The sequence below is a fragment of the Podarcis liolepis genome, assembly GCF_965112155.1.
Source record: "Podarcis liolepis genome assembly, chromosome: 4".
Classification (NCBI taxonomy): domain Eukaryota; kingdom Metazoa; phylum Chordata; class Lepidosauria; order Squamata; family Lacertidae; genus Podarcis; species Podarcis liolepis.
Genome location: NC_139558.1, coordinates 10,846,359 through 10,918,011, shown reverse-complemented (window position 1 = coordinate 10,918,011; position 71,653 = coordinate 10,846,359).

Here is a 71,653-nt window from a genome sequence, read left to right as displayed (position 1 = left end):
CATCTGTTTCCACCGAAAAACCTTTCAGGGGATCGTTTGCAACTGTTAGGCACAATTTTTGAGTGAATTGCAGAACGTCAGATTTTTGCTGAAATTGTGACCGCGCGGCTTAGGGTTTTTTTCAAAAAAAAGTTGTTCAGACGTCGAGGGCTAATTCCCTTTCCGATGATAAAAACCCATCTGTTTCCACCGAAAAACCTTTCAGGGGATCGTTTGCAACAGTTTGGCACCATTTCTGAGTGAACTGCAGAACGTCAGATTTTTGCTGAAATTGTGACCACGCGGCTTAGGGTTTTCTTCAAAAAAAAATTGTTCAGACGTCGAGGGCTAATTCTGTTTCCGATGATAAAAACCCATCTGTTTCCACCGAAAAACCTTTCAGGGGATCATTCGCAACAGTTTGGCACCATTTCTGAGTGAATTGCAGAACGTCAGATTTTTTTCTGAAATTTTGACCGAGCAGCTTAGGGTTTTTTTAAAAAAAAAGTTGTTCAGACGTCGAGGGCTAATTCCGTTTCCGATGATAAAAACCCATCTGTTTCCACCGAAAAAACTTTCGGGGGATCGTTTGCAACAGTTTGGCACCATTTCTGAGTGAATTGCAGAACGTCAGATTTTTGCTGAAATTGTGACCGCGCGGCTTAGGGTTTTTTTCAAAAAAAAGTTGTTCAGACGTCGAGGGCTAATTCCGTTTCCGATGATAAAAACCCATCTGTTTCCACCGAAAAACCTTTCAGGGGATCGTTCGCAACAGTTTGGCACCATTTCTGAGAGAATTGCAGAACGTCAGATTTTTTCTGAAATTGTGACCGCGCGGCTTAGGGTTTTTTTTAAAAAAAAAAAGTTGTTCAGACGTCGAGGGCTAATTCCGTTTCCGATGATAAAAACCCATCTGTTTCCACCGAAAAACCTTTCAGGGGATCGTTCGCAACAGTTTGGCACCATTTCTGAGAGAATTGCAGAACGTCAGATTTTTGCTGAAATTGTGACCGCGTGGCTTAGGGTTTTTTTCAAAAAAAAATTGTTCAGACGTCGAGGGCTAATTCTGTTTCCGATGATAAAAACCCATCTGTTTCCACCAAAAAACCTTTCAGGGGATCGTTCGCAACAGTTTGGCACCATTTCTGAGAGAATTGCAGAACGTCAGATTTTTACTGAAATTGTGACCCCGCGGCTTAGGGTTTTTTTCAAAAAAAACTTGTTCAGAGGTCGAGGGCTAATTCTTTTTCCGATGATAAAAACCCATCTGTTTCCACCGAAAAACCTTTCAGGGGATCGTTTGCAACAGTTTGGCACCATTTCTGAGTGAATGGCAGAACATCAGATTGTTGCTGAAATTGTGACCGCGCGGCTTAGGGTTTTTTTCAAAAAAAAGTTGTTCAGACGTCGAGGGTTAATTCCGTTTCCGATGATAAAAACCCATTCTGTTTCCACCGAAAAACCTTTCAGGGGATCGTTCGCAACAGTTTGGCACTATTTCTGAGTGAATTGCAGAACGTCAGATTTTTGCTGAAATTGTGACCGCGCGGCTTAGGTTTTTTTCAAAAAAAAGTTGTTCAGACGTCGAGGGCTAATTCCGTTTCTGATGATAAAAACCCATCTGTTTCCACCGAAAAACCTTTCAGGGGATCGTTTGCAACAGTTTGGCACCATTTCTGAGTAAACTGCAGAACGTCAGATTTTTGCTGAAATTGTGACCACGCGGCTTAGGGTTTTTTTCAAAAAAAAATTGTTCAGACGTCGAGGGCTAATTCTGTTTCCGATGATAAAAACCCATCTGTTTCCACCGAAAAACCTTTCAGGGGATCATTCGCAACAGTTTGGCACCATTTCTGAGTGAATTGCAGAACGTCAGATTTTTTTTCTGAAATTTTGACCGAGCAGCTTAGGGTTTTTTTCAAAAAAAAGTTGTTCAGACGTCGAGGGCTAATTCCGTTTCCGATGATAAAAACCCATCTGTTTCCACCGAAAAAACTTTCGGGGGATCGTTTGCAACAGTTTGGCACCATTTCTGAGTGAATTGCAGAACGTCAGATTTTTTCTGAAATTGTGACCGCGCGGCTTAGGGGTTTTTTTTAAAAAAAATTTGTTTAGACGTCGAGGGCTAATTCTGTTTCCGATGATAAAAACCCATCTGTTTCCACCCAAAAACCTTTCAGGGGATCGTTCGCAACAGTTTGGCACCATTTCTGAGTGAATTGCAGAACGTCAGATTTTTGCTGAAATTGTGACCGCGCGGCTTAGGTTTTTTTCAAAAAAAAGTTGTTCGGACGTCGAGGGCTAATTCAATTTCCGATGATAAAAACCCATCTGTTTCCACCGAAAAACCTTTCAGGGGATCGTTTGCAACAGTTTGGCACCATTTCTGAGTGAATTGCAGAACGTCAGATTTTTGCTGAAATTGTGACCGCGCGGCTTAGGGTTTTTTTTAAAAAAAAGTTGTTCAGACGTCGAGGGCTAATTCCGTTTCCGATAATAAAAACCCATCTGTTTCCACCGAAAAACCTTTCAGGGGATCGTTTGCCACAGTTAGGCAAAATTTTTGAGTAAATTGCAAAACGTCAGATTTTTTCTGAAATTGTGACCGCGCGGCTTAGGTTGTTTTCAAAAAAAGTTGTTCCGAGGTCGAGGGCTAATTCTGTTTCCGATGATAAAAACCCATTTGTTTCCACCGAAAAACCTTTCAGGGGATCGTTTGCAACAGGTTGGCACCATTTCTGAGTGAATTGCAGAACGTCAGTTTTTTTCTGAAATTGTGACCGCGCGGCTTAGGGTTTTTTTTCAAAAAAAAGTTGTTCAGACGTCGAGGGCTAATTCCATTTCCGATTGTAAAAACCCATCTGTTTCCACCGAAAAACCTTTCAGGGGATCGTTTGCAACAGTTTGGCACCATTTCTGAGTGAATTGCAGAACGTCAGATTTTTGCTGAAATAGTGACAGCGCGGCTTAGGGTTTTTTTCAAAAAAAAGTTGTTGAGACGTCGAGGGCTAATTCCATTTCCGATGATAAAAACCCATCTGTTTCCACCGAAAAACCTTTCGGGGGATCGTTTGCAACAGTTTGGCACCATTTCTGAGTGAATTGCAGAACGTCAGATTTTTTCTGAAATTGTGACCGCGCGGCTTAGGGTTTTTTTCAAAAAAAAGTTGTTCAGACGTCGCGGGATAATTCCATTTCCGATGATAAAAACCCATTTGTTTCCACCGAAAAACCTTTCAGGGGATCGTTCGCAGCAGTTTGGCACCATTTCTGAGTGAATTGCAGAACGTCAGATTTTTGCTGAAATTGTGACCGCGCGGCTTAGGTTTTTTTCAAGAAAAAGTTGTTCAGACGTCTTGGGCTAATTCAATTTCCGATGATAAAAACCCATCTGTTTCCACCGAAAAACCTTTCGGGGGATTGTTTGCAACAGTTTGGCACCATTTCTGAGTGAATTGCAGAACGTCAGATTTTTTCTGAAATTGTGACCGCGCGGCTTAGGGGTTTTTTTTTAAAAAAAATTGTTTAGACGTCGAGGGCTAATTCTGTTTCCGATGATAAAAACCCATCTGTTTCCACCGAAAAACCTTTCGGGGGATCGTTCGCAACAGTTTGGCACCATTTCTGAGTGAATTGCAGAACGTCAGATTTTTGCTGAAATTGTGACCGCGCGGCTTAGGTTTTTTTCAAAAAAAAGTTGTTCAGACGTCGAGGGCTAAATCCGTTTCCGATGATAAAAACCCATCTGTTTCCACCGAAAAACCTTTCAGGGGATCGTTTGCAACAGTTTGGCACCATTTCTGAGTGAATTGCAGAACCTCAGAATTTTGCTGAAATTGTGACCGCGCGGCTTAGGTTTTTTTCAAAAAAAGTTGTTCCGAGGTCGAGGGCTAATTCTGTTTCCGATGATAAAAACCCATTTGTTTCCACCGAAAAACCTTTCAGGGGATCGTTTGGAACAGGTTGGCACCATTTCTGAGTGAATTGCAAAACGTCAGATTTTTTCTGAGATTGTGACCACGCGGCTTAGGGTTTTTTTCAAAAAAAAGTTGTTCAGACGTCGAGGGCTAATTCTATTTCCGATGATAAAAACCCATCTGTTTCCAACGAAAAACCTTTCAGGGGATCGTTTGCAACAGTTTGGCACCATTTCTGAGTGAATTGCAGAACGTCAGATTTTTGCTGAAATTGTGACCGCGCGGCTTAGGGTTTTTTTCAAAAAAAAGTTGTTCAGACGTCGAGGGCTAATTCCATTTCCGATGATAAAAACCCATCTGTTTCCACCGAAAAACCTTTCGGGGGATCGTTTGCAACAGTTTGGCACCATTTCTGAGAGAATTGCAGAACGTCAGATTTTTGCTGAAATTGTGACCGCGCGGCTTAGGGTTTTTTTTAAAAAAAAGTTGTTCAGACGTCGCGGGATAATTCCATTTCCGATGATAAAAATCCATTTGTTTCCACCGAAAAACCTTTCAGGGGATCGTTCGCAACAGTTTGGCACCATTTCTGAGAGAATTGCAGAACGTCAGATTTTTTCTGAAATTGTGACCGCGCGGCTTAGGGGTTTTTTTTAAAAAAAGTTCTTTAGACGTCGAGGGCTAATTCTGTTTCCGATAATAAAAACCCATCTGTTTCCACCGAAAAACCTTTCAGGGGATCGTTTGCAACAGTTAGGCACAATTTTTGAGTGAATTGCAGAACGTCATATTTTTGCTGAAATTGTGACCGCGCGGCTTAGGGTTTTTTTTAAAAAAAAGTTGTTCAGACGTCGAGGGCTAATTCCGTTTCCGATGATAAAAACCCATCTGTTTCCACCGAAAAACCTTTCAGGGGATCGTTCGCAACAGTTTGGCACCATTTCTGAGTGAATTGCAGAACGTCAGATTTTTGCTGAAATTGTGACCGCGCGGCTTAGGGTTTTTTTAAAAAAAAAGTTGTTCAGACGTCGAGGGCTAATTCCGTTTCCGATGATAAAAACCCATCTGTTTCCACCGAAAAACCTTTCAGGGGATCGTTTGCAACAGTTAGGCACAATTTTTGAGTGAATTGCAGAACGTCAGATTTTTGCTGAAATTGTGACCGTGCGGCTTAGGTTTTTTTTAAAAAAAAAGTTGTTCAGACGTCGAGGGCTAATTCCGTTTCCGATGATAAAAACCCATCTGTTTCCACATAAAAACCTTTCAGGGGATCGTTCGCAACAGTTTGGCACCATTTCTGAGTGAATTGCAGCACGTCAGATTTTTTCTGAAATTGTGACCGCACGGCTTAGGGTTTTTTTCAAAAAAAACTTGTTCAGATGTCGAGGGCTAATTCTTTTTCCGATGATAAAAACCCATCTGTTTCCACCGAAAAACCTTTCAGGGGATCGTTTGCAACAGTTTGGCACCATTTCTGAGTGAATTGCAGAACGTCAGATTTTTGCTGAAATTGTGACCGCGCGGCTTAGGGTTTTTTCCAAAAAAAATTTGTTCAGACGTCGAGGGCTAATTCTGTTTCCGATGATAAAAACCCATCTGTTTCCACCAAAAAACCTTTCAGGGGATCGTTCGCAACAGTTTGGCACCATTTCTGAGTGAATTGCAGAACTTCAGATTTTTTCTGAAATTGTGACCGCGCGGCTTAGGGTTTTTTTCAAAAAAAAGTTGTTCAGACGTCAAGGGCTAATTCAATTTCCGATGATAAAAACCCATTTGTTTCCACCGAAAAACCTTTCAGGGGATCGTTTGCAACAGTTTGGCACCATTTCTGAGTGAATTGCAGAACGTCAGATTTTTGCTGAAATTGTGACCGCGCGGCTTAGGGTTTTTTTAAAAAAAAAGTTGTTCAGACGTCGAGGGCTAATTCCGTTTCCGATAATAAAAACCCATCTGTTTCCACCGAAAAACCTTTCAGGGGATCGTTTGCCACAGTTAGGCACAATTTTTGAGTAAATTGCAAAACGTCAGATTTTTACGGAAATTGTGACCGCGCGGCTTAGGGTTTTTTTTAAAAAAAAGTTGTTCAGACGTCGAGGGCTAATTCCGTTTCCGATGATAAAAACCCATCTGTTTCCACCGAAAAACCTTTCAGGGGATCGTTCGCAACAGTTTGGCACCATTTCTGAGTGAATTGCAGAACGTCAGATTTTTTCTGAAATTCTGACCGCGCGGCTTAGGGTTTTTTTTAAAAAAAGTTGTTCAGACGTCGAGGGCTAATTCCGTTTCCGATAATAAAAACCCATCTGTTTCCACCGAAAAACCTTTCAGGGGATCGTTTGCAACAGTTAGGCACAATTTTTGAGTGAATTGCAGAACGTCATTTTTTTGCTGAAATTGTGACCGCGCGGCTTAGGGTTTTTTTTAAAAAAAAGTTTTTCAGACGTCGAGGGCTAATTCCGTTTCCGATGATAAAAACCCATCTGTTTCCTCTGAAAAACCTTTCAGGGGATCGTTCGCAACAGTTTGGCACCATTTCTGAGTGAATTGCAGAACGTCAGATTTTTACTGAAATTGTGACCGCGCGGCTTAGGGTTTTTTTAAAAAAAAAGTTGTTCAGACGTCGAGGGCTAATTCCGTTTCCGATGATAAAAACCCATCTGTTTCCACCGAAAAACCTTTCAGGGGATCGTTTGCAACAGTTAGGCACAATTTTTGAGTGAATTGCAGAACGTCAGATTTTTGCTGAAATTGTGACCGCGCGGCTTAGGGTTTTTTTCAAAAAAAAGTTGTTCAGACGTCAAGGGCTAATTCAATTTCCGATGATAAAAACCCATTTGTTTCCACCGAAAAACCTTTCAGGGGATCGTTTGCAACAGTTTGGCACCATTTCTGAGTGAATTGCAGAACGTCAGATTTTTGCTGAAATTGTGACCGCGCGGCTTAGGGTTTTTTTAAAAAAAAAGTTGTTCAGACGTCGAGGGCTAATTCCGTTTCCGATAATAAAAACCCATCTGTTTCCACCGAAAAACCTTTCAGGGGATCGTTTGCCACAGTTAGGCACAATTTTTGAGTAAATTGCAAAACGTCAGATTTTTACGGAAATTGTGACCGCGCGGCTTAGGGTTTTTTTTAAAAAAAAGTTGTTCAGACGTCGAGGGCTAATTCCGTTTCCGATGATAAAAACCCATCTGTTTCCACCGAAAAACCTTTCAGGGGATCGTTCGCAACAGTTTGGCACCATTTCTGAGTGAATTGCAGAACGTCAGATTTTTTCTGAAATTCTGACCGCGCGGCTTAGGGTTTTTTTTTAAAAAAGTTGTTCAGACGTCGAGGGCTAATTCCGTTTCCGATAATAAAAACCCATCTGTTTCCACCGAAAAACCTTTCAGGGGATCGTTTGCAACAGTTAGGCACAATTTTTGAGTGAATTGCAGAACGTCATATTTTTGCTGAAATTGTGACCGCGCGGCTTAGGGTTTTTTTTAAAAAAAAGTTTTTCAGACGTCGAGGGCTAATTCCGTTTCCGATGATAAAAACCCATCTGTTTCCTCCGAAAAACCTTTCAGGGGATCGTTCGCAACAGTTTGGCACCATTTCTGAGTGAATTGCAGAACGTCAGATTTTTACTGAAATTGTGACCGCGCGGCTTAGGGTTTTTTTAAAAAAAAAGTTGTTCAGACGTCGAGGGCTAATTCCGTTTCCGATGATAAAAACCCATCTGTTTCCACCGAAAAACCTTTCAGGGGATCGTTTGCAACAGTTAGGCACAATTTTTGAGTGAATTGCAGAACGTCAGATTTTTGCTGAAATTGTGACCGCGCGGCTTAGGTTTTTTTTTTAAAAAAAGTTGTTCAGACGTCAAGGGCTAATTCCGTTTCCGATGATAAAAACCCATCTGTTTCCACATAAAAACCTTTCAGGGGATCGTTCGCAACAGTTTGGCACCATTTCTGAGTGAATTGCAGCACGTCAGATTTTTGCTGAAATTGTGACCGCGCGGCTTAGGGTTTTTTTTAAAAAAAAGTTGTTCAGACGTCGAGGGCTAATTCCGTTTCCGATAATAAAAACCCATCTGTTTCCACCGAAAAACCTTTCAGGGGATCGTTTGCCACAGTTAGGCACAATTTTTGAGTAAATTGCAAAACGTCAGATTTTTACTGAAATTGTGACCGCGCGGCTTAGGGTTTTTTTTAAAAAAAAGTTGTTTAGACGTCGAGGGCTAATTCTGTTTCCGATGATAAAAACCCATCTGTTTCCACCGAAAAACCTTTCGGGGGATCGTTCGCAACAGTTTGGCACCATTTCTGAGTGAATTGCAGAACGTCAGATTTTTTTCTGAAATTGTGACCGCGCGGCTTAGGTTTTTTTCAAAAAAAAAAGTTGTTCAGACGTCGAGGGCTAAATCCGTTTCCGATGATAAAAACCCATCTGTTTCCACCGAAAAACCTTTCAGGGGATCGTTTGCAACAGTTTGGCACCATTTCTGAGTGAATTGCAGAACCTCAGAATTTTGCTGAAATTGTGACCGCGCGGCTTAGGTTTTTTTCAAAAAAAGTTGTTCCGAGGTCGAGGGCTAATTCTGTTTCCGATGATAAAAACCCATTTGTTTCCACCGAAAAACCTTTCAGGGGATCGTTTGGAACAGGTTGGCACCATTTCTGAGTGAATTGCAAAACGTCAGATTTTTTCTGAGATTGTGACCACGCGGCTTAGGGTTTTTTTCAAAAAAAAGTTGTTCAGACGTCGAGGGCTAATTCTATTTCCGATGATAAAAACCCATCTGTTTCCACCGAAAAACCTTTCAGGGGATCGTTTGCAACAGTTTGGCACAATTTTTGAGTGAATTGCAGAACGTCAGATTTTTGCTGAAATTGTGACCGCGCGGCTTAGGGTTTTTTTCAAAAAAAAGTTGTTCAGACGTCGAGGGCTAATTCCATTTCCGATGATAAAAACCCATCTGTTTCCACCGAAAAACCTTTCGGGGGATCGTTTCCAACAGTTTGGCACCATTTCTGAGAGATTTGCAGAACGTCAGATTTTTGCTGAAATTGTGACCGCGCGGCTTAGGGTTTTTTTCAAAAAAAAGTTGTTCAGACGTCGAGGTCTAATTCCATTTCCGATGATAAAAACCCATCTGTTTCCACCGAAAAACCTTTCGGGGGATCGTTTGCAACAGTTTGGCACCATTTCTGAGTGAATTGCAGAACGTCAGATTTTTGCTGAAATTGTGACCGCGCGGCTTAGGGTTTTTTTTTTTTTAAAGTTGTTCAGACGTCGCGGGATAATTCCATTTCCGATGATAAAAACCCATTTGTTTCCACCGAAAAACCTTTCAGGGGATCGTTCGCAACAGTTTGGCACCATTTCTGAGAGAATTGCAGAATGTCAGATTTTTTCTGAAATTGTGACCGCGCGGCTTAGGGGTTTTTTTTAAAAAAAGTTGTTCAGACGTCGAGGGCTAATTCCGTTTCCGATAATAAAAACCCATCTGTTTCCACCGAAAAACCTTTCAGGGGATCGTTTGCAACAGTTAGGCACAATTTTTGAGTGAATTGCAGAACGTCATATTTTTGCTGAAATTGTGACCGCGCGGCTTAGGGTTTTTTTAAAAAAAAGGTTTTTCAGACGTCGAGGGCTAATTCCGTTTCCGATGATAAAAACCCATCTGTTTCCTCCGAAAAACCTTTCAGGGGATCGTTCGCAACAGTTTGGCACCATTTCTGAGTGAATTGCAGAACGTCAGATTTTTACTGAAATTGTGACCGCGCGGCTTAGGGTTTTTTTTAAAAAAAAGTTGTTCAGACGTCGAGGGCTAATTCCGTTTCCGATGATAAAAACCCATCTGTTTCCACCGAAAAACCTTTCAGGGGATCGTTTGCAACAGTTAGGCACAATTTTTGAGTGAATTGCAGAACGTCAGATTTTTGCTGAAATTGTGACCGCGCGGCTTAGGTTTTTTTTTAAAAAAAAGTTGTTCAGACGTCAAGGGCTAATTCCGTTTCCGATGATAAAAACCCATCTGTTTCCACCGAAAAACCTTTCAGGGGATCGTTTGCAACAGTTAGGCACAATTTTTGAGTAAATTGCAGAACGACAGATTTTTGCTGGAATTGTGACCGCGCGGCTTAGGGTTTTTTTCAAAAAAAAGTTGTTCCGAGGTCTCGGACTAATTCCATTTCCGATCATAAAAACCCATTTGTTTCCACCGAAACACCTTTCAGGGGATCGTTCGCAACAGTTTGGCACCATTTCTGAGTGAATTGCAGAACGTCAGATTTTTGCTGAAATTGTGACCGCGCGGCTTAGGGTTTTTTTCAAAAAGAAGTTGTTCAGACGTCGAGGGCTAATTCCGTTTCCGATGATAAAAACCCATTTGTTTCCACCGAAAAACCTTTCAGGGGATCGTTCGCAACAGTTTGGCACCATTTCTGAGAGAATTGCAGAACGTCAGATTTTTGCTGAAATTGTGACCGCGCGGCTTAGGTTTTTTTCAAAAAAAATTGTTCAGACGTCGAGGGCTAATTCTGTTTCCGATGATAAAAACCCATCTGTTTCCACCAAAAAACCTTTCAGGGGATCGTTCGCAACAGTTTGGCACCATTTCTGAGAGAATTGCAGAACGTCAGATTTTTACTGAAATTGTGACCGCGCGGCTTAGGGTTTTTTTTAAAAAAAAGTTGTTCAGACGTCGAGGGCTAATTCCGTTTCCGATGATAAAAACCCATCTGTTTCCACCGAAAAACCTTTCAGGGGATCGTTTGCAACAGTTAGGCACAATTTTTGAGTGAATTGCAGAACGTCAGATTTTTGCTGAAATTGTGACCGCGCGGCTTAGGTTTTTTTTTTAAAAAAAGTTGTTCAGACGTCGAGGGCTAATTCCGTTTCCGATGATAAAAACCCATCTGTTTCCACCGAAAAACCTTTCAGGGGATCGTTCGCAACAGTTTGGCACCATTTCTGAGTGAATTGCAGAACATCAGATTTTTTCTGAAATTGTGACCGCGCGGCTTAGGGTTTTTTTCAAAAAAAACTTGTTCAGAGGTCGAGGGCTAATTCTTTTTCCGATGATAAAAACCCATCTGTTTCCACCGAAAAACCTTTCAGGGGATCGTTTGCAACAGTTTGGCACCATTTCTGAGTGAATTGCAGAACGTTAGATTTTTGCTGAAATTGTGACCACGCGGCTTAGGGTTTTTTCCAAAAAAAATTTGTTCAGACGTCGAGGGCTAATTCTGTTTCCGATGATAAAAACCCATTTGTTTCCATCGAAAAACCTTTCAGGGGATCGTTCGCAACAGTTTGGCACCATTTCTGAGTGAATTGCAGAACGTCAGATTTTTTCTGAAATTGTGACCGCGCGACTTAGGGTTTTTTTTCAAAAAAAAGTTGTTGAGACGTCGAGGGCTAATTCCGTTTCCGATGATAAAAACCCATCTGTTTCCACCGAAAAACCTTTCAGGGGATCGTTTGCAACAGTTTGGCACTATTTTTGAGAGAATTGCAGAACGTCAGATTTTTGCTGAAATTGTGACCGCGCGGCTTAGGTTTTTTTTTAAAAAAAAGTTGTTCAGACGTCGAGGGATAATTCCGTTTCCGATGATAAAAACCCATCTGTTTCCACCGAAAAACCTTTCAGGGGATCGTTTGCAACAGTTAGGCACAATTTTTGAGTAAATTGCAGAACGACACATTTTTGCTGAAATTGTGACCGCGCGGCTTAGGGTTTTTTTCAAAAAAAAGTTGTTCCGAGGTCGAGGACTAACTCCTTTTAACGATGATAAAAACCCATTTGTTTCCACCAAAAAACCTTTCAGGGGATCGTTCGCAACAGTTTGGCACCATTTCTGAGTGAATTGCAGAACGTCAGATTTTTGCTGAAATTGTGACCGCGCGGCTTAGGTTTTTTTTTTAAAAAAAGTTGTTCAGACGTCGAGGGCTAATTCCGTTTCCGATGATAAAAACCCATCTGTTTCCACCGAAAAACCTTTCAGGGGATCGTTTGCAACAGTTTGGCACCATTTCAGAGTGAATTGCAGAACGTCAGATTTTTGCTGAAATTGTGACCGCGCGGCTTAGGGTTTTTTTCAAAAAAAACTTGTTCAGAGGTCGAGGGCTAATTCCGTTTCCGATGATAAAAACCCATCTGTTTCCACCGAAAAACCTTTCAGGGGATCGTTTGCAACAGTTAGGCACAATTTTTGAGTGAATTGCAGAACGTCAGATTTTTGCTGAAATTGTGACCGCGCGGCTTAGGTTTTTTTTTTAAAAAAAGTTGTTCAGACGTCGAGGGCTAATTCCGTTTCCGATGATAAAAACCCATCTGTTTCCACCGAAAAACCTTTCAGGGGATCGTTCGCAACAGTTTGGCACCATTTCTGAGTGAATTGCAGAACATCAGATTTTTTCTGAAATTGTGACCGCGCGGCTTAGGGTTTTTTTCAAAAAAAACTTGTTCAGAGGTCGAGGGCTAATTCTTTTTCCGATGATAAAAACCCATCTGTTTCCACCGAAAAACCTTTCAGGGGATCGTTTGCAACAGTTTGGCACCATTTCTGAGTGAATTGCAGAACGTTAGATTTTTGCTGAAATTGTGACCACGCGGCTTAGGGTTTTTTCCAAAAAAAATTTGTTCAGACGTCGAGGGCTAATTCTGTTTCCGATGATAAAAACCCATTTGTTTCCATCGAAAAACCTTTCAGGGGATCGTTCGCAACAGTTTGGCACCATTTCTGAGTGAATTGCAGAACGTCAGATTTTTTCTGAAATTGTGACCGCGCGACTTAGGGTTTTTTTTCAAAAAAAAGTTGTTGAGACGTCGAGGGCTAATTCCGTTTCCGATGATAAAAACCCATCTGTTTCCACCGAAAAACCTTTCAGGGGATCGTTTGCAACAGTTTGGCACTATTTTTGAGAGAATTGCAGAACGTCAGATTTTTGCTGAAATTGTGACCGCGCGGCTTAGGTTTTTTTTTAAAAAAAAGTTGTTCAGACGTCGAGGGATAATTCCGTTTCCGATGATAAAAACCCATCTGTTTCCACCGAAAAACCTTTCAGGGGATCGTTTGCAACAGTTAGGCACAATTTTTGAGTAAATTGCAGAACGACACATTTTTGCTGAAATTGTGACCGCGCGGCTTAGGGTTTTTTTCAAAAAAAAGTTGTTCCGAGGTCGAGGACTAACTCCTTTTAACGATGATAAAAACCCATTTGTTTCCACCAAAAAACCTTTCAGGGGATCGTTCGCAACAGTTTGGCACCATTTCTGAGTGAATTGCAGAACGTCAGATTTTTTCTGAAATTGTGACCGCGCGGCTTAGGGTTTTTTTCAAAAAAAAGTTGTTCAGACGTTGAGGGCTAATTCCGTTTCCGATGATAAAAACCCATCTGTTTCCACCGAAAAACCTTTCAGGGGATCGTTTGCAACAGTTTGGCACCATTTCAGAGTGAATTGCAGAACGTCAGATTTTTGCTGAAATTGTGACCGCGCGGCTTAGGGTTTTTTTCAAAAAAAATTTGTTCAGACGTCGAGGGCTAATTCTGTTTCCGATGATAAAAACCCATCTGTTTCCTCCAAAAAACCTTTCAGGGGATCGTTCGCAACAGTTTGGCACCATTTCTGAGAGAATTGCAGAACGTCAGATTTTTACTGAAATTGTGACCGCGCGGCTTAGGGGTTTTTTTTAAAAAAAGTTGTTCAGACGTCGAGGGCTAATTCCGTTTCCGATGATAAAAACCCATCTGTTTCCACCGAAAAACCTTTCAGGGGATCGTTTGCAACAGTTAGGCACAATTTTTGAGTAAATTGCAGAACGACAGATTTTTGCTGAAATTGTGACCGCGCGGCTTAGGGTTTTTTTCAAAAAAAAGTTGTTCCGAGGTCTCGGACTAATTCCATTTCCGATCATAAAAACCCATTTGTTTCCACCGAAACACCTTTCAGGGGATCGTTCGCAACAGTTTGGCACCATTTCTGAGTGAATTGCAGAACGTCAGATTTTTGCTGAAATTGTGACCGCGCGGCTTAGGGTTTTTTTCAAAAAGAAGTTGTTCAGACGTCGAGGGCTAATTCCGTTTCCGATGATAAAAACCCATCTGTTTCCACCGAAAAACCTTTCAGGGGATCGTTTGCAACAGTTTGGCACCATTTCTGAGTGAATTGCAGAACGTCAGATTTTTGCTGAAATTGTGACCGCGCGGCTTAGGGTTTTTTTCAAAAAGAAGTTGTTCAGACGTCGAGGGCTAATTCCGTTTCCGATGATAAAAACCCATCTGTTTCCACCGAAAAACCTTTCAGGGGATCGTTCGCAACAGTTTGGCACCATTTCTGAGTGAATTGCAGAACGTCAGATTTTTGCTGAAATTGTGACCGCGCGGCTTAGGGTTTTTTTTTAAAAAAAGTTGTTCAGACGTCGAGGGCTAATTCCATTTCCGATGATAAAAACCCATCTGTTTCCACCGAAAAACCTTTCAGGGGATCGTTTGCAACAGTTTGGCACCATTTCTGAGTGAATTGCAGAACGTCAGATTTTTTCTGAAATTGTGACCGCGCGGCTTAGGGTTTTTTTAAAAAAAAACTTGTTCAGAGGTCGAGGGCAAATTCTTTTTCCGATGATAAAAACCCATCTGTTTCCACCAAAAAACCTTTCAGGGGATCGTTCGCAACAGTTTGGCACCATTTCTGAGTGAATCTCAGAACGTCAGAATTTTGCTGAAATTGTGACCGCGCAGCTTAGGGTTTTTTTCAAAAAAAAGTTGTTCAGACGTCTTGGGCTAATTCCGTTTCCGATGATAAAAACCCATCTGTTTCCACCGAAAAACCTTTCAGAGGATCGTTTGCAACAGTTTGGCACCATTTCTGAGTGAATTGCAGAACCTCAGATTTTTGCTGAAATTGTGACCGCGCGGCTTAGGGTTTTTTTTATAAAAAAGTTGTTCAGACGTCGAGGGCTAATTCCGTTTCCGATGATAAAAACCCATCTGTTTCCACCGAAAAACCTTTCAGGGGATCGTTTGCCACAGTTAGGGACAATTTTTGAGTAAATTGCAAAACGTCAGTTTTTTTCTGAAATTGTGACCGCGCGGCTTAGGTTTTTTTCAAAAAAAGTTGTTCCGAGGTCGAGGGCTAATTCTGTTTCCGATGATAAAAACCCATTTGTTTCCACCGAAAAACCTTTCAGGGGATCGTTTGGAACAGGTTGGCACCATTTCTGAGTAAATTGCAAAACGTCAGATTTTTTCTGAGATTGTGACCGCGCGGCTTAGGGTTTTTTTCAAAAAAAAGTTGTTGAGACGTCGAGGGCTAATTCCATTTCCGATGATAAAAACCCATCTGTTTCCACCGAAAAACCTTTCAGGGGATCGTTTGCAACAGTTTGGCACCATTTCTGAGTGAATTGCAGAACGTCAGATTTTTGCTGAAATTGTGACCGCGCGGCTTAGGGTTTTTTTCAAAAAAAAGTTGTTCAGACGTCGAGGGCTAATTCCATTTCCGATGATAAAAACCCATCTGTTTCCACCGAAAAACTTTTCGGGGGATCGTTTGCAACAGTTTGGCACCATTTCTGAGTGAATTGCAGAACGTCAGATTTTTTCTGAAATTGTGACCGCGCGGCTTAGGGGTTTTTTTTAAAAAAAGTTGTTCAGACGTCGAGGGCTAATTCCGTTTCCGATGATAAAAACCCATCTGTTTCCACCGAAAAACCTTTCAGGGGATCGTTTGCAACAGTTAGGCACAATTTTTGAGTAAATTGCAGAACGACAGATTTTTGCTGAAATTGTGACCGCGCGGCTTAGGGTTTTTTTCAAAAAAAAGTTGTTCCGAGGTCTCGGACTAATTCCATTTCCGATCATAAAAACCCATTTGTTTCCACCGAAACACCATTCAGGGGATCGTTCGCAACAGTTTGGCACCATTTCTGAGTGAATTGCAGAACGTCAGATTTTTGCTGAAATTGTGACCGCGCGGCTTAGGGTTTTTTTCAAAAAGAAGTTGTTCAGACGTCGAGGGCTAATTCCGTTTCCGATGATAAAAACCCATCTGTTTCCACCGAAAAACCTTTCAGGGGATCGTTTGCAACAGTTTGGCACCATTTCTGAGTGAATTGCAGAACGTCAGATTTTTGCTGAAATTGTGACCGCGCGGCTTAGGGTTTTTTTCAAAAAGAAGTTGTTCAGACGTCGAGGGCTAATTCCGTTTCCGATGATAAAAACCCATCTGTTTCCACCGAAAAACCTTTCAGGGGATCGTTCGCAACAGTTTGGCAGCATTTCTGAGAGAATTGCATAACGTCAGATTTTTGCTGAAATTGTGACCGCGCGGCTTAGGGTTTTTTTTAAAAAAAAGTTGTTCAGACGTCGAGGGCTAATTCCATTTCCGATGATAAAAACCCATCTGTTTCCACCGAAAAACCTTTCAGGGGATCGTTTGCAACAGTTTGGCACCATTTCTGAGTGAATTGCAGAACGTCAGATTTTTTCTGAAATTGTGACCGCGCGGCTTAGGGTTTTTTTCAAAAAAAACTTGTTCAGAGGTCGAGGGCAAATTCTTTTTCCGATGATAAAAACCCATCTGTTTCCACCAAAAAACCTTTCAGGGGATCGTTCGCAACAGTTTGGCACCATTTCTGAGTGAATCTCAGAACGTCAGAATTTTGCTGAAATTGTGACCGCGCAGCTTAGGGTTTTTTTCAAAAAAAAGTTGTTCAGACGTCTTGGGCTAATTCCGTTTCCGATGATAAAAACCCATCTGTTTCCACCGAAAAACCTTTCAGAGGATCGTTTGCAACAGTTTGGCACCATTTCTGAGTGAATTGCAGAACCTCAGATTTTTGCTGAAATTGTGACCGCGCGGCTTAGGGTTTTTTTTATAAAAAAGTTGTTCAGACGTCGAGGGCTAATTCCGTTTCCGATGATAAAAACCCATCTGTTTCCACCGAAAAACCTTTCAGGGGATCGTTTGCCACAGTTAGGGACAATTTTTGAGTAAATTGCAAAACGTCAGTTTTTTTCTGAAATTGTGACCGCGCGGCTTAGGTTTTTTTCAAAAAAAGTTGTTCCGAGGTCGAGGGCTAATTCTGTTTCCGATGATAAAAACCCATTTGTTTCCACCGAAAAACCTTTCAGGGGATCGTTTGGAACAGGTTGGCACCATTTCTGAGTAAATTGCAAAACGTCAGATTTTTTCTGAGATTGTGACCGCGCGGCTTAGGGTTTTTTTCAAAAAAAAGTTGTTGAGACGTCGAGGGCTAATTCCATTTCCGATGATAAAAACCCATCTGTTTCCACCGAAAAACCTTTCAGGGGATCGTTTGCAACAGTTTGGCACCATTTCTGAGTGAATTGCAGAACGTCAGATTTTTGCTGAAATTGTGACCGCGCGGCTTAGGGTTTTTTTCAAAAAAAAGTTGTTCAGACGTCGAGGGCTAATTCCATTTCCGATGATAAAAACCCATCTGTTTCCACCGAAAAACTTTTCGGGGGATCGTTTGCAACAGTTTGGCACCATTTCTGAGTGAATTGCAGAACGTCAGATTTTTTCTGAAATTGTGACCGCGCGGCTTAGGGGTTTTTTTTAAAAAAAGTTGTTCAGACGTCGAGGGCTAATTCCGTTTCCGATGATAAAAACCCATCTGTTTCCACCGAAAAACCTTTCAGGGGATCGTTTGCAACAGTTAGGCACAATTTTTGAGTAAATTGCAGAACGACAGATTTTTGCTGAAATTGTGACCGCGCGGCTTAGGGTTTTTTTCAAAAAAAAGTTGTTCCGAGGTCTCGGACTAATTCCATTTCCGATCATAAAAACCCATTTGTTTCCACCGAAACACCATTCAGGGGATCGTTCGCAACAGTTTGGCACCATTTCTGAGTGAATTGCAGAACGTCAGATTTTTGCTGAAATTGTGATCGCGCGGCTTAGGGTTTTTTTCAAAAAGAAGTTGTTCAGACGTCGAGGGCTAATTCCGTTTCCGATGATAAAAACCCATCTGTTTCCACCGAAAAACCTTTCAGGGGATCGTTTGCAACAGTTTGGCACCATTTCTGAGTGAATTGCAGAACGTCAGATTTTTGCTGAAATTGTGACCGCGCGGCTTAGGGTTTTTTTCAAAAAGAAGTTGTTCAGACGTCGAGGGCTAATTCCGTTTCCGATGATAAAAACCCATCTGTTTCCACCGAAAAACCTTTCAGGGGATCGTTCGCAACAGTTTGGCAGCATTTCTGAGAGAATTGCATAACGTCAGATTTTTGCTGAAATTGTGACCGCGCGGCTTAGGGTTTTTTTTAAAAAAAAGTTGTTCAGACGTCGAGGGCTAATTCCATTTCCGATGATAAAAACCCATCTGTTTCCACCGAAAAACCTTTCAGGGGATCGTTTGCAACAGTTTGGCACCATTTCTGAGTGAATTGCAGAACGTCAGATTTTTTCTGAAATTGTGACCGCGCGGCTTAGGGTTTTTTTCAAAAAAAACTTGTTCAGAGGTCGAGGGCAAATTCTTTTTCCGATGATAAAAACCCATCTGTTTCCACCAAAAAACCTTTCAGGGGATCGTTCGCAACAGTTTGGCACCATTTCTGAGTGAATCTCAGAACGTCAGAATTTTGCTGAAATTGTGACCGCGCAGCTTAGGGTTTTTTTCAAAAAAAAGTTGTTCAGACGTCTTGGGCTAATTCCGTTTCCGATGATAAAAACCCATCTGTTTCCACCGAAAAACCTTTCAGAGGATCGTTTGCAACAGTTTGGCACCATTTCTGAGTGAATTGCAGAACCTCAGATTTTTGCTGAAATTGTGACCGCGCGGCTTAGGGTTTTTTTTATAAAAAAGTTGTTCAGACGTCGAGGGCTAATTCCGTTTCCGATGATAAAAACCCATCTGTTTCCACCGAAAAACCTTTCAGGGGATCGTTTGCCACAGTTAGGCACAATTTTTTGAGTAAATTGCAAAACGTCAGTTTTTTTCTGAAATTGTGACCGCGCGGCTTAGGTTTTTTTCAAAAAAAGTTGTTCCGAGGTCGAGGGCTAATTCTGTTTCCGATGATAAAAACCCATTTGTTTCCACCGAAAAACCTTTCAGGGGATCGTTTGGAACAGGTTGGCACCATTTCTGAGTGAATTGCAAAACGTCAGATTTTTTCTGAGATTGTGACCGCGCGGCTTAGGGTTTTTTTCAAAAAAAAGTTGTTGAGACGTCGAGGGCTAATTCCATTTCCGATGATAAAAACCCATCTGTTTCCACCGAAAAACCTTTCAGGGGATCGTTTGCAACAGTTTGGCACCATTTCTGAGTGAATTGCAGAACGTCAGATTTTTGCTGAAATTGTGACCGCGCGGCTTAGGGTTTTTTTCAAAAAAAAGTTGTTCAGACGTCGAGGGCTAATTCCATTTCCGATGATAAAAACCCATCTGTTTCCACCGAAAAACTTTTCGGGGGATCGTTTGCAACAGTTTGGCACCATTTCTGAGTGAATTGCAGAACGTCAGATTTTTGCTGAAATTGTGACCGCGCGGCTTAGGGTTTTTTTCAAAAAAAAGTTGTTCAGACGTCGCGGGATAATTCCATTTCCGATGATAAAAACCCATTTGTTTCCACCGAAAAACCTTTCAGGGGATCGTTCGCAACAGTTTGGCACCATTTCTGAGTGAATTGCAGAACGTCAGATTTTTTCTGAAATTGTGACCGCGCGGCTTAGGGTTTTTTTCAAAAAAAACTTGTTCAGAGGTCGAGGGCAAATTCTTTTTCCGATGATAAAAACCCATCTGTTTCCACCGAAAAACCTTTCAGGGGATCGTTTGCAACAGTTTGGCACCATTTCTGAGTGAATTGCAGAACGTCAGATTTTTGCTGAAATTGTGACCGCGCGGCTTAGGGTTTTTTTCAAAAAAAAATTGTTCAGACGTCGAGGGCTAATTCCGTTTCCGATGATAAAAACCCATCTGTTTCCACCGAAAAACCTTTCAGGGGATCGTTTGCAACAGTTAGGCACAATTTTTTAGTGAATTGCAGAACGTCAGATTTTTGCTGAAATCGTGACCGCGCGGCTTAGGGTTTTTTTTAAAAAAAAGTTGTTCAGACGTCGACGGCTAATTCCGTTTCCGATGATAAGAACCCATCTGTTTCCCCCGAATAACCTTTCAGGGGATCGTTCGCAACAGTTTGGCACCATTTCTGAGAGAATTGCAGAATGTCAGATTTTTGCTGAAATTGTGACCGCGCGGCTTAGGGTTTTTTTTAAAAAAAAGTTGTTCAGACGTCGAGGGCTAATTCCGTTTCCGATGATAAAAACCCATCTGTTTCCACCAAAAAACCTTTCAGGGGATCGTTTGGAACAGGTTGGCACCATTTCTGAGTGAATTGCAAAACGTCAGATTTTTTCTGTGATTGTGACCGCGCGGCTTAGGGTTTTTTTCAAAAGAAAGTTGTTGAGACGTCGAGGGCTAATTCCATTTCCGATGATAAAAACCCATCTGTTTCCACCGAAAAACCTTTCAGGGGATCGTTTGCAACAGTTTGGCACCATTTCTGAGTGAATTGCAGAACGTCAGATTTTTGCTGAAATTGTGACCGCGAGGCTTAGGGTTTTTTTCAAAAAAAAGTTGTTCAGACGTCGAGGGCTAATTCCATTTCCGATGATAAAAACCCATCTGTTTCCACCGAAAAACTTTTCGGGGGATCGTTTGCAACAGTTTGGCACCATTTCTGAGTGAATTGCAGAACGTCAGATTTTTTCTGAAATTGTGACCGCGCGGCTTAGGGGTTTTTTTTAAAAAAAGTTGTTCAGACGTCGAGGGCTAATTCCGTTTCCGATGATAAAAACCCATCTGTTTCCACCGAAAAACCTTTCAGGGGATCGTTTGCAACAGTTAGGCACAATTTTTGAGTAAATTGCAGAACGACAGATTTTTGCTGAAATTGTGACCGCGCGGCTTAGGGTTTATTTCAAAAAAAAGTTGTTCCGAGGTCTCGGACTAATTCCATTTCCGATCATAAAAACCCATTTGTTTCCACCGAAACACCTTTCAGGGGATCGTTCGCAACAGTTTGGCACCATTTCTGAGTGAATTGCAGAACGTCAGATTTTTGCTGAAATTGTGACCGCGCGGCTTAGGGTTTTTTTCAAAAAGAAGTTGTTCAGACGTCGAGGGCTAATTCCGTTTCCGATGATAAAAACCCATCTGTTTCCACCGAAAAACCTTTCAGGGGATCGTTTGCAACAGTTTGGCACCATTTCTGAGTGAATTGCAGAACGTCAGATTTTTGCTGAAATTGTGACCGCGCGGCTTAGGGTTTTTTTCAAAAAGAAGTTGTTCAGACGTCGAGGGCTAATTCCGTTTCCGATGATAAAAACCCATCTGTTTCCACCGAAAAATCTTTCAGGGGATCGTTCGCAACAGTTTGGCAGCATTTCTGAGAGAATTGCATAACGTCAGATTTTTGCTGAAATTGTGACCGCGCGGCTTAGGGTTTTTTTTTAAAAAAAAGTTGTTCAGACGTCGAGGGCTAATTCCATTTCCGATGATAAAAACCCATCTGTTTCCACCGAAAAACCTTTCAGGGGATCGTTTGCAACAGTTTGGCACCATTTCTGAGTGAATTGCAGAACGTCAGATTTTTTCTGAAATTGTGACCGCGCGGCATAGGGTTTTTTTCAAAAAAAACTTGTTCAGAGGTCGAGGGCAAATTCTTTTTCCGATGATAAAAACCCATCTGTTTCCACCAAAAAACCTTTCAGGGGATCGTTCGCAACAGTTTGGCACCATTTCTGAGTGAATCTCAGAACGTCAGAATTTTGCTGAAATTGTGACCGCGCAGCTTAGGGTTTTTTTCAAAAAAAAGTTGTTCAGACGTCTTGGGCTAATTCCGTTTCCGATGATAAAAACCCATCTGTTTCCACCGAAAAACCTTTCAGAGGATCGTTTGCAACAGTTTGGCACCATTTCTGAGTGAATTGCAGAACCTCAGATTTTTGCTGAAATTGTGACCGCGCGGCTTAGGGTTTTTTTTATAAAAAAGTTGTTCAGACGTCGAGGGCTAATTCCGTTTCCGATGATAAAAACCCATCTGTTTCCACCGAAAAACCTTTCAGGGGATCGTTTGCCACAGTTAGGCACAATTTTTGAGTAAATTGCAAAACGTCAGTTTTTTTCTGAAATTGTGACCGCGCGGCTTAGGTTTTTTTCAAAAAAAGTTGTTCCGAGGTCGAGGGCTAATTCTGTTTCCGATGATAAAAACCCATTTGTTTCCACCGAAAAACCTTTCAGGGGATCGTTTGGAACAGGTTGGCACCATTTCTGAGTGAATTGCAAAACGTCAGATTTTTTCTGAGATTGTGACCGCGCGGCTTAGGGTTTTTTTCAAAAAAAAGTTGTTGAGACGTCGAGGGCTAATTCCATTTCCGATGATAAAAACCCATCTGTTTCCACCGAAAAACCTTTCAGGGGATCGTTTGCAACAGTTTGGCACCATTTCTGAGTGAATTGCAGAACGTCAGATTTTTGCTGAAATTGTGACCGCGCGGCTTAGGGTTTTTTTCAAAAAAAAGTTGTTCAGACGTCGAGGGCTAATTCCATTTCCGATGATAAAAACCCATCTGTTTCCACCGAAAAACTTTTCGGGGGATCGTTTGCAACAGTTTGGCACCATTTCTGAGTGAATTGCAGAACGTCAGATTTTTGCTGAAATTGTGACCGCGCGGCTTAGGGTTTTTTTCAAAAAAAAGTTGTTCAGACGTCGCGGGATAATTCCATTTCCGATGATAAAAACCCATTTGTTTCCACCGAAAAACCTTTCAGGGGATCGTTCGCAACAGTTTGGCACCATTTCTGAGTGAATTGCAGAACGTCAGATTTTTTCTGAAATTGTGACCGCGCGGCTTAGGGTTTTTTTCAAAAAAAACTTGTTCAGAGGTCGAGGGCAAATTCTTTTTCCGATGATAAAAACCCATCTGTTTCCACCGAAAAACCTTTCAGGGGATCGTTTGCAACAGTTTGGCACCATTTCTGAGTGAATTGCAGAACGTCAGATTTTTGCTGAAATTGTGACCGCGCGGCTTAGGGTTTTTTTCAAAAAAAAATTGTTCAGACGTCGAGGGCTAATTCCGTTTCCGATGATAAAAACCCATCTGTTTCCACCGAAAAACCTTTCAGGGGATCGTTTGCAACAGTTAGGCACAATTTTTGAGTGAATTGCAGAACGTCAGATTTTTGCTGAAATCGTGACCGCGCGGCTTAGGGTTTTTTTTAAAAAAAAGTTGTTCAGACGTCGACGGCTAATTCCGTTTCCGATGATAAAAACCCATCTGTTTCCACCGAAAAACCTTTCAGGGGATCGTTTGCAACAGTTTGGCACCATTTCTGAGTGAATTGCAGAACGTCAGATTTTTGCTGAAATTGTGACCGCGCGGCTTAGGGTTTTTTTTTAAAAAAAGTTGTTCAGACGTCGAGGGCTAATTCCGTTTCCGATGATAAAAACCCATCTGTTTCCACCGAAAAACCTTTCAGGGGATCGTTTGCAACAGTTAGGCACAATTTTTGAGTGAATTGCAGAACGTCAGATTTTTGCTGAAATCGTGACCGCGCGGCTTAGGGTTTTTTTAAAAAAAAAGTTGTTCAGACGTCGACGGCTAATTCCGTTTCCGATGATAAGAACCCATCTGTTTCCACCGAAAAACTTTTCAGGGGATCGTTCGCAACAGTTTGGCACCATTTCTGAGAGAATTGCAGAATGTCAGATTTTTGCTGAAATTGTGACCGCGCGGCTTAGGGTTTTTTTCAAAAAAAAATTGTTCAGACGTCGAGGGCTAATTCTGTTTCCGATGATAAAAACCCATCTGTTTCCACCAAAAAACCTTTCAGGGGATCGTTCGCAACAGTTTGGCACCATTTCTGAGAGAATTGCAGAACGTCAGATTTTTACTGAAATTGTGACCGCGCGGCTTAGGGTTTTTTTTTTTAAAAAGTTGTTCAGACGTCGAGGGCTAATTCCGTTTCCGATGATAAAAACCCATCTGTTTCCACCGAAAAACCTTTCAGGGGATCGTTTGCAACAGTTAGGCACAATTTTTGAGTGAATTGCAGAACGTCAAATTTTTGCTGAAATTGTGACCGCGCGGCTTAGGGTTTTTTTCAAAAAAAAATTGTTCAGACGTCGAGGGCTAATTCCGTTTCCGATGATAAAAACCCATCTGTTTCCACCGAAAAACCTTTCAGGGGATCGTTTGCAACAGTTAGGCACAATTTTTGAGTGAATTGCAGAACGTCAGATTTTTGCTGAAATCGTGACCGCGCGGCTTAGGGTTTTTTTTAAAAAAAAAGTTGTTCAGACGTCGACGGCTAATTCCGTTTCCGATGATAAGAACCCATCTGTTTCCCCCGAATAACCTTTCAGGGGATCGTTCGCAACAGTTTGGCACCATTTCTGAGAGAATTGCAGAATGTCAGATTTTTGCTGAAATTGTGACCGCGCGGCTTAGGGTTTTTTTTAAAAAAAAGTTGTTCAGACGTCGAGGGCTAATTCCGTTTCCGATGATAAAAACCCATCTGTTTCCACCGAAAAACCTTTCAGGGGATCGTTTGCAACAGTTAGGCACAATTTTTGAGTGAATTGCAGAACGTCAGATTTTTGCTGAAATCGTGACCGCGCGGCTTAGGGTTTTTTTTTAAAAAAAGTTGTTCAGACGTCGACGGCTAATTCCGTTTCCGCTGATAAGAACCCATCTGTTTCCACCGAAAAACCTTTCAGGGGATCGTTCGCAACAGTTTGGCACCATTTCTGAGAGAATTGCAGAATGTCAGATTTTTCCTGAAATTGTGACCGCGCGGCTTTGGGTTTTTTTCAAAAAAAAATTGTTCAGACGTCGAGGGCTAATTCTGTTTCCGATGATAAAAACCCATCTGTTTCCACCAAAAAACCTTTCAGGGGATCGTTCGCAACAGTTTGGCACCATTTCTGAGAGAATTGCAGAACGTCAGATTTTTACTGAAATTGTGACCGCGCGGCTTAGGGTTTTTTTAAAAAAAAAGTTGTTCAGACGTCGAGGGCTAATTCCGTTTCCGATGATAAAAACCCATCTGTTTCCACCGAAAAACCTTTCAGGGGATCGTTTGCAACAGTTAGGCACAATTTTTGAGTGAATTGCAGAACGTCAAATTTTTGCTGAAATTGTGACCGCGCGGCTTAGGGTTTTTTTTAAAAAAAAAGTTGTTCAGACGTCGAGGGCTAATTCCGTTTCCGATGATAAAAACCCATCTGTTTCCACCGAAAAACCTTTCAGGGGATCGTTCGCAACAGTTTGGCACCATTTCTGAGTGAATTGCAGAACGTCAGATTTTTGCTGAAATTGTGACCGCGCGGCTTAGGGTTTTTTCCAAAAAAAATTTGTTCAGACGTCGAGGGCTAATTCTGTTTCCGATGATAAAAACCCATCTGTTTCCACCAAAAAACCTTTCAGGGGATCGTTCGCAACAGTTTGGCACCATTTCTGAGAGAATTGCAGAACGTCAGATTTTTACTGAAATTGTGAACGCGCGGCTTAGGGTTTTTTTTTTAAAAAAAGTTGTTCAGACGTCGAGGGCTAATTCCGTTTCCGATGATAAAAACCCATCTGTTTCCACCGAAAAACCTTTCAGGGGATCGTTCGCAACAGTTTGGCACCATTTCTGAGTGAATTGCAGAACGTCAGATTTTTTCTGAAATTGTGACCGCGCGGCTTAGGGTTTTTTCCAAAAAAAATTTGTTCAGACGTCGAGGGCTAATTCTGTTTCCGATGATAAAAACCCATCTGTTTCCACCGAAAAACCTTTCAGGGGATCGTTCGCAACAGTTTGGCACCATTTCTGAGTGAATTGCAGAACTTCAGATTTTTTCTGAAATTGTGACCGCGCAGCTTAAGGTTTTTTTCAAAAAAAAGTTGTTCAGACGTCAAGGGCTAATTCAATTTCCGATGATAAAAACCCATTTGTTTCCATCGAAAAACCTTTCAGGGGATCGTTCGCAACAGTTTGGCACCATTTCTGAGTGAATTGCAGAACGTCAGATTTTTTCTGAAATTGTGACCGCGCGGCTTAGGGTTTTTTTTCAAAAAAAAGTTATTGAGACGTCGAGGGCTAATTCCGTTTCCGATGATAAAAACCCATCTGTTTCCACCGAAAAACCTTTCAGGGGATCGTTCGCAACAGTTTGGCACTATTTTTGAGTGAATTGCAGAACGTCAGATTTTTGCTGAAATCGTGACCGCGCGGCTTAGGGTTTTTTTTAAAAAAAAGTTGTTCAGACGTCGACGGCTAATCCCGTTTTCGATGATAAAAACCCATCTGTTTCCACCGAAAAACCTTTCAGGGGATCGTTTGCAACAGTTTGGCACCATTTCTGAGTGAATTGCAGAACGTCAGATTTTTGCTGAAATTGTGACCGCGCGGCTTAGGGTTTTTTTTAAAAAAAAGTTGTTCAGACGTCGAGGGCTAATTCCGTTTCCGATGATAAAAACCCATCTGTTTCCACCGAAAAACCTTTCAGGGGATCGTTTGCAACAGTTAGGCACAATTTTTGAGTGAATTGCAGAACGTCAGATTTTTGCTGAAATCGTGACCGCGCGGCTTAGGGTTTTTTTAAAAAAAAAGTTGTTCAGACGTCGACGGCTAATTCCGTTTCCGATGATAAGAACCCATCTGTTTCCACCGAAAAACCTTTCAGGGGATCGTTCGCAACAGTTTGGCACCATTTCTGAGAGAATTGCAGAATGTCAGATTTTTCCTGAAATTGTGACCGCGCGGCTTTGGGTTTTTTTCAAAAAAAAATTGTTCAGACGTCGAGGGCTAATTCTGTTTCCGATGATAAAAACCCATCTGTTTCCACCAAAAAACCTTTCAGGGGATCGTTCGCAACAGTTTGGCACCATTTCTGAGAGAATTGCAGAACGTCAGATTTTTACTGAAATTGTGACCGCGCGGCTTAGGGTTTTTTTAAAAAAAAAGTTGTTCAGACGTCGAGGGCTAATTCCGTTTCCGATGATAAAAACCCATCTGTTTCCACCGAAAAACCTTTCAGGGGATCGTTTGCAACAGTTAGGCACAATTTTTGAGTGAATTGCAGAACGTCAAATTTTTGCTGAAATTGTGACCGCGCGGCTTAGGGTTTTTTTTTAAAAAAAAGTTGTTCAGACGTCGAGGGCTAATTCCGTTTCCGATGATAAAAACCCATCTGTTTCCACCGAAAAACCTTTCAGGGGATCGTTCGCAACAGTTTGGCACCATTTCTGAGTGAATTGCAGAACGTCAGATTTTTGCTGAAATTGTGACCGCGCGGCTTAGGGTTTTTTCCAAAAAAAATTTGTTCAGACGTCGAGGGCTAATTCTGTTTCCGATGATAAAAACCCATCTGTTTCCACCAAAAAACCTTTCAGGGGATCGTTCGCAACAGTTTGGCACCATTTCTGAGAGAATTGCAGAACGTCAGATTTTTACTGAAATTGTGAACGCGCGGCTTAGGGTTTTTTTTTAAAAAAAAGTTGTTCAGACGTCGAGGGCTAATTCCGTTTCCGATGATAAAAACCCATCTGTTTCCACCGAAAAACCTTTCAGGGGATCGTTCGCAACAGTTTGGCACCATTTCTGAGTGAATTGCAGAACGTCAGATTTTTTCTGAAATTGTGACCGCGCGGCTTAGGGTTTTTTCCAAAAAAAAATTGTTCAGACGTCGAGGGCTAATTCTGTTTCCGATGATAAAAACCCATCTGTTTCCACCGAAAAACCTTTCAGGGGATCGTTCGCAACAGTTTGGCACCATTTCTGAGTGAATTGCAGAACTTCAGATTTTTTCTGAAATTGTGACCGCGCAGCTTAAGGTTTTTTTCAAAAAAAAGTTGTTCAGACGTCAAGGGCTAATTCAATTTCCGATGATAAAAACCCATTTGTTTCCATCGAAAAACCTTTCAGGGGATCGTTCGCAACAGTTTGGCACCATTTCTGAGTGAATTGCAGAACGTCAGATTTTTTCTGAAATTGTGACCGCGCGGCTTAGGGTTTTTTTTCAAAAAAAAGTTATTGAGACGTCGAGGGCTAATTCCGTTTCCGATGATAAAAACCCATCTGTTTCCACCGAAAAACCTTTCAGGGGATCGTTTGCAACAGTTTGGCACTATTTTTGAGTGAATTGCAGAACGTCAGATTTTTGCTGAAATCGTGACCGCGCGGCTTAGGGTTTTTTTAAAAAAAAAGTTGTTCAGACGTCGACGGCTAATCCCGTTTCCGATGATAAAAACCCATCTGTTTCCACCGAAAAACCTTTCAGGGGATCGTTTGCAACAGTTTGGCACCATTTCTGAGTGAATTGCAGAACGTCAGATTTTTGCTGAAATTGTGACCGCGCGGCTTAGGGTTTTTTTTTTAAAAAAGTTGTTCAGACGTCGAGGGCTAATTCCGTTTCCGATGATAAAAACCCATCTGTTTCCACCGAAAAACCTTTCAGGGGATCGTTTGCAACAGTTAGGCACAATTTTTGAGTGAATTGCAGAACGTCAGATTTTTGCTGAAATCGTGACCGCGCGGCTTAGGGTTTTTTAAAAAAAAAAGTTGTTCAGACGTCGACGGCTAATTCCGTTTCCGATGATAAGAACCCATCTGTTTCCACCGAAAAACTTTTCAGGGGATCGTTCGCAACAGTTTGGCACCATTTCTGAGAGAATTGCAGAATGTCAGATTTTTGCTGAAATTGTGACCGCGCGGCTTAGGGTTTTTTTCAAAAAAAAATTGTTCAGACGTCGAGGGCTAATTCTGTTTCCGATGATAAAAACCCATCTGTTTCCACCAAAAAACCTTTCAGGGGATCGTTCGCAACAGTTTGGCACCATTTCTGAGAGAATTGCAGAACGTCAGATTTTTACTGAAATTGTGACCGCGCGGCTTAGGGTTTTTTTTTTAAAAAAGTTGTTCAGACGTCGAGGGCTAATTCCGTTTCCGATGATAAAAACCCATCTGTTTCCACCGAAAAACCTTTCAGGGGATCGTTTGCAACAGTTAGGCACAATTTTTGAGTGAATTGCAGAACGTCAAATTTTTGCTGAAATTGTGACCGCGCGGCTTAGGGTTTTTTTCAAAAAAAAATTGTTCAGACGTCGAGGGCTAATTCCGTTTCCGATGATAAAAACCCATCTGTTTCCACCGAAAAACCTTTCAGGGGATCGTTTGCAACAGTTAGGCACAATTTTTGAGTGAATTGCAGAACGTCAGATTTTTGCTGAAATCGTGACCGCGCGGCTTAGGGTTTTTTTTAAAAAAAAAGTTGTTCAGACGTCGACAGCTAATTCCGTTTCCGATGATAAGAACCCATCTGTTTCCCCCGAATAACCTTTCAGGGGATCGTTCGCAACAGTTTGGCACCATTTCTGAGAGAATTGCAGAATGTCAGATTTTTGCTGAAATTGTGACCGCGCGGCTTAGGGTTTTTTTTAAAAAAAAGTTGTTCAGACGTCGAGGGCTAATTCCGTTTCCGATGATAAAAACCCATCTGTTTCCACCGAAAAACCTTTCAGGGGATCGTTTGCAACAGTTAGGCACAATTTTTGAGTGAATTGCAGAACGTCAGATTTTTGCTGAAATCGTGACCGCGCGGCTTAGGGTTTTTTTTAAAAAAAAGTTGTTCAGACGTCGACGGCTAATTCCGTTTCCGATGATAAGAACCCATCTGTTTCCACCGAAAAACCTTTCAGGGGATCGTTCGCAACAGTTTGGCACCATTTCTGAGAGAATTGCAGAATGTCAGATTTTTCCTGAAATTGTGACCGCGCGGCTTAGGGTTTTTTTCAAAAAAAAATTGTTCAGACGTCGAGGGCTAATTCTGTTTCCGATGATAAAAACCCATCTGTTTCCACCAAAAAACCTTTCAGGGGATCGTTCGCAACAGTTTGGCACCATTTCTGAGAGAATTGCAGAACGTCAGATTTTTACTGAAATTGTGACCGCGCGGCTTAGGGTTTTTTTTTTAAAAAAGTTGTTCAGACGTCGAGGGCTAATTCCGTTTCCGATGATAAAAACCCATCTGTTTCCACCGAAAAACCTTTCAGGGGATCGTTTGCAACAGTTAGGCACAATTTTTGAGTGAATTGCAGAACGTCAAATTTTTGCTGAAATTGTGACCGCGCGGCTTAGGGTTTTTTTCAAAAAAAAATTGTTCAGACGTCGAGGGCTAATTCCGTTTCCGATGATAAAAACCCATCTGTTTCCACCGAAAAACCTTTCAGGGGATCGTTTGCAACAGTTAGGCACAATTTTTGAGTGAATTGCAGAACGTCAGATTTTTGCTGAAATCGTGACCGCGCGGCTTAGGGTTTTTTTTAAAAAAAAAGTTGTTCAGACGTCGACGGCTAATTCCGTTTCCGATGATAAGAACCCATCTGTTTCCCCCGAATAACCTTTCAGGGGATCGTTCGCAACAGTTTGGCACCATTTCTGAGAGAATTGCAGAATGTCAGATTTTTGCTGAAATTGTGACCGCGCGGCTTAGGGTTTTTTTTAAAAAAAAGTTGTTCAGACGTCGAGGGCTAATTCCGTTTCCGATGATAAAAACCCATCTGTTTCCACCGAAAAACCTTTCAGGGGATCGTTTGCAACAGTTAGGCACAATTTTTGAGTGAATTGCAGAACGTCAGATTTTTGCTGAAATCGTGACCGCGCGGCTTAGGGTTTTTTTTTAAAAAAAGTTGTTCAGACGTCGACGGCTAATTCCGTTTCCGATGATAAGAACCCATCTGTTTCCACCGAAAAACCTTTCAGGGGATCGTTCGCAACAGTTTGGCACCATTTCTGAGAGAATTGCAGAATGTCAGATTTTTCCTGAAATTGTGACCGCGCGGCTTTGGGTTTTTTTCAAAAAAAAATTGTTCAGACGTCGAGGGCTAATTCTGTTTCCGATGATAAAAACCCATCTGTTTCCACCAAAAAACCTTTCAGGGGATCGTTCGCAACAGTTTGGCACCATTTCTGAGAGAATTGCAGAACGTCAGATTTTTACTGAAATTGTGACCGCGCGGCTTAGGGTTTTTTTTAAAAAAAAGTTGTTCAGACGTCGAGGGCTAATTCCGTTTCCGATGATAAAAACCCATCTGTTTCCACCGAAAAACCTTTCAGGGGATCGTTTGCAACAGTTAGGCACCATTTCTGAGTGAATTGCAGAACGTCAAATTTTTGCTGAAATTGTGACCGCGCGGCTTAGGGTTTTTTTAAAAAAAAAGTTGTTCAGACGTCGAGGGCTAATTCCGTTTCCGATGATAAAAACCCATCTGTTTCCACCGAAAAACCTTTCAGGGGATCGTTCGCAACAGTTTGGCACCATTTCTGAGTGAATTGCAGAACGTCAGATTTTTGCTGAAATTGTGACCGCGCGGCTTAGGGTTTTTTCCAAAAAAAATTTGTTCAGACGTCGAGGGCTAATTCTGTTTCCGATGATAAAAACCCATCTGTTTCCACCGAAAAACCTTTCAGGGGATCGTTCGCAACAGTTTGGCACCATTTCTGAGTGAATTGCAGAACTTCAGATTTTTACTGAAATTGTGACCGCGCGGCTTAGGGTTTTTTTTTTAAAAAAAGTTGTTCAGACGTCGAGGGCTAATTCCGTTTCCGATGATAAAAACCCATCTGTTTCCACCGAAAAACCTTTCAGGGGATCGTTCGCAACAGTTTGGCACCATTTCTGAGTGAATTGCAGAACGTCAGATTTTTGCTGAAATTGTGACCGCGCGGCTTAGGGTTTTTTCCAAAAAAAATTTGTTCAGACGTCGAGGGCTAATTCTGTTTCCGATGATAAAAACCCATCTGTTTCCACCAAAAAACCTTTCAGGGGATCGTTCGCAACAGTTTGGCACCATTTCTGAGTGAATTGCAGAACTTCAGATTTTTACTGAAATTGTGAACGCGCGGCTTAGGGTTTTTTTTTAAAAAAAGTTGTTCAGACGTCGAGGGCTAATTCCGTTTCCGATGATAAAAACCCATCTGTTTCCACCGAAAAACCTTTCAGGGGATCGTTCGCAACAGTTTGGCACCATTTCTGAGTGAATTGCAGAACGTCAGATTTTTTCTGAAATTGTGACCGCGCGGCTTAGGGTTTTTTCCAAAAAAAATTTGTTCAGACGTCGAGGGCTAATTCTGTTTCCGATGATAAAAACCCATCTGTTTCCACCGAAAAACCTTTCAGGGGATCGTTCGCAACAGTTTGGCACCATTTCTGAGTGAATTGCAGAACTTCAGATTTTTTCTGAAATTGTGACCGCGCGGCTTAAGGTTTTTTTCAAAAAAAAGTTGTTCAGACGTCAAGGGCTAATTCAATTTCCGATGATAAAAACCCATTTGTTTCCATCGAAAAACCTTTCAGGGGATCGTTCGCAACAGTTTGGCACCATTTCTGAGTGAATTGCAGAACGTCAGATTTTTTCTGAAATTGTGACCGCGCGGCTTAGGGTTTTTTTTCAAAAAAAAGTTGTTCAGACGTCGAGGGCTAATTCCGTTTCCGATGATAAAAACCCATCTGTTTCCACCGAAAAACCTTTCAGGGGATCGTTTGCAACAGTTTGGCACTATTTTTGAGAGAATTGCAGAACGTCAGATTTTTGCTGAAATTGTGACCGCGCGGCTTAGGTTTTTTTTTAAAAAAAAGTTGTTCAGACGTCGAGGGCTAATTCCGTTTCCGATGATAAAAACCCATCTGTTTCCACCGAAAAACCTTTCAGGGGATCGTTTGCAACAGTTAGGCACAATTTTTGAGTAAATTGCAGAACGACACATTTTTGCTGAAATTGTGACCGCGCGGCTTAGGGTTTTTTTTTAAAAAAAGTTGTTCCGAGGTCGAGGACTAACTCCTTTTAACGATGATAAAAACCCATTTGTTTCCACCGAAAAACCTTTCAGGGGATCGTTCGCAACAGTTTGGCACCATTTCTGAGTGAATTGCAGAACGTCAGATTTTTTCTGAAATTGTGACCGCGCGGCTTAGGGTTTTTTTCAAAAAAAAGTTGTTCAGACGTTGAGGGCTAATTCCGTTTCCGATGATAAAATCCCATCTGTTTCCACCGAAAAACCTTTCAGGGGATCGTTTGCAACAGTTTGGCACCATTTCTGAGTGAATTGCAGAACGTCAGATTTTTGCTGAAATTGTGACCGCGCGGCTTAGGGTTTTTTTCAAAAAAAAGTTGTTCAGACGTCGAGGGCTAATTCCGTTTCCGATGATAAAAACCCATCTGTTTCCACCGAAAAACCTTTCAGGGGATCGTTTGCAACAGTTAGGCACAATTTTTGAGTAAATTGCAGAACGACAGATTTTTGCTGAAATTGTGACCGCGCGGCTTAGGGTTTTTTTCAAAAAAAAGTTGTTCCGAGGTCTCGGACTAATTCCATTTCCGATCATAAAAACCCATTTGTTTCCACCGAAAAACCTTTCAGGGGATCGTTCGCAACAGTTTGGCACCATTTCTGAGTGAATTGCAGAACGTCAGATTTTTGCTGAAATTGTGACCGCGCGGCTTAGGGTTTTTTTCAAAAAAAACTTGTTCAGAGGTCGAGGGCAAATTCTTTTCCCGATGATAAAAACCCATCTGTTTCCACCAAAAAACCTTTCAGGGGATCGTTCGCAACAGTTTGGCACCATTTCTGAGTGAATTGCAGAACTTGATTTTTTCTGAAATTGTGACCGCGCGGCTTAGGGTTTTTTTCAAAAAAAAGTTGTTCAGACGTCGAGGGCTAATTCAATTTCCGATGATAAAAACCCATTTGTTTCCATCGAAAAACCTTTCAGGGGATCGTTCGCAACAGTTTGGCACCATTTCTGAGTGAATTGCAGAACGTCAGATTTTTTCTGAAATTGTGACCGCGCGGCTTAGGGTTTTTTTTCAAAAAAAATTGTTCAGACGTCGAGGGCTAATTCCGTTTCCCATGATAAAAACCCATCTGTTTCCACCGAAAAACCTTTCAGGGGATCGTTTGCAACAGTTTGGCACTATTTTTGAGAGAATTGCAGAACGTCAGATTTTTGCTGAAATTGTGACAGCGCGGCATAGGGTTTTTTTTATAAAAAAGTTGTTCAGACGTCGAGGGCTAATTCCGTTTCCGGTGATAAAAACCCATCTGTTTACACCGAAAAACCTTTCAGGGGATCGTTTGCAACATTTTGGCACCATTTCTGAGTGAATTGCAGAACGTCAGATTTTTGCTGAAATTGTGACCGCGCGGCTTAGGGTTTTTTTCAAAAAAAATTTGTTCAGACGTCGAGGGCTAATTCTGTTTCCGATGATAAAAACCCATCTGTTTCCTCCAAAAAACCGTTCAGGGGATCGTTCGCAACAGTTTGGCACCATTTCTGAGAGAATTGCAGAACGTCAGATTTTTACTGAAATTGTGACCGCGCGGCTTAGGGTTTTTTTAAAAAAAAAGTTGTTCAGACGTCGAGGGCTAATTCCGTTTCCGATGATAAAAACCCATCTGTTTCCACCGAAAAACCTTTCAGGGGATCGTTTGCAACAGTTAGGCATAATTTTTGAGTAAGTTGCAGAACGACAGATTTTTGCTGAAATTGTGACCGCGCGGCTTAGGGTTTTTTTCAAAAAAAAGTTGTTCCGAGGTCGAGGACTAATTCCATTTCCGATCATAAAAACCCATTTGTTTCCACCGAAAAACCTTTCGGGGGATCGTTCGCAACAGTTTGGCACCATTTCTGAGTGAATTGCAGAACGTCAGATTTTTGCTGAAATTGTGACCGCGCGGCTTAGGGTTTTTTTCAAAAAGAAGTTGTTCAGACGTCGAGGGCTAATTCCGTTTCCGATGATAAAAACCCATCTGTTTCCACCGAAAAACCTTTCAGGGGATCGTTCGCAACAGTTTGGCAGCATTTCTGAGAGAATTGCAGAACGTCAGATTTTTGCTGAAATTGTGACCGCGCGGCTTAGGGTTTTTTTTAAAAAAAAGTTGTTCAGACGTCGAGGGCTAATTCCATTTCCGATGATAAAAACCCATCTGTTTCCACCGAAAAACCTTTCAGGGGATCGTTTGCAACAGTTTGGCACCATTTCTGAGTGAATTGCAGAACGTCAGATTTTTTCTGAAATTGTGACCGCGCGGCTTAGGGTTTTTTTTAAAAAAAACTTGTTCAGAGGTCGAGGGCAAATTCTTTTTCCGATGATAAAAACCCATCTGTTTACACCGAAAAACCTTTCAGGGGATCGTTTGCAACAGTTTGGCACCATTTCTGAGTGAATTGCAGAACGTCAGATTTTTACTGAAATTGTGACCGCGCGGATTAGGGTTTTTTTTAAAAAAAAGTTGTTCAGACGTCGAGGGCTAATTCCGTTTCCGATGATAAAAACCCATCTGTTTCCACCGAAAAACCTTTCAGGGGATCGTTTGCAACAGTTTGGCACCATTTCTGAGTGAATTGCAGAACGTCAGATTTTTGCTGAAATTGTGACCGCGCGGCTTAGGGTTTTTTTTAAAAAAAAGTTGTTCAGACGTCGAGGGCTAATTCCATTTCCGATGATAAAAACCCATCTGTTTCCACCGAAAAACCTTTCAGGGGATCGTTTGCAACAGTTTGGCACCATTTCTGAGTGAATTGCAGAACGTCAGATTTTTTCTGAAATTGTGACCGCGCGGCTTAGGGTTTTTTTCAAAAAAAAGTTGTTCCGAGGTCGAGGACTAATTCCATTTCCGATCATAAAAACCCATTTGTTTCCACCGAAAAACCTTTCAGGGGATCGTTCGCAACAGTTTGGCACCATTTCTGAGTGAATTGCAGAACGTCAGATTTTTGCTGAAATTGTGACCGCGCGGCTTAGGGTTTTTTTCAAAAAGAAGTTGTTCAGACGTCGAGGGCTATTTCCGTTTCCGATGATAAAAACCCATCTGTTTCCACCGAAAAACCTTTCAGGGGATCGTTTGCAACAGTTTGGCACCATTTCTGAGTGAATTGCAGAACGTCAGATTTTTTCTCAAATTGTGACCGCGCGGCTTAGGGTTTTTTTCAAAAAGAAGTTGTTCAGATGTCGAGGGCTAATTCCGTTTCCGATGATAAAAACCCATCTGTTTCCACCGAAAAACCTTTCAGGGGATCGTTCGCAACTGTTTGGCAGCATTTCTGAGAGAATTGCAGAACGTCAGATTTTTGCTGAAATTGTGACCGCGCGGCTTAGGGTTTTTTTTATAAAAAAGTTGTTCAGACGTCGAGGGCTAATTCCGTTTCCGATGATAAAAACCCATCTGTTTCCACCGAAAAACCTTTCAGGGGATCGTTTGCAACAGTTTGGCACTATTTCTGAGAGAATTGCAGAACGTCAGATTTTTGCTGAAATTGTGACCGCGCGGCTTAGGGTTTTTTTTTTAAAAAAGTTGTTCAGACGTCGAGGGCTAATTCCGTTTCCGATATTAAAAACCCATCTGTTTCCACCGAAAAACCTTTCAGGGGATCGTTTGCAACAGTTAGGCACAATTTTTGAGAGAATTGCAGAACGTCAGATTTTTGCTGAAATTGTGACCGTGCGGCTTAGGGTTTTTTTTATAAAAAAGTTGTTCAGACGTCGAGGGCTAATTCCGTTTCCGATGATAAAAACCCATCTGTTTACACCGAAAAACCTTTCAGGGGATCGTTTGCCACAGTTTGGCACCATTTCTGAGTGAATTGCAGAACGTCAGATTTTTGCTGAAATTGTGACCGCGCGGCTTAGGGTTTTTTTCAAAAAAAATTTGTTCAGACGTCGAGGGCTAATTCTGTTTCCGATGATAAAAACCCATCTGTTTCCTCCAAAAAACCTTTCAGGGGATCGTTCGCAACAGTTTGGCACCATTTCTGAGAGAATTGCAGAACGTCAGATTTTTACTGAAATTGTGACCGCGCGGCTTAGGGTTTTTTTTAAAAAAAGTTGTTCAGACGTCGAGGGCTAATTCCGTTTCCGATGATAAAAACCCATCTGTTTCCACCGAAAAACCTTTCAGGGGATCGTTCGCAACAGTTTGGCAGCATTTCTGAGAGAATTGCAGAACGTCATATTTTTGCTGAAATTGTGACCGCGCGGCTTAGGGTTTTTTTTTAAAAAAAAGTTGTTCAGACGTCAAGGGCTAATTCCGTTTCCGATGATAAAAACCCATCTGTTTCCACCGAAAAACCTTTCAGGGGATCGTTTGCAACAGTTTGGCACCATTTCTGAGTGAATTGCAGAACGTCAGATTTTTTCTGAAATTGTGACCGCACGGCTTAGGGTTTTTTTCAAAAAAAACTTGTTCAGAGGTCGAGGGCAAATTCTTTTTCCGATTATAAAAACCCATCTGTTTCCACCAAAAAACCTTTCAGGGGATCGTTCGCAACAGTTTGGCACCATTTCTGAGTGAATTGCAGAACTTCAGATTTTTTCTGAAATTGTGACCGCGCGGCTTAGGGTTTTTTTCAAAAAAAAGTTGTTCAGACGTCGAGGGCTAATTCAATTTCCGATGATAAAAACCCATTTGTTTCCATCGAAAAACCTTTCAGGGGATCGTTCGCAACAGTTTGGCACCATTTCTGAGTGAATTGCAGAACGTCAGATTTTTTCTGAAATTGTGACCGCGCGGCTTAGGGTTTTTTTTCAAAAAAAAGTTGTTCAGACGTCGAGGGCTAATTCCGTTTCCCATGATAAAAACCCATCTGTTTCCACCGAAAAACCTTTCAGGGGATCGTTTGCAACAGTTTGGCACTATTTTTGAGAGAATTGCAGAACGTCAGATTTTTGCTGAAATTGTGACAGCGCGGCATAGGGTTTTTTTTATAAAAAAGTTGTTCAGACGTCGAGGGCTAATTCCGTTTCCGATGATAAAAACCCATCTGTTTACACCGAAAAACCTTTCAGGGGATCGTTTGCCACAGTTTGGCACCATTTCTGAGTGAATTGCAGAACGTCAGATTTTTGCTGAAATTGTGACCGCGCGGCTTAGGGTTTTTTTCAAAAAAAATTTGTTCAGACGTCGAGGGCTAATTCTGTTTCCGATGATAAAAACCCATCTGTTTCCTCCAAAAAACCTTTCAGGGGATCGTTCGCAACAGTTTGGCACCATTTCTGAGAGAATTGCAGAACGTCAGATTTTTACTGAAATTGTGACCGCGCGGCTTAGGGTTTTTTTTAAAAAAAAGTTGTTCAGACGTCGAGGGCTAATTCCGTTTCCGATGATAAAAACCCATCTGTTTCCACCGAAAAACCTTTCAGGGGATCGTTCGCAACAGTTTGGCAGCATTTCTGAGAGAATTGCAGAACGTCATATTTTTGCTGAAATTGTGACCGCGCGGCTTAGGGTTTTTTTTTAAAAAAAAGTTGTTCAGACGTCAAGGGCTAATTCCGTTTCCGATGATAAAAACCCATCTGTTTCCACCGAAAAACCTTTCAGGGGATCGTTTGCAACAGTTTGGCACCATTTCTGAGTGAATTGCAGAACGTCAGATTTTTTCTGAAATTGTGACCGCACGGCTTAGGGTTTTTTTTCAAAAAAAACTTGTTCAGAGGTCGAGGGCAAATTCTTTTTCCGATGATAAAAACCCATCTGTTTCCACCAAAAAACCTTTCAGGGGATCGTTCGCAACAGTTTGGCACCATTTCTGAGTGAATTGCAGAACTTCAGATTTTTTCTGAAATTGTGACCGCGCGGCTTAGGGTTTTTTTCAAAAAAAAGTTGTTCAGACGTCGAGGGCTAATTCAATTTCCGATGATAAAAACCCATTTGTTTCCATCGAAAAACCTTTCAGGGGATCGTTCGCAACAGTTTGGCACCATTTCTGAGTGAATTGCAGAACGTCAGATTTTTTCTGAAATTGTGACCGCGCGGCTTAGGGTTTTTTTTCAAAAAAAAGTTGTTCAGACGTCGAGGGCTAATTCCGTTTCCCATGATAAAAACCCATCTGTTTACACCAAAAAACCTTTCAGGGGATCGTTTGCAACAGTTTGGCACTATTTTTGAGAGAATTGCAGAACGTCAGATTTTTGCTGAAATTGTGACCGCGCGGCATAGGGTTTTTTTTATAAAAAAGTTGTTCAGACGTCGAGGGCTAATTCCGTTTCCGATGATAAAAACCCATCTGTTTACACCGAAAAACCTTTCAGGGGATCGTTTGCAACAGTTTGGCACCATTTCTGAGTGAATTGCAGAACGTCAGATTTTTGCTGAAATTGTGACCGCGCGGCTTAGGGTTTTTTTCAAAAAAAATTTGTTCAGACGTCGAGGGCTAATTCTGTTTCCGATGATAAAAACCCATCTGTTTCCTCCAAAAAACCTTTCAGGGGATCGTTCGCAACAGTTTGGCACCATTTCTGAGAGAATTGCAGAACGTCAGATTTTTACTGAAATTGTGACCGCGCGGCTTAGGGTTTTTTTTAAAAAAAAGTTGTTCAGACGTCGAGGGCTAATTCCGTTTCCGATGATAAAAACCCATCTGTTTCCACCGAAAAACCTTTCAGGGGATCGTTTGCAACAGTTAGGCATAATTTTTGAGTAAATTGCAGAACGACAGATTTTTGCTGAAATTGTGTCCGCGCGGCTTAGGGTTTTTTTCAAAAAAAAGTTGTTCCGAGGTCGAGGACTAATTCCATTTCCGATCATAAAAACCCATTTGTTTCCACCGAAAAACCTTTCAGGGGATCGTTCGCAACAGTTTGGCACCATTTCTGAGTGAATTGCAGAACGTCAGATTTTTGCTGAAATTGTGACCGCGCGGCTTAGGGTTTTTTTCAAAAAGAAGTTGTTCAGACGTCGAGGGCTAATTCCGTTTCCGATGATAAAAACCCATCTGTTTCCACCGAAAAACCTTTCAGGGGATCGTTCGCAACAGTTTGGCAGCATTTCTGAGAGAATTGCAGAACGTCAGATTTTTGCTGAAATTGTGACCGCGCGGCTTAGGGTTTTTTTTCAAAAAAAAGTTGTTCAGACGTCGAGGGCTAATTCCGTTTCCCATGATAAAAACCCATCTGTTTCCACCGAAAAACCTTTCAGGGGATCGTTTGCAACAGTTTGGCACTATTTTTGAGAGAATTGCAGAACGTCAGATTTTTGCTGAAATTGTGACAGCGCGGCATAGGGTTTTTTTTATAAAAAAGTTGTTCAGACGTCGAGGGCTAATTCCGTTTCCGATGATAAAAACCCATCTGTTTACACCGAAAAACCTTTCAGGGGATCGTTTGCAACAGTTTGGCACCATTTCTGAGTGAATTGCAGAACGTCAGATTTTTGCTGAAATTGTGACCGCGCGGCTTAGGGTTTTTTTCAAAAAAAATTTGTTCAGACGTCGAGGGCTAATTCTGTTTCCGATGATAAAAACCCATCTGTTTCCTCCAAAAAACCTTTCAGGGGATCGTTCGCAACAGTTTGGCACCATTTCTGAGAGAATTGCAGAACGTCAGATTTTTACTGAAATTGTGACCGCGCGGCTTAGGGTTTTTTTTAAAAAAAAGTTGTTCAGACGTCGAGGGCTAATTCCGTTTCCGATGATAAAAACCCATCTGTTTCCACCGAAAAACCTTTCAGGGGATCGTTTGCAACAGTTAGGCATAATTTTTGAGTAAATTGCAGAACGACAGATTTTTGCTGAAATTGTGTCCGCGCGGCTTAGGGTTTTTTTCAAAAAAAAGTTGTTCCGAGGTCGAGGACTAATTCCATTTCCGATCATAAAAACCCATTTGTTTCCACCGAAAAACCTTTCAGGGGATCGTTCGCAACAGTTTGGCACCATTTCTGAGTGAATTGCAGAACGTCAGATTTTTGCTGAAATTGTGACCGCGCGGCTTAGGGTTTTTTTCAAAAAGAAGTTGTTCAGACGTCGAGGGCTAATTCCGTTTCCGATGATAAAAACCCATCTGTTTCCACCGAAAAACCTTTCAGGGGATCGTTCGCAACAGTTTGGCAGCATTTCTGAGAGAATTGCAGAACGTCAGATTTTTGCTGAAATTGTGACCGCGCGGCTTAGGGTTTTTTTAAAAAAAAAGTTGTTCAGACGTCGAGGGCTAATTCCGTTTCCGATGATAAAAACCCATCTGTTTCCACCGAAAAACCTTTCAGGGGATCGTTTGCAACAGTTTGGCACCATTTCTGAGTGAATTGCAGAACTTCAGATTTTTTCTGAAATTGTGACCGCGCGGCTTAGGGTTTTTTTCAAAAAAAAGTTGTTCAGACGTCGAGGGCTAATTCAATTTCCGATGATAAAAACCCATCTGTTTCCACCGAAAAACCTTTCAGGGGATCGTTTGCAACAGTTTGGCACTATTTTTGAGAGAATTGCAGAACGTCAGATTTTTGCTGAAATTGTGACAGCGCGGCATAGGGTTTTTTTTATAAAAAAGTTGTTCAGACGTCGAGGGCTAATTCCGTTTCCGATGATAAAAACCCATCTGTTTCCACCGAAAAACCTTTCAGGGGATCGTTTGCAACAGTTAGGCATAATTTTTGAGTAAATTGCAGAACGACAGATTTTTGCTGAAATTGTGTCCGCGCGGCTTAGGGTTTTTTTCAAAAAAAAGTTGTTCCGAGGTCGAGGACTAATTCCATTTCCGATCATAAAAACCCATTTGTTTCCACCGAAAAACCTTTCAGGGGATCGTTCGCAACAGTTTGGCACCATTTCTGAGTGAATTGCAGAACGTCAGATTTTTGCTGAAATTGTGACCGCGCGGCTTAGGGTTTTTTTCAAAAAGAAGTTGTTCAGACGTCGAGGGCTAATTCCGTTTCCGATGATAAAAACCCATCTGTTTCCACCGAAAAACCTTTCAGGGGATCGTTCGCAACAGTTTGGCAGCATTTCTGAGAGAATTGCAGAACGTCAGATTTTTGCTGAAATTGTGACCGCGCGGCTTAGGGTTTTTTTTCAAAAAAAAGTTGTTCAGACGTCGAGGGCTAATTCCGTTTCCCATGATAAAAACCCATCTGTTTCCACCGAAAAACCTTTCAGGGGATCGTTTGCAACAGTTTGGCACTATTTTTGAGAGAATTGCAGAACGTCAGATTTTTGCTGAAATTGTGACAGCGCGGCATAGGGTTTTTTTTATAAAAAAGTTGTTCAGACGTCGAGGGCTAATTCCGTTTCCGATGATAAAAACCCATCTGTTTACACCGAAAAACCTTTCAGGGGATCGTTTGCAACAGTTTGGCACCATTTCTGAGTGAATTGCAGAACGTCAGATTTTTGCTGAAATTGTGACCGCGCGGCTTAGGGTTTTTTTCAAAAAAAATTTGTTCAGACGTCGAGGGCTAATTCTGTTTCCGATGATAAAAACCCATCTGTTTCCTCCAAAAAACCTTTCAGGGGATCGTTCGCAACAGTTTGGCACCATTTCTGAGAGAATTGCAGAACGTCAGATTTTTACTGAAATTGTGACCGCGCGGCTTAGGGTTTTTTTTTAAAAAAAGTTGTTCAGACGTCGAGGGCTAATTCCGTTTCCGATGATAAAAACCCATCTGTTTCCACCGAAAAACCTTTCAGGGGATCGTTTGCAACAGTTAGGCATAATTTTTGAGTAAATTGCAGAACGACAGATTTTTGCTGAAATTGTGTCCGCGCGGCTTAGGGTTTTTTTCAAAAAAAAGTTGTTCCGAGGTCGAGGACTAATTCCATTTCCGATCATAAAAACCCATTTGTTTCCACCGAAAAACCTTTCAGGGGATCGTTCGCAACAGTTTGGCACCATTTCTGAGTGAATTGCAGAACGTCAGATTTTTGCTGAAATTGTGACCGCGCGGCTTAGGGTTTTTTTCAAAAAGAAGTTGTTCAGACGTCGAGGGCTAATTCCGTTTCCGATGATAAAAACCCATCTGTTTCCACCGAAAAACCTTTCAGGGGATCGTTCGCAACAGTTTGGCAGCATTTCTGAGAGAATTGCAGAACGTCAGATTTTTGCTGAAATTGTGACCGCGCGGCTTAGGGTTTTTTTAAAAAAAAAGTTGTTCAGACGTCGAGGGCTAATTCCGTTTCCGATGATAAAAACCCATCTGTTTCCACCGAAAAACCTTTCAGGGGATCGTTTGCAACAGTTTGGCACCATTTCTGAGTGAATTGCAGAACTTCAGATTTTTTCTGAAATTGTGACCGCGCGGCTTAGGGTTTTTTTCAAAAAAAAGTTGTTCAGACGTCGAGGGCTAATTCAATTTCCGATGATAAAAACCCATCTGTTTCCACCGAAAAACCTTTCAGGGGATCGTTTGCAACAGTTTGGCACTATTTTTGAGAGAATTGCAGAACGTCAGATTTTTGCTGAAATTGTGACAGCGCGGCATAGGGTTTTTTTTATAAAAAAGTTGTTCAGACGTCGAGGGCTAATTCCGTTTCCGATGATAAAAACCCATCTGTTTACACCGAAAAACCTTTCAGGGGATCGTTTGCAACAGTTTGGCACCATTTCTGAGTGAATGGCAGAACGTCAGATTTTTGCTGAAATTGTGACCGCGGGGCTTAGGGTTTTTTTCAAAAAAAAATTTGTTCAGACGTCGAGGGCTAATTCTGTTTCCGATGATAAAAACCCATCTGTTTCCTCCAAAAAACCTTTCAGGGGATCGTTCGCAACAGTTTGGCACCATTTCTGAGAGAATTGCAGAACGTCAGATTTTTACTGAAATTGTGACCGCGCGGCTTAGGGTTTTTTTAAAAAAAAAGTTGTTCAGACGTCGAGGGCTAATTCCGTTTCCGATGATAAAAACCCATCTGTTTCCACCGAAAAACCTTTCAGGGGATCGTTCGCAACAGTTAGGCAGCATTTCTGAGAGAATTGCAGAACGACAGATTTTTGCTGAAATTGTGACCGCGCGGCTTAGGGTTTTTTTCAAAAAAAAGTTGTTCAGACGTCGAGGGCTAATTCCGTTTCCGATGATAAAAACCCATCTGTTTCCACCGAAAAACCTTTCAGGGGATCGTTCGCAACAGTTTGGCACCATTTTTGAGAGAATTGCAGAACGTCATATTTTTGCTGAAATTGTGACCGCGCGGCTTAGGGTTTTTTTTATAAAAAAGTTGTTCAGACGTCGAGGGCTAATTCCGTTTCCGATGATAAAAACCCATCTGTTTACACCGAAAAACCTTTCAGGGGATCGTTTGCAACAGTTTGGCACCATTTCTGAGTGAATTGAAGAACGTCAGATTTTTGCTGAAATTGTGACCGCACGGCTTAGGGTTTTTTTCAAAAAAAATTTGTTCAGACGTCGAGGGCTAATTCTCTTTCCGATGATAAAAACCCATCTGTTTCCTCCAAAAAACCGTTCAGGGGATCGTTCGCAACAGTTTGGCACCATTTCTGAGAGAATTGCAGAACGTCAGATTTTTTCTGAAATTGTGACCGCGCGGCTTAGGGTTTTTTTTCAAAAAAAAGTTGTTCAGACGTCGAGGGCTAATTCCGTTTCCCATGATAAAAACCCATCTGTTTCCACCGAAAAACCTTTCAGGGGATCGTTTGCAACAGTTAGGCATAATTTTTGAGTAAGTTGCAGAACGACAGATTTTTGCTGAAATTGTGACCGCGCGGCTTAGGGTTTTTTTTCAAAAAAAAGTTGTTCAGACGTCGAGGGCTAATTCCGTTTCCCATGATAAAAACCCATCTGTTTCCACCGAAAAACCTTTCAGGGCTTCGTTTGCAACAGTTAGGCATAATTTTTGAGTAAGTTGCAGAACGACAGATTTTTGCTGAAATTGTGACCGCGCGGCTTAGGGTTTTTTTTCAAAAAAAAGTTGTTCCGAGGTCGAGGACTAATTCCATTTCCGATCATAAAAACCCATTTGTTTCCACCGAAAAACCTTTCAGGGGATCGTTTGCAACAGTTTGGCACTATTTTTGAGAGAATTGCAGAACGTCAGATTTTTGCTGAAATTGTGACAGCGCGGCATAGGGTTTTTTTTATAAAAAAGTTGTTCAGACGTCGAGGGCTAATTCCGTTTCCGATGATAAAAACCCATCTGTTTACACCGAAAAACCTTTCAGGGGATCGTTTGCAACAGTTTGGCACCATTTCTGAGTGAATTGCAGAACGTCAGATTTTTGCTGAAATTGTGACCGCACGGCTTAGGGTTTTTTTCAAAAAAAATTTCTTCAGACGTCGAGGGCTAATTCTGTTTCCGATGATAAAAACCCATCTGTTTCCTCCAAAAAACCTTTCAGGGGATCGTTCGCAACAGTTTGGCACCATTTCTGAGAGAATTGCAGAACGTCAGATTTTTACTGAAATTGTGACCGCGCGGCTTAGGGTTTTTTTTAAAAAAAAGTTGTTCAGACGTCGAGGGCTAATTACGTTTCCGATGATAAAAACCCATCTGTTTCCATCGAAAAACCTTTCAGGGGATCATTTGCAACAGTTAGGCATAATTTTTGAGTAAATTGCAGAACGACAGATTTTTGCTGAAATTGTGACCGCGCGGCTTAGGGTTTTTTTCAAAAAAAAGTTGTTCCGAGGTCGAGGACTAATTCCATTTCCGATCATAAAAACCCATTTGTTTCCACCGAAAAACCTTTCAGGGGATCGTTCGCAACAGTTTGGCACCATTTCTGAGTGAATTGCAGAACGTCAGATTTTTGCTGAAATTGTGACCACGCGGCTTAGGGTTTTTTTCAAAAAGAAGTTGTTCAGACGTCGAGGGCTAATTCCGTTTCCGATGATAAAAACCCATCTGTTTCCACCGAAAAACCTTTCAGGGGATCGTTCGCAACAGTTTGGCAGCATTTCTGAGAGAATTGCAGAACGTCAGATTTTTGCTGAAATTGTGACCGCGCGGCTTAGGGTTTTTTTTAAAAAAAAGTTGTTCAGACGTCGAGGGCTAATTCCGTTTCCGATGATAAAAACACATCTGTTTCCACCGAAAAACCTTTCAGGGGATCGTTCGCAACAGTTTGGCAGCATTTCTGAGAGAATTGCAGAACGTCATATTTTTGCTGAAATTGTGACCGCGCGGCTTAGGGTTTTTTTTATAAAAAAGTTGTTCAGACGTCGAGGGCTAATTCCGTTTCCGATGATAAAAACCCATCTGTTTACACCGAAAAACCTTTCAGGGGATCGTTTGCAACAGTTTGGCACCATTTCTGAGTGAATTGCAGAACGTCAGATTTTTGCTGAAATTGTGACCGCGCGGCTTAGGGTTTTTTTTCAAAAAAAAGTTGTTCAGACGTCGAGGGCTAATTCCGTTTCCCATGATAAAAACCCATCTGTTTCCACCGAAAAACCTTTCAGGGGATCGTTTGCAACAGTTAGGCATAATTTTTGAGTAAGTTGCAGAACGACAGCTTTTTGCTGAAATTGTGACCGCGCGGCTTAGGGTTTTTTTCAAAAAAAAGTTGTTCCGAGGTCGAGGACTAATTCCATTTCCGATCATAAAAACCCATTTGTTTCCACCGAAAAACCTTTCAGGGGATCGTTCGCAACAGTTTGGCACCATTTCTGAGTGAATTGCAGAACGTCAGATTTTTTCTGAAATTGTGACCGCGCGGCTTAGGGTTTTTTTTCAAAAAAAAGTTGTTCAGACGTCGAGGGCTAATTCCGTTTCCCATGATAAAAACCCATCTGTTTCCACCGAAAAACCTTTCAGGGGATCGTTTGCAACAGTTTGGCACTATTTTTGAGAGAATTGCAGAACGTCAGATTTTTGCTGAAATTGTGACAGCGCGGCATAGGGGTTTTTTTATAAAAAAGTTGTTCAGACGTCGAGGGCTAATTCCGTTTCCGATGATAAAAACCCATCTGTTTACACCGAAAAACCTTTCAGGGGATCGTTTGCAACATTTTGGCACCATTTCTGAGTGAATTGCAGAACGTCAGATTTTTGCTGAAATTGTGACCGCGCGGCTTAGGGTTTTTTTCAAAAAAAATTTGTTCAGACGTCGAGGGCTAATTCTGTTTCCGATGATAAAAACCCATCTGTTTCCTCCAAAAAACCGTTCAGGGGATCGTTCGCAACAGTTTGGCACCATTTCTGAGAGAATTGCAGAACGTCAGATTTTTACTGAAATTGTGACCGCGCGGCTTAGGGTTTTTTTAAAAAAAAAGTTGTTCAGACGTCGAGGGCTAATTCCGTTTCCGATGATAAAAACCCATCTGTTTCCACCGAAAAACCTTTCAGGGGATCGTTTGCAACAGTTAGGCATAATTTTTGAGTAAGTTGCAGAACGACAGATTTTTGCTGAAATTGTGACCGCGCGGCTTAGGGTTTTTTTCAAAAAAAAGTTGTTCCGAGGTCGAGGACTAATTCCATTTCCGATCATAAAAACCCATTTGTTTCCACCGAAAAACCTTTCAGGGGATCGTTCGCAACAGTTTGGCACCATTTCTGAGTGAATTGCAGAACGTCAGATTTTTGCTGAAATTGTGACCGCGCGGCTTAGGGTTTTTTTCAAAAAGAAGTTGTTCAGACGTCGAGGGCTAATTCCGTTTCCGATAATAAAAACCCATCTGTTTCCACCGAAAAACCTTTCAGGGGATCGTTCGCAACAGTTTGGCAGCATTTCTGAGAGAATTGCAGAACGTCAGATTTTTGCTGAAATTGTGACCGCGCGGCTTAGGGTTTTTTTAAAAAAAAAGTTGTTCAGACGTCGAGGGCTAATTCCATTTCCGATGATAAAAACCCATCTGTTTCCACCGAAAAACCTTTCAGGGGATCGTTTGCAACAGTTTGGCACCATTTCTGAGTGAATTGCAGAACGTCAGATTTTTTCTGAAATTGTGACCGCGCGGCTTAGGGTTTTTTTCAAAAAAAACTTGTTCAGAGGTCGAGGGCAAATTCTTTTTCCGATGATAAAAACCCATCTGTTTACACCGAAAAACCTTTCAGGGGATCGTTTGCAACAGTTTGGCACCATTTCTGAGTGAATTGCAGAACGTCAGATTTTTACTGAAATTGTGACCGCGCGGATTAGGGTTTTTTTTTTAAAAAAGTTGTTCAGACGTCGAGGGCTAATTCCGTTTCCGATGATAAAAACCCATCTGTTTCCACCGAAAAACCTTTCAGGGGATCGTTTGCAACAGTTTGGCACAATTTTTGAGTAAATTGCAGAACGACAGATTTTTGCTGAAATTGTGACCGCGCGGCTTAGGGTTTTTTTCAAAAAAAAGTTGTTCCGAGGTCGAGGACTAATTCCATTTCCGATCATAAAAACCCATTTGTTTCCACCGAAAAACCTTTCAGGGGATCGTTCGCAACAGTTTGGCACCATTTCTGAGTGAATTGCAGAACGTCAGATTTTTGCTGAAATTGTGACCGCGCGGCTTAGGGCTTTTTTCAAAAAAAAGTTGTTCAGACGTCGAGGGCTAATTCCGTTTCCGATGATAAAAACCCATCTGTTTCCACCGAAAAACCTTTCAGGGGATCGTTTGCAACAGTTTGGCACCATTTCTGAGTGAATTGCAGAACGTCAGATTTTTTCTCAAATTGTGACAGCGCGGCTTAGGGTTTTTTTCAAAAAGAAGTTGTTCAGACGTCGAGGGCTAATTCCGTTTCCGATGATAAAAACCCATCTGTTTCCACCGAAAAACCTTTCAGGGGATCGTTCGCAACTGTTTGGCAGCATTTCTGAGAGAATTGCAGAACGTCAGATTTTTGCTGAAATTGTGACCGCGCGGCTTAGGGTTTTTTTTTAAAAAAAGTTGTTCAGACGTCGAGGGCTAATTCCGTTTCCGATGATAAAAACCCATCTGTTTCCACCGAAAAACCTTTCAGGGGATCGTTTGCAACAGTTTGGCACTATTTCTGAGAGAATTGCAGAACGTCAGATTTTTGCTGAAATTGTGACCGCGCGGCTTAGGGTTTTTTTTAAAAAAAAGTTGTTCAGACGTCGAGGGCTAATTCCGTTTCCGATATTAAAAACCCATCTGTTTCCACCGAAAAACCTTTCAGGGGATCGTTTGCAACAGTTAGGCACAATTTTTGAGAGAATTGCAGAACGTCAGATTTTTGCTGAAATTGTGACCGTGCGGCTTAGGGTTTTTTTTATAAAAAAGTTGTTCAGACGTCGAGGGCTAATTCCGTTTCCGATGATAAAAACCCATCTGTTTACACCGAAAAACCTTTCAGGGGATCGTTTGCCACAGTTTGGCACCATTTCTGAGTGAATTGCAGAACGTCAGATTTTTGCTGAAATTGTGACCGCGCGGCTTAGGGTTTTTTTCAAAAAAAATTTGTTCAGACGTCGAGGGCTAATTCTGTTTCCGATGATAAAAACCCATCTGTTTCCTCCAAAAAACCTTTCAGGGGATCGTTCGCAACAGTTTGGCACCATTTCTGAGAGAATTGCAGAACGTCAGATTTTTACTGAAATTGTGACCGCGCGGCTTAGGGTTTTTTTTAAAAAAAAGTTGTTCAGACGTCGAGGGCTAATTCCGTTTCCGATGATAAAAACCCATCTGTTTCCACCGAAAAACCTTTCAGGGGATCGTTCGCAACAGTTTGGCAGCATTTCTGAGAGAATTGCAGAACGTCAGATTTTTGCTGAAATTGTGACCGCGCGGCTTAGGGTTTTTTTCAAAAAAAATTTGTTCAGACGTCGAGGGCTAATTCTGTTTCCGATGATAAAAACCCATCTGTTTCCTCCAAAAAACCTTTCAGGGGATCGTTCGCAACAGTTTGGCACCATTTCTGAGAGAATTGCAGAACGTCAGATTTTTACTGAAATTGTGACCGCGCGGCTTAGGGTTTTTTTAAAAAAAAAGTTGTTCAGACGTCGAGGGCTAATTCCGTTTCCGATGATAAAAACCCATCTGTTTCCACCGAAAAACCTTTCAGGGGATCGTTTGCAACAGTTAGGCATAATTTTTGAGTAAATTGCAGAACGACAGATTTTTGCTGAAATTGTGTCCGCGCGGCTTAGGGTTTTTTTCAAAAAAAAGTTGTTCCGAGGTCGAGGACTAATTCCATTTCCGATCATAAAAACCCATCTGTTTCCACCGAAAAACCTTTCAGGGGATCGTTTGCAACAGTTTGGCACAATTTTTGAGTAAATTGCAGAACGACAGATTTTTGCTGAAATTGTGACCGCGCGGCTTAGGGTTTTTTTCAAAAAAAAGTTGTTCAGAGGTCGAGGACTAATTCCATTTCCGATCATAAAAACCCATTTGTTTCCACCGAAAAACCTTTCAGGGGATCGTTCGCAACAGTTTGGCACCATTTCTGAGTGAATTGCAGAACGTCAGATTTTTGCTGAAATTGTGACCGCGCGGCTTAGGGTTTTTTTCAAAAAGAAGTTGTTCAGACGTCGAGGGCTAATTCCGTTTCCGATGATAAAAACCCATCTGTTTCCACCGAAAAACCTTTCCGGGGATCGTTTGCAACAGTTTGGCACCATTTCTGAGTGAATTGCAGAACGTCAGATTTTTTCTCAAATTGTGACAGCGCGGCTTAGGGTTTTTTTAAAAAAAAAGTTGTTCAGACGTCGAGGGCTAATTCCGTTTCCGATGATAAAAACCCATCTGTTTCCACCGAAAAACCTTTCAGGGGATCGTTCGCAACTGTTTGGCAGCATTTCTGAGAGAATTGCAGAACGTCAGATTTTTGCTGAAATTGTGTCCGCGCGGCTTAGGGTTTTTTTCAAAAAAAAGTTGTTCCGAGGTCGAGGACTAATTCCATTTCCGATCATAAAAACCCATTTGTTTCCACCGAAAAACCTTTCAGGGGATCGTTCGCAACAGTTTGGCACCATTTCTGAGTGAATTGCAGAACGTCAGATTTTTGCTGAAATTGTGACCACGCGGCTTAGGGTTTTTTTCAAAAAGAAGTTGTTCAGACGTCGAGGGCTAATTCCGTTTCCGATATTAAAAACCCATCTGTTTCCACCGAAAAACCTTTCAGGGGATCGTTCGCAACAGTTTGGCAGCATTTCTGAGAGAATTGCAGAACGTCAGATTTTTGCTGAAATTGTGACCGCGCGGCTTAGGGTTTTTTTTTAAAAAAAGTTGTTCAGACGTCGAGGGCTAATTCCGTTTCCGATGATAAAAACCCATCTGTTTCCACCGAAAAACCTTTCAGGGGATCGTTCGCAACAGTTTGGCAGCATTTCTGAGAGAATTGCAGAACGTCTAATTTTTGCTGAAATTGTGACCGCGCGGCTTAGGGTTTTTTTAAAAAAACGTTGTTCAGACGTCGAGGGCTAATTCCGTTTCCGATGATAAAAACCCATCTGTTTCCACCGAAAAACCTTTCAGGGGATCGTTTGCAACAGTTTGGCACCATTTCTGAGTGAATTGCAGAACGTCAGATTTTTTCTGAAATTGTGACCGCGCGGCTTAGGGTTTTTTTTCAAAAAAAAGTTGTTCAGACGTCGAGGGCTAATTCCGTTTCCCATGATAAAAACCCATCTGTTTCCACCGAAAAACCTTTCAGGGGATCGTTTGCAACAGTTTGGCACTATTTTTGAGAGAATTGCAGAACGTCAGATTTTTGCTGAAATTGTGAGAGCGCGGCATAGGGTTTTTTTTATAAAAAAGTTGTTCAGACGTCGAGGGCTAATTCCGTTTCCGATGATAAAAACCCATCTGTTTACACCGAAAAACCTTTCAGGGGATCGTTTGCAATAGTTTGGCACCATTTCTGAGTGAATTGCAGAACGTCAGATTTTTGCTGAAATTGTGACCGCGCGGCTTAGGGTTTTTTTCAAAAAAAAATTGTTCAGACGTCGAGGGCTAATTCTGTTTCCGATGATAAAAACCCATCTGTTTCCTCCAAAAAACCTTTCAGGGGATCGTTCGCAACAGTTTGGCACCATTTCTGAGAGAATTGCAGAACGTCAGATTTTTACTGAAATTGTGACCGCGCGGCTTAGGGTTTTTTTTAAAAAAAAGTTTTTCAGACGTCGAGGGCTAATTCCGTTTCCGATGATAAAAACCCATCTGTTTCCACCGAAAAACCTTTCAGGGGATCGTTTGCAACAGTTAGGCATAATTTTTGAGTAAATTGCAGAACGACAGATTTTTGCTGAAATTGTGTCCGCGCGGCTTAGGGTTTTTTTCAAAAAAAAGTTGTTCCGAGGTCGAGGACTAATTCCATTTCCGATCATAAAAACCCATTTGTTTCCACCGAAAAACCTTTCAGGGGATCGTTCGCAACAGTTTGGCACCATTTCTGAGTGAATTGCAGAACGTCAGATTTTTGCTGAAATTGTGACCGCGCGGCTTAGGGTTTTTTTCAAGAAGAAGTTGTTCAGACGTCGAGGGCTAATTCCGTTTCCGATGATAAAAACCCATCTGTTTCCACCGAAAAACCTTTCAGGGGATCGTTCGCAACAGTTTGGCAGCATTTCTGAGAGAATTGCAGAACGTCAGATTTTTGCTGAAATTGTGACCGCGCGTGTCAGGGGTTTAGGAGCAGAAGCACGGGCAAGGGAGGAAACAGAGAGCGAAGGGGAGGAGGCAGAAGAAAAGATGAGTGACGACGACGACCCGAGATCTCCTAGTCTTTCCAGTGAATCAGAGGATTCACAGAAAGGAGCACCAGTGGCGAGGGCAAGGGGGGAGTCTAGGGGGGCACCCCAGGAAGACAGAGCCAGAGAGGACTCAGGGGGGAGCAGCTGGAAATCGGGACCAGCGTCACCGCCAGGAAGCAGGGAAGAGGAAGGGAGCCAGGGGGGAAGCGCTGGCAGCTCACCACAGGAGGGAGGACATGAGTCAGGAGTGGCCACACCTCCACAGGAGGGAGGACATGAGTCGGGGATGGCCACACCTCCATCGGGGAGCGAAGAAACGGTTGAGAGGAAAGTGGAAGGTTGGGCGCGCGCGCCAAGTTCAAATGCAGAGGAAGGCGGCGCAGTAAGCAGCCCCGAAAGAGAGCCAGGTCCTAAAGCCCGGCGCAAGGAGGCAGGAGGGTCTGGGTCAGCGTCAGAAGAATCCCGGAAGGAAGAAGCCCCGGGGGGTAGAGGGACCCAGAGGAGGACAGTCAGGAGGAAAAGGTGGAGCAAGGCTAGGATATTAAGTTGGTGCACACAGGGCGGAGACTCAGACGGAGCTTCGCCGACCTAGCTACTAGGCGTAGAGTTGCGCGCAGCAGCGTGAGAATGGAAACTGTAATTCAATAAAGACTTTTACTTAATGACCGCTGGCTAGCGTGATCCTCTGTGAGCTAGGATCTTCAAGCAGCTCTGACAGTAAGCTCCGTCTCAACTTGTGGGCATCTACAGCCTCGAGGAGGGGAGAGACACAGGTGCCTACTAGCAAGCTCACGAACGGCAGACGACATGACGGCTGAGCAGCAGATAGAGGAACTCAGAAACGCGGTGGCACAACTGAACGCCGAGGCTCTAGCATCCAGGAAGAGGGAGGAGGAAGCAGCCGCAGCCTGCAGGGATCTCCAGGTCAGGTTAGACGTGCTGACAAAGCAGACACCCCGGCAGGAGGGCATTGGGTTGGCGAGACGGACAGGCGGGCTGGTCTCTCACTTCGATGGGAACCTGCAACAGTATCCCAACTTTAGAGCCGACGTACTGTGCGCACTGCAACTGCTGCATAAAGACTTTAGAGATGAACAAGAGAGGGTGGGGTTCATCATGTCCCATCTGCATGGGGATGCGAGAGCATGGCTACGCAATTTATGGAGAGATAAGGATCCGGCGCTACAGAATGCAGATGCCTTTATTAAAGCAATGGATGGGTGTTTTTTATCAAGTATTGACGTGGATCTTGCACGGAAGGAGGTGCATGGGCTGAGACAAGGGAGGGCCAGCGTCAGGCAGTAACATGCCCGCTTTTTCGCCTTGGTCAGTGCCCTGGAATGGGACAGAGATTCGGCTCCTGTAAGAGACCTCTTTTGGGAGGGGCTGCATAACTCGATTAAAGATGAGATCGCCAGGGGGGAGAGACCCCGAACCACCCAGGAGGTCGTTCAGAGGGCACTGGCAGTGGGGGTGAGGCTGGAAGAACGTCCGTGGAGCAGGGACGAAGGGCGTGGAGGGCGCGAACCAGCCGGGGGCCCCTCCTTCTTTCCCAGGGAAGCAGCGCGGGCGCAATCCACGCCTCCGCCAGGAGGAGGAGCCGAACCTATGGAGGTGGGAGGTGCAAGGGCTCAGTCAGCAACCAGAGCCCTAGCACCAGCAGCAGTGAAAGCGAAGCCTCCTAGAGGGAACAGGAAGTGTTACGTCTGTGAGGAGCCAGGGCATATGGCGAAAGAGTGTCCCCAGAGGCCCCACAAGCTCACTGCAGCCTCAGCAATGGTGACTGCAGCAACACAGCAAGGAGGACCACAGCAGGGAAACGAGGCTGTCTGGCTGGAGGAAGAGGCACTGGGGCCCAGCCAGACGTGTTAGTGACGCAGTCCCCAGCGATTTTACAGCCCGTGAACCCCCTCCCGCCCAAACCAGTAGTGAGGCTCACAGCGTCTCTCCAACTGCCCAATGGAATCACCATGGACGTGCCAATCACCATTGACTCAGGCAGCAATGCGGACTTTATAGGGCAGGACTTTGTCGACAGGCACGCTGTGCAGTTGCTGCCGGCCACACTGCCCCTGCAGGTTGTCACGGTGGATGGCAGGGAGCTGCTCGGGGGGCAAGTGGTGAAGCAGACGCCACCAATGGTGATGCGACTTGGGAATCACAGAGAAATCATCAGCTTCAACGTCACTCGACTATCTGACACGCCCATTGTATTGGGCATGAGTTGGCTGGACAAGCACAGCCCAGCGATGGCTTGGTACCAGAGGCAGCTGACCTTCGGCTCTTCCTTTTGTGCTGAACACTGCATCGTGCCCAGGCAGGAAGGAGAGGAAGAGGAGTCACAGCTGCTGCTAGGCACGCTGCAAGCGATTCCACACAAGTACGCTGAATTTTTGGAAGTTTTCTGCGAGAAGGAGGCAGACAGGCTACCCCCTCACAGACCATATGACTGCAAAATTGACCTGCTGCCGGGGGCGGCGCTGCCTAAAGGGAAACTGTATTCCATGTCAGAGGACGAACTGCAGGAACTCAAAGAGTTCATTGACCATAATTTGCAACGCGGCTTCATCCGGGAGTCCAGGGCAGTGGGGGGCAGTCCCGTATTCTTTGTTAAGAAGCGGGACACGCCCCAGAAAAGACTGGTAGTGGATTACAGGATTTTGAACAGTCTGACTAGGCCATCGGACTTCCCCATGCCCCGTATTGACGACCTCCTCGCAAAGGTACGGAAGGGCAGAGTGTTCACCAAGTTGGACCTGCGGGGGGCATACAACCTCATTCGCATGCGGGAAGGAGATGAGTGGAAGACAGCCATGTTCACGCCACTGGGGACCTACGAATATAGAGTTATGCCTTTTGGATTGCAAAATGGCTCCCACGTTTTTCAAGCGTTTATGCATCACGTGTTGGCGGGACTTCTCTACAAGACGTGCGTCTGTTTCTTAGATGACATCCTGATCTTTTCGGAGTCGCAGCAGGAGCATGACGGACACGTCAAGGAAGTGCTGAGCAGGCTAAAGCAACATAGGCTCTACGCCAAGCTGGAGAAGTGCCAATTTGACGTGCCAGAGGTGGATTTTCTGGGCTACAAGCTGTCTGACAAGGGGCTCGCCATGGACAGCGCCAAGGTTCGAGCGGTGTTGGATTGGAAGAGTCTGCGCAACCGGAAGGAGGTCCAACGGTTTGTCGGCTTTGCGAACTTCTATCGCAAGTTTATCAAGGGCTTCGCGATGCAGACAGCGGCCATCACTGACACGCTTAGCTCCAAGAAGAAGAAGTTCGTTTGGACGGCGCAGGCGGAGCAGTCCTTTCAGGCACTCAAGCGTCTCTTCGCGTCGGAAGAGCAGCTGCTTCATGTCAACCCCAGCAAGCCGATGAGGGTGGAGACAGACACCTCGGACAGAGCCGTGGGGGCGGTCCTGTTGCAGAAAGACCCGCAGGGGGTGTGGCGACCGGGAGCGTTTTACTCCAGGAAGCTCAGCAAGTCCGAACAGAACTACACCATCTGGGACAGGGAGTTGCTGGCCATTCACGCAGCGTTCAAGGCGTGGAGGCACTTTCTGATCGGCGCCAAGCACACGGTGCAGGTTTGCACGGACCACAAGAATCTAGAGCACTGGCGCACGGCACAGTTCCTGAACCAGAGGCAGATACGTTGGGCTGAGTTCTTTGCAAACTTCGACTTCCGAATAGAGTATGTCCCGGGGGACACCAACATCATGGCAGACGCTCTCTCCCGTAAGCCACAGTATCTGGAGGACGCAACGCCAGCGGCCGCCATGCACATCTTCGCACCAGCAGTGTGGGCGTGCGCCGCGGCGACCGTGGACCTAGAGGCGGTGCGACGTGCGTTGCAGGAGGACTCCTTCGCACAAGCAAAGATGGCAGAGGTGCAGAGGGGCAAGGCAGCGGCCGACGGTTTCCGGCTACGAGATGGATTGCTCATCCGAAAAGGGGCCATCTACGTGCCGGGAGACGAACTTCGAGCCAAGGTGCTGCAGCAGCTGCACGACGCGCCCACGGCCGGGCACTTTGGCAAGGAGAAGACGGTGGAATTAGTAGCCAGGGATTTCTGGTGGCCTGGAATGAGAGGGGAGGTCGCAGACTACGTGGCGAGGTGCGACACCTGCCAGAGGGCCAAACCAGTGCACAAACCGCCGGCCGGACTGTTGGAACCGCTGCAAACTCCGGTCGAACCTTGGGAAAGGGTGGCTCTGGACTTTGTCACGGATCTGCCCAGCTCAAGGGGCAAGACGGCAGTGCTGGTGGTGGTGGACCTGTTTTCCAAGATGGCGCATTTCATTCCGTGTGCGAAGGTGGCCACGGCGGAGCAAACCGCCAAACTGTTCATAGACCACGTGTTCAAGGTTCATGGTCTGCCACGGTCTATTCTGTCCGACCGGGGGCGGCAGTTCATCTCGAATTTCTGGCAGAAGCTGATGGGCTTCCTGAACGTCAAGATCAACCTGGCGTCGGCGAGACACCCGCAGACCAACGGGCAAGCGGAGCGGGTCAATGCCATCATGCAGCAGTACCTGAGATGTTATGCAAATCAACAGCCTGCGACGTGGGTGGATTACCTACCGCTTGCCGAGTTCGCCTACAACAACACGAAGCACGTGTCCACGGGAGTCACGCCGTTCTTCGCCAACAACGGGAGGCACCCCAGAACCTTCCCGGGACTGGAAAGAATGGGGGAGGGGGAGCCGCAGACAGCAGATGCGTTCGCGTCGGAGCTGCAGGAGGTCCACGATCAGCTGAGGCGCCACCTGGAGCTGGCCAAGCACGCATACAAGGTACAAGCAGACAAGCACAGAAGGGTTGGAGAAGAGCTCCACGTGGGAGACTGGGTTTGGTTAGCAGCCCACGCAGTGCCGGCCAGGTCGTTGGCCAAGAAGAAACTAGGGCATAAGCAACTGGGGCCCTACCAAGTCGAAGAGCAGGTCAACCCGGTAGCTTTCAGACTGGCACTTCCGGAGGGTTCCAGAATGCATCCGGTATTCCACAGATCGGTGCTCACTCCCTACAAGGCACCGCACAGGTTCCAGGAACCCGGAACAGCGCCGAGTCCGGTCAGAGACAGAACAGGGCACGCGGAAGTGGCACAGAAGGAGCGCATCAACGAAGTCACTGAGATTTTGGACTCCAGATGGGGGGAAGAGGGGGTAGAATACTTTCTCGCCAAGGAGGGCACCCCGGCCAGTGCGAACAGCTGGGTGCCGGGCTACGCCTTGGACGAACCTCTCCTCAAAGACGAGTTTCATGCCCTCTTTCCCCATAGACCTATGCCAGCAGAATATTTTGACGACTGGCTTTTCACGCCCACACTTTCGGCCAGCACTTTCCGGGGGTTCGACTCGGACGAGGACCCGACACAAGACGTCCGTTCCCCGGAGGGGTCACCCTCGGGATCTGCATCAGAACCCTCGTATTGGTGGGACGATAGGCCAGAGGAGCAGTGGCGCAGACGGTGGCTGGAAGGCCCAGGACGAGCAACACCGACAGGAGGAAGTGAGGGAGAGACGGACATGGACGTTTTCGGGGACGACCCTGGTTTCGAGCACGGCGGCACAGAGATGGAAGCGGAGGTGACTGTCGTCGACGAGAGCGGGGAGGAAGACCCGGGAGACTTCAGATGGCGGCCTGCCACGGGAAGCGACCGATACCCGACGTTCGTCCCTTTGCAACAGCAGCCCCCAGCTCCAGCACCGGAAGGAGGGGAGGGGGGAATGGGGGGCTTCGAGGGGGGGATGGATGTCAGGGGTTTAGGAGCAGAAGCACGGGCAAGGGAGGAAACAGAGAGCGAAGGGGAGGAGGCAGAAGAAAAGATGAGTGACGACGACGACCCGAGATCTCCTAGTCTTTCCAGTGAATCAGAGGATTCACAGAAAGGAGCACCAGTGGCGAGGGCAAGGGGGGAGTCTAGGGGGGCACCCCAGGAAGACAGAGCCAGAGAGGACTCAGGGGGGAGCAGCTGGAAATCGGGACCAGCGTCACCGCCAGGAAGCAGGGAAGAGGAAGGGAGCCAGGGGGGAAGCGCTGGCAGCTCACCACAGGAGGGAGGACATGAGTCAGGAGTGGCCACACCTCCACAGGAGGGAGGACATGAGTCGGGGATGGCCACACCTCCATCGGGGAGCGAAGAAACGGTTGAGAGGAAAGTGGAAGGTTGGGCGCGCGCGCCAAGTTCAAATGCAGAGGAAGGCGGCGCAGTAAGCAGCCCCGAAAGAGAGCCAGGTCCTAAAGCCCGGCGCAAGGAGGCAGGAGGGTCTGGGTCAGCGTCAGAAGAATCCCGGAAGGAAGAAGCCCCGGGGGGTAGAGGGACCCAGAGGAGGACAGTCAGGAGGAAAAGGTGGAGCAAGGCTAGGATATTAAGTTGGTGCACACAGGGCGGAGACTCAGACGGAGCTTCGCCGACCTAGCTACTAGGCGTAGAGTTGCGCGCAGCAGCGTGAGAATGGAAACTGTAATTCAATAAAGACTTTTACTTAATGACCGCTGGCTAGCGTGATCCTCTGTGAGCTAGGATCTTCAAGCAGCTCTGACAGCGCGGCTTAGGGTTTTTTTTAAAAAAAAGTTGTTCAGACGTCGAGGGCTAATTCCGTTTCCGATGATAAAAACCCATCTGTTTCCACCGAAAAACCTTTCAGGGGATCGTTCGCAACAGTTTGGCAGCATTTCTGAGAGAATTGCAGAACGTCATATTTTTGCTGAAATTGTGACCGCGCGGCTTAGGGTTTTTTTTAAAAAAAAGTTGTTCAGACGTCGAGGGCTAATTCCGTTTCCGATGATAAAAACCCATCTGTTTCCACCGAAAAACCTTTCAGGGGATCGTTTGCAACAGTTTGGCACCATTTCTGAGTGAATTGCAGAACGTCAGATTTTTTCTGAAATTGTGACCGCGCGGCTTAGGGTTTTTTTCAAAAAAAACTTGTTCAGAGGTCGAGGGCAAATTCTTTTTCCGATGATAAAAACCCATCTGTTTCCACCAAAAAACCTTTCAGGGGATCGTTCGCAACAGTTTGGCACCATTTCTGAGTGAATTGCAGAACTTCAGATTTTTTCTGAAATTGTGACCGCGCGGCTTAGGGTTTTTTCCAAAAAAAAGTTGTTCAGACGTCGAGGGCTAATTCAATTTCCGATGATAAAAACCCATCTGTTTCCACCGAAAAACCTTTCAGGGGATCGTTTGCAACAGTTTGGCACTATTTTTGAGAGAATTGCAGAACGTCAGATTTTTGCTGAAATTGTGACAGCGCGGCATAGGGTTTTTTTTATAAAAAAGTTGTTCAGACGTCGAGGGCTAATTCCGTTTCCGATGATAAAAACCCATCTGTTTACACCGAAAAACCTTTCAGGGGATCGTTTGCAACAGTTTGGCACCATTTCTGAGTGAATTGCAGAACGTCAGATTTTTGCTGAAATTGTGACCGCGGGGCTTAGGGTTTTTTTCAAAAAAAATTTGTTCAGACGTCGAGGGCTAATTCTGTTTCCGATGATAAAAACCCATCTGTTTCCTCCAAAAAACCTTTCAGGGGATCGTTCGCAACAGTTTGGCAGCATTTCTGAGTGAATTGCAGAACGTCAGATTTTTGCTGAAATTGTGACCGCGGGGCTTAGGGTTTTTTCCAAAAAAAATTTGTTCAGACGTCGAGGGCTAATTCTGTTTCCGATGATAAAAACCCATCTGTTTCCTCCAAAAAACCTTTCAGGGGATCGTTCGCAACAGTTTGGCACCATTTCTGAGAGAATTGCAGAACGTCAGATTTTTGCTGAAATTGTGGCAGCGCGGCATAGGGTTTTTTTTATAAAAAAGTTGTTCAGACGTCGAGGGCTAATTCCGTTTCCGATGATAAAAACCCATCTGTTTACACCGAAAAACCTTTCAGGGGATCGTTTGCAACAGTTTGGCACCATTTCTGAGTGAATTGCAGAACGTCAGATTTTTGCTGAAATTGTGACCGCGGGGCTTAGGGTTTTTTTAAAAAAAAAGTTGTTCAGACGTCGAGGGCTAATTCCGTTTCCGATGATAAAAACCCATCTGTTTCCATCGAAAAACCTTTCAGGGGATCGTTTGCAACAGTTAGGCATAATTTTTGAGTAAATTGCAGAACGACAGATTTTTGCTGAAATTGTGACCGCGCGGCTTAGGGTTTTTTTCAAAAAAAAGTTGTTCCGAGGTCGAGGACTAATTCCATTTCCGATCATAAAAACCCATTTGTTTCCACCGAAAAACCTTTCAGGGGATCGTTCGCAACAGTTTGGCACCATTTCTGAATGAATTGCAGAACGTCAGATTTTTGCTGAAATTGTGACCACGCGGCTTAGGGTTTTTTTCAAAAAGAAGTTGTTCAGACGTCGAGGGCTAATTCTGTTTCCGATGATAAAAACCCATCTGTTTCCACCGAAAAAACTTTCGGGGGATCGTTTGCAACAGTTTGGCACCATTTCTGAGTGAATTGCAGAATGTCAGATTTTTTCTGAAATTGTGACCGCGCGGCTTAGGGTTTTTTTCAAAAAAAAATTTGTTTAGACGTCGAGGGCTAATTCTGTTTCCGATGATAAAAACCCATCTGTTTCCACCGAAAAAACTTTCAGGGGATCGTTTGCAACAGTTTGGCACCATTTCTGAGTGAATTGCAGAACGTCAGATTTTTGCTGAAATTGTGACCGCGCGGCTTAGGTTTTTTTCAAAAAAAAGTTGTTCAGACGTCGAGGGCTAATTCCGTTTCCGGTGATAAAAACCCATCTGTTTCCACCGAAAAACCTTTCAGGGGATCGTTTGCAACAGTTTGGCACCATTTCTGAGTGAATTGCAGAACCTCAGATTTTTGCTGAAATTGTGACCGCGCGGCTTAGGGTTTTTTTTAAAAAATAAGTTGTTCAGACGTCGAGGGCTAATTCCGTTTCCGATAATAAAAACCCATCTGTTTCCACCGAAAAACCTTTCAGGGGATCGTTTGCAACAGTTTGGCACAATTTCTGAGTGAATTGCAGAACGTCAGATTTTTTCTGAAATTGTGACCGCGCGGCTTAGGGTTTTTTTCAAAAAAAAAGTTGTTCAGACGTCGAGGGCTAATTCGGTTTCCGATGATAAAAACCCATCTGTTTCCACCGAAAAACCTTTCAGGGGATCGTTTGCAACAGTTTGGCACCATTTCTGAGTGAATTGCAGAACGTCAGATTTTTACTGAAATTGTGACCGCGCGGCTTAGGGTTTTTTTAAAAAAAAAGTTGTTCAGACGTCGAGGGCTAATTCCGCTTCCGATGATAAAAACCCATCTGTTTCCACCGAAAAACCTTTCAGGGGATCGTTTGCAACAGTTTGGCACCATTTCTGAGTGAATTGCAGAACGTCAGATTTTTTCTGAAATTGTGACCGCGCGGCTTAGGGTTTTTTTTAAAAAAAAGTTGTTCAGACGTCGAGGGCTAATTCCGTTTCCGATGATAAAAACCCATCTGTTTCCACCGAAAAACCTTTCAGGGGATCGTTCGCAACAGTTTGGCAGCATTTCTGAGAGAATTGCAGAACGTCATATTTTTGCTGAAATTGTGACCGCGCGGCTTAGGGTTTTTTTTTTTAAAAAAGTTGTTCAGACGTCGAGGGCTAATTCCGTTTCCGATGATAAAAACCCATCTGTTTCCACCGAAAAACCTTTCAGGGGATCGTTTGCAACAGTTTGGCACCATTTCTGAGTGAATTGCAGAACGTCAGATTTTTTCTGAAATTGTGACCGCACGGCTTAGGGTTTTTTTCAAAAAAAATTTGTTCAGACGTTGAGGGCTAATTCTGTTTCCGATGATAAAAACCCATCTGTTTCCTCCAAAAAACCTTTCAGGGGATCGTTCGCAACAGTTTGGCACCATTTCTGAGAGAATTGCAGAACGTCAGATTTTTTCTGAAATTGTGACCGCGCGGCTTAGGGTTTTTTTTAAAAAAAAGTTGTTCAGACGTCGAGGGCTAATTCCGTTTCCGATGATAAAAACCCATCTGTTTCCACCGAAAAACCTTTCAGGGGATCGTTTGCAACAGTTAGGCATAATTTTTGAGTAAATTGCAGAACGACAGATTTTTGCTGAAATTGTGTCCGCGCGGCTTAGGGTTTTTTTAAAAAAAAAGTTGTTCAGACGTCGAGGGCTAATTCCGTTTCCAATGATAAAAACCCATCTGTTTCCACCGAAAAACCTTTCAGGGGATCGTTTGCAACAGTTTGGCACCATTTCTGAGTGAATTGCAGAACGTCAGATTTTTTCTGAAATTGTGACCGCGCGGCTTAGGGTTTTTTACAAAAAAAACTTGTTCAGAGGTCGACGGCAAATTCTTTTTCCGATGATAAAAACCCATCTGTTTCCACCAAAAAACCTTTCAGGGGATCGTTCGCAACAGTTTGGCACCATTTCTGAGTGAATTGCAGAACTTCAGATTTTTTCTGAAATTGTGACCGCGCGGCTTAGGGTTTTTTTCAAAAAAAATTTGTTCAGACGTCGAGGGCTAATTCTGTTTCCGATGATAAAAACCCATCTGTTTCCTCCAAAAAACCTTTCAGGGGATCGTTCGCAACAGTTTGGCACCATTTCTGAGAGAATTGCAGAACGTCAGATTTTTACTGAAATTGTGACCGCGCGGCTTAGGGTTTTTTTTTAAAAAAAAGTTGTTCAGACGTCGAGGGCTAATTCCGTTTCCGATGATAAAAACCCATCTGTTTCCATCGAAAAACCTTTCAGGGGATTGTTTGCAACAGTTAGGCATAATTTTTGAGTAAATTGCAGAACGACAGATTTTTGCTGAAATTGTGACCGCGCGGCTTAGGGTTTTTTTCAAAAAAAAGTTGTTCCGAGGTCGAGGACTAATTCCATTTCCGATCATAAAAACCCATTTGTTTCCACCGAAAAACCTTTCAGGGGATCGTTCGCAACAGTTTGGCACCATTTCTGAGTGAATTGCAGAACGTCAGATTTTTGCTGAAATTGTGACCACGCGGCTTAGGGTTTTTTTCAAAAAGAAGTTGTTCAGACGTCGAGGGCTAATTCCGTTTCCGATGATAAAAACCCATCTGTTTCCACCGAAAAACCTTTCAGGGGATCGTTCGCAACAGTTTGGCAGCATTTCTGAGAGAATTGCAGAACGTCAGATTTTTGCTGAAATTGTGACCGCGCGGCTTAGGGTTTTTTTAAAAAAAAAGTTGTTCAGACGTCGAGGGCTAATTCCGTTTCCGATGATAAAAACCCATCTGTTTCCACCGAAAAACCTTTCAGGGGATCGTTCGCAACAGTTTGGCAGCATTTCTGAGAGAATTGCAGAACGTCATATTTTTGCTGAAATTGTGACCGCGCGGCTTAGGGTTTTCTTAAAAAAACGTTGTTCAGACGTCGAGGGCTAATTCCGTTTCCGATGATAAAAACCCATCTGTTTCCACCGAAAAACCTTTCAGGGGATCGTTTGCAACAGTTTGGCACAATTTCTGAGTGAATTGCAGAACGTCAGATTTTTTCTGAAATTGTGACCGCGCGGCTTAGGGTTTTTTTCAAAACAAACTTGTTCAGAGGTCGAGGGCAAATTCTTTTTCCGATGATAAAAACCCATCTGTTTCCACCAAAAAACCTTTCAGGGGATCGTTCGCAACAGTTTGGCACCATTTCTGAGTGAATTGCAGAACTTCAGATTTTTTCTGAAATTGTGACCGCGCGGCTTAGGGTTTTTTTCAAAAAAAAGTTGTTCAGACGTCGAGGGCTAATTCAATTTCCGATGATAAAAACCCATTTGTTTCCATCGAAAAACCTTTCAGGGGATCGTTCGCAACAGTTTGGCACCATTTCTGAGTGAATTGCAGAACGTCAGATTTTTTCTGAAATTGTGACCGCGCGGCTTAGGGTTTTTTTTCAAAAAAAAGTTGTTCAGACGTCGAGGGCTAATTCCGTTTCCCATGATAAAAACCCATCTGTTTCCACCGAAAAACCTTTCAGGGGATCGTTTGCAACAGTTTGGCACTATTTTTGAGAGAATTGCAGAACGTCAGATTTTTGCTGAAATTGTGACAGCGCGGCATAGGGTTTTTTTTATAAAAAAGTTGTTCAGACGTCGAGGGCTAATTCCGTTTCCGATGATAAAAACCCATCTGTTTACACCGAAAAACCTTTCAGGGGATCGTTTGCAACAGTTTGGCACCATTTCTGAGTGAATTGCAGAACGTCAGATTTTTGCTGAAATTGTGACCGCGCGGCTTAGGGTTTTTTTCAAAAAAAAGTTGTTCAGACGTCGAGGGCTAATTCCATTTCCGATGATAAAAACCCATCTGTTTCCACCGAAAAACCTTTCAGGGGATCGTTCGCAACAGTTTGGCAGCATTTCTGAGAGAATTGCAGAACGTCAGATTTTTGCTGAAATTGTGACCGCGCGGCTTAGGGTTTTTTAAAAAAAAAAGTTGTTCAGACGTCGAGGGCTAATTCCGTTTCCGATGATAAAAACCCATCTGTTTCCACCGAAAAACCTTTCAGGGGATCGTTCGCAACAGTTTGGCAGCATTTCTGAGAGAATTGCAGAACGTCATATTTTTGCTGAAATTGTGACCCCGCGGCTTAGGGGTTTTTTTAAAAAAAAGTTGTTCAGACGTCGAGGGCTAATTCCGTTTCCGATGATAAAAACCCATCTGTTTCCACCGAAAAACCTTTCAGGGGATCGTTTGCAACAGTTTGGCACCATTTCTGAGTGAATTGCAGAACGTCAGATTTTTGCTGAAATTGTGACCGCGCGGCTTAGGGTTTTTTTCAAAAAAAACTTGTTCAGAGGTCGAGGGCAAATTCTTTTTCCGATGATAAAAACCCATCTGTTTCCACCAAAAAACCTTTCAGGGGATCGTTCGCAACAGTTTGGCACCATTTCTGAGTGAATTGCAGAACTTCAGATTTTTTCTGAAATTGTGACCGCGCGGCTTAGGGTTTTTTTCAAAAAAAAGTTGTTCAGACGTCGAGGGCTAATTCAATTTCCGATGATAAAAACCCATCTGTTTCCACCGAAAAACCTTTCAGGGGATCGTTCGCAACAGTTTGGCACCATTTCTGAGTGAATTGCAGAACGTCAGATTTTTGCTGAAATTGTGACCACGCGGCTTAGGGTTTTTTTCAAAAAGAAGTTGTTCAGACGTTGAGGGCTAATTCCGTTTCCGATGATAAAAACCCATCTGTTTCCACCGAAAAACCTTTCAGGGGATCGTTCGCAACAGTTTGGCAGCATTTCTGAGAGAATTGCAGAACGTCAGATTTTTGCTGAAATTGTGACCGCGCGGCTTAGGGTTTTTTTTTAAAAAAAAGTTGTTCAGACGTCGAGGGCTAATTCCGTTTCCGATGATAAAAACCCATCTGTTTCCACCGAAAAACCTTTCAGGGCATCGTTCGCAACAGTTTGGCAGCATTTCTGAGAGAATTGCAGAACGTCATATTTTTGCTGAAATTGTGACCGCGCGGCTTAGGGTTTTTTTAAAAAAACGTTGTTCAGACGTCGAGGGCTAATTCCGTTTCTGATGATAAAAACCCATCTGTTTCCACCGAAAAACCTTTCAGGGGATCGTTTGCAACAGTTTGGCACCATTTCTGAGTGAATTGCAGAACGTCAGATTTTTTCTGAAATTGTGACCGCGCGGCTTAGGGTTTTTTTCAAAAAAAACTTGTTCAGAGGTCGAGGGCAAATTCTTTTTCCGATGATAAAAACCCATCTGTTTCCACCAAAAAACCTTTCAGGGGATCGTTCGCAACAGTTTGGCACCATTTCTGAGTGAATTGCAGAACTTCAGATTTTTTCTGAAATTGTGACCGCGCGGCTTAGGGTTTTTTTCAAAAAAAAGTTGTTCAGACGTCGAGGGCTTATTCAATTTCCGATGGTAAAAACCCATTTGTTTCCATCGAAAAACCTTTAAGGGGATCGTTTGCAACAGTTTGGCACTATTTTTGAGAGAATTGCAGAACGTCAGATTTTTGCTGAAATTGTGACAGCGCGGCATAGGGTTTTTTTTATAAAAAAGTTGTTCAGAGGACGAGGGCAAATTCTTTTTCTGATGATAAAAACCCATCTGTTTCCACCGAAAAACCTTTCAGGGGATCGTTTGCAACAGTTTGGCACCATTTCTGAGTAAATTGCAGAACGTCAGATTTTTGCTGAAATTGTGACCGCGCGGCTTAGGGTTTTTTTCAAAAAAAAATTGTTCAGATGTCGAGGGCTAATTCTGTTTCCGATGATAAAAACCCATCTGTTTCCACCAAAAAACCTTTCGGGGGATCGTTTGCAACAGTTTGGCACCATTTCTGAGTGAATTGCAGAACGTCAGGTTTTTGCTGAAATTGTGACCGCGCGGCTTAGGGTTTTTTTCAAAAAAAAGTTGTTCAGACGTCGCGGGATAATTCCATTTCCGATGATAAAAACCCATTTGTTTCCACCGAAAAACCTTTCAGGGAATCGTTCGCAACAGTTTGGCACCATTTCTGAGTGAATTGCAGAACGTCAGATTTTTTTCTGAAATTGTGACCGCGCGGCTTAGGGTTTTTTTCAAAAAAAACTTGTTCAGAGGTCGAGGGCAAATTCTTTTTCCGATGATAAAAACCCATCTGTTTCCACTGAAAAACCTTTCAGGGGATCGTTTGCAACAGTTTGGCACCATTTCTGAGTAAATTGCAGAACTTCAGATTTTTTCTGAAATTGTGACCGCGCGGCTTAGGGTTTTTTTCAAAAAAAAGTTGTTCCGAGGTCGAGGACTAATTCCTTTTAACGATGATAAAAACCCATTTGTTTCCACCGAAAAACCTTTCAGGGGATCGTTCGCAACAGTTTGGCACCATTTCTGAGTGAATTGCAGAACGTCAGATTTTTTCTGAAATTGTGAACGCGCGGCTTAGGGTTTTTTTCAAAAAAAAAGTTGTTCAGACGTTGAGGGCTAATTCCGTTTCCGATGATAAAAACCCATCTGTTTCCACCGAAAAACCTTTCAGGGGATCGTTTGCAACAGTTTGGCACCATTTCTGAGTGAATTGCAGAACGGCAGATTTTTGCTGAAATTGTGACCGCGCGGCTTAGGGTTTTTTTCAAAAAAAAGTTGTTCAGACGTCGAGGGCTAATTCTATTTCCGATGATAAAAACCCATCTGTTTCCACCGAAAAACCTTTCAGGGGATCGTTTGCAACAGTTTGGCACAATTTTTGAGTGAATTGCAGAACTTCAGATTTTTGCTGAAATTGTGACCGCGCGGCTTAGGGTTTTTTTCAAAAAAAAGTTGTTCAGACGTCGAGGGCTAATTCCATTTCCGATGATAAAAACCCATCTGTTTCCACCAAAAAACCTTTCAGGGGATCGTTTGCAACAGTTTGGCACCATTTCTGAGTGAATTGCAGAACGTCAGGTTTTTGCTGAAATTGTGACCGCGCGGCTTAGGGTTTTTTTCAAAAAAAAGTTGTTCAGACGTCGCAGGATAATTCCATTTCCGATGATAAATACCCATTTGTTTCCACCGAAAAACCTTTCAGGGGATCGTTCGCAACAGTTTGGCACCATTTCTGAGTGAATTGCAGAACGTCAGATTTTTTTCTGAAATTGTGACCGCGCGGCTTAGGGTTTTTTTCAAAAAAAACTTGTTCAGAGGTCGAGGGCAAATTCTTTTTCCGATGATAAAAACCCATCTGTTTCCACCGAAAAACCTTTCAGGGGATCGTTTGCAACAGTTTGGCACCATTTCTGAGTAAATTGCAGAACTTCAGATTTTTTCTGAAATTGTGACCGCGCGGCTTAGGGTTTTTTTCAAAAAAAAGTTGTTCCGAGGTCGAGGACTAATTCCTTTTAACGATGATAAAAACCCATCTGTTTCCACCGAAAAACCTTTCAGGGGATCGTTTGCAACAGTTTGGCACCATTTCTGAGTGAATTGCAGAACGGCAGATTTTTGCTGAAATTGTGACCGCGCGGCTTAGGGTTTTTTTCAAAAAAAAAGTTGTTCAGACGTCGAGGGCTAATTCTAATTCCGATGATAAAAACCCATCTGTTTCCACCGAAAAACCTTTCAGGGGATCGTTTGCAACAGTTTGGCACAATTTTTGAGTGAATTGCAGAACTTCAGATTTTTGCTGAAATTGTGACCGCGCGGCTTAGGGTTTTTTTCAAAAAAAAGTTGTTCAGACGTCGAGGGCTAATTCCATTTCCGATGATAAAAACCCATCTGTTTCCACCAAAAAACCTTTCGGGGGATCGTTTGCAACAGTTTGGCACCATTTCTGAGTGAATTGCAGAACGTCAGATTTTTGCTGAAATTGTGACCGCGCGGCTTAGGGTTTTTTTCAAAAAAAAATTGTTCAGACGTCGAGGGCTAATTCTGTTTCCGATGATAAAAACCCATCTGTTTCCACCAAAAAACCTTTCAGGGGATCGTTCGCAACAGTTTGGCACCATTTCTGAGTGAATTGCAGAACGTCAGATTTTTGCTGAAATTGTGACCGCGCGGCTTAGGGTTTTTTTCAAAAAAAACTTGTTCAGAGGTCGAGGGCAAATTCCTTTTCCGATGATAAAAACCCATCTGTTTCCACCGAAAAACCTTTCAGGGGATCGTTCGCAACAGTTTGGCACCATTTCTGAGTAAATTGCAGAACGTCAGATTTTTGCTGAAATTGTGACCGCGCGGCTTAGGGTTTTTTTCAAAAAAAAATTGTTCAGACGTCGCGGGATAATTCCATTTCCGATGATAAAAACCCATTTGTTTCCACCGAAAAACCTTTCAGGGGATCGTTCGCAACAGTTTGGCACCATTTCTGAGTGAATTGCAGAACGTCAGATTTTTTTCTGAAATTGTGACCGCGCGGCTTAGGGTTTTTTTCAAAAAAAACTTGTTCAGAGGTCGAGGGCAAATTCTTTTTCCGATGATAAAAACCCATCTGTTTCCACCGAAAAACCTTTCAGGGGATCGTTTGCAACAGTTTGGCACCATTTCTGAGTAAATTGCAGAACGTCATATTTTTGCTGAAATTGTGACCGCGCGGCTTAGGGTTTTTTTCAAAAAAAAATTGTTCAGACGTCGAGGGCTAATTCTATTTCCGATGATAAAAACCCATCTGTTTCCACCGAAAAACCTTTCAGGGGATCGTTTGCAACAGTTTGGCACCATTTCTGAGTAAATTGCAGAACGTCAGATTTTTGCTGAAATTGTGACCGCGCGGCTTAGGGTTTTTTTCAAAAAAAAATTGTTCAGACGTCGAGGGCTAATTCTATTTCCGATGATAAAAACCCCTCTGTTTCCACCGAAAAACCTTTCAGGGGATCGTTTGCAACAGTTAGGCACAATTTTTGAGTGAATTGCAGAACGTCAGATTTTTGCTGAAATTGTGACCGCGCGGCTTAGGGTTTTTTTTTAAAAAAAGTTGTTCAGACGTCGAGGGCTAATTCCGTTTCCGATGATAAAAGCCCATCTGTTTCCACCGAAAAACCTTTCAGGGGATCGTTCGCAACAGTTTGGCACCATTTCTGAGTGAATTGCAGAAAGTCAGATTTTTTTCTGAAATTGTGACCACGCGGCTTAGGGTTTTTTTCAAAAAAAAACTTGTTCAGAGGTCGAGGGCTAATTCTTTTTCCGATGATAAAAACCCATCTGTTTCCACCGAAAAACCTTTCAGGGGATCGTTTGCAACAGTTTGGCACCATTTCTGAGTGAATTGCAGAACGTCAGATTTTTTCTGAAATTGTGACCGCGCGGCTTAGGGTTTTTTCAAAAAAAGTTGTTCCGAGGTCGAGGGCTAATTCTGTTTCCGATGATAAAAACCCATCTGTTTCCACCGAAAAACCTTTCAGGGGATCGTTTGGAACAGGTTGGCACCATTTCTGAGTGAATTGCAGAACGTCAGATTTTTTCTGAGATTGTGACCGCGCGGCTTAGGGTTTTTTTCAAAAAAAAGTTGTTCAGACGTCGAGGGCTAATTCCATTTCCGATGATAAAAACCCATCTGTTTCCACCGAAAAACCTTTCAGGGGATCGTTTGCAACAGTTTGGCACCATTTCTGAGTGAATTGCAGAACGTCAGATTTTTGCTGAAATTGTGACCGCGCGGCTTAGGGTTTTTTTCAAAAAAAAGTTGTTCAGACGTCGAGGGCTAATTCCATTTCCGATGATAAAAACACATCTGTTTCCACCAAAAAACCTTTCGGGGGATCATTTGCAACAGTTTGGCACCATTTCTGAGTGAATTGCAGAACGTCAGATTTTTGCTGAAATTGTGACCGCGCGGCTTAGGGTTTTTTTCAAAAAAAACTTGTTCAGAGGTCGAGGGCAAATTCTTTTTCTGATGATAAAAACCCATCTGTTTCCACCGAAAAACCTTTCAGGGGATCGTTTGCAACAGTTTGGCACCATTTCTGAGTAAATTGCAGAACGTCAGATTTTTGCTGAAATTGTGACCGCGCGGCTTAGGGTTTTTTTCAAAAAAAAATTGTTCAGATGTCGAGGGCTAATTCTGTTTCCGATGATAAAAACCCATCTGTTTCCACCGAAAAACCTTTCAGGGGATCGTTTGCAACAGTTAGGCACAATTTTTGAGTGAATTGCAGAACGTCAGATTTTTGCTGAAATTGTGACCGCGCGGCTTAGGGTTTTTTTCAAAAAAAAATTGTTCAGACGTCGAGGGCTAATTCTGTTTCCGATGATAAAAACCCATCTGTTTCCACCAAAAAACCTTTCAGGGGATCGTTCGCAACAGTTTGGCACCATTTCTGAGTGAATTGCAGAACGTCAGATTTTTGCTGAAATTGTGACCGCGCGGCTTAGGGTTTTTTTCAAAAAAAAGTTGTTCAGACGTCGCGGGATAATTCCATTTCCGATGATAAAAACCCATTTGTTTCCACCGAAAAACCTTTCAGGGGATCGTTCGCAACAGTTTGGCACCATTTCTGAGTGAATTGCAGAACGTCAGATTTTTTTCTGAAATTGTGACCGCGCGGCTTAGGGTTTTTTTCAAAAAAAACTTGTTCAGAGGTCGAGGGCAAATTCCTTTTCCGATGATAAAAACCCATCTGTTTCCACCGAAAAACCTTTCAGGGGATCGTTCGCAACAGTTTGGCACCATTTCTGAGTAAATTGCAGAACGTCAGATTTTTGCTGAAATTGTGACCGCGCGGCTTAGGGTTTTTTTCAAAAAAAAATTGTTCAGACGTGAAGGGCTAATTCTGTTTCCGATGATAAAAACCCATCTGTTTCCACCAGAAAACCTTTCAGGGGATCGTTCGCAACAGTTTGGCACCATTTCTGAGAGAATTGCAGAATGTCAGATTTTTGCTGAAATTGTGACCGCGCGGCTTAGGGTTTTTTTCAAAAAAAAGTTGTTCCGAGGTCGAGGACTAATTCCTTTTAACGATGATAAAAACCCATTTGTTTCCACCGAAAAACCTTTCAGGGGATCGT